At 45.6% G+C, this 60,948-nt stretch overlaps 3 protein-coding genes across 6 annotated transcripts; 2 read left to right on the forward strand and 1 right to left on the reverse strand.

The window, feature by feature from the left end:
• Positions 1 to 21,481: 21,481 nt before the first annotated feature.
• LOC142776099 (flotillin-1-like) lies at positions 21,482 to 28,879 on the forward strand. The gene is made up of 2 exons (XM_075879045.1): positions 21,482 to 21,716; positions 28,822 to 28,879. Exons 1-2 carry the CDS (start codon positions 21,558 to 21,560, stop codon positions 28,849 to 28,851), a joined length of 189 nt encoding a protein of 62 aa, XP_075735160.1. The 5' UTR covers positions 21,482 to 21,557; the 3' UTR covers positions 28,852 to 28,879.
• Positions 28,880 to 55,550: 26,671 nt separating this feature from the next.
• Positions 55,551 to 60,442, forward strand: LOC142776098 (uncharacterized). Of its 3 annotated transcripts, none has more exons than XM_075879040.1 (5): positions 55,551 to 56,460; positions 56,555 to 56,680; positions 57,066 to 57,225; positions 57,372 to 57,535; positions 59,263 to 60,442. In XM_075879040.1, the coding sequence occupies exons 1-4, from the start codon at positions 56,312 to 56,314 to the stop codon at positions 57,396 to 57,398; spliced, it is 462 nt and encodes a 153-aa protein (XP_075735155.1). In that variant the 5' UTR covers positions 55,551 to 56,311; the 3' UTR covers positions 57,399 to 57,535; positions 59,263 to 60,442. The 3 variants fall into 3 exon arrangements, with proteins under 3 accessions (XP_075735155.1, XP_075735156.1, XP_075735157.1); XM_075879041.1 differs by having other exon boundaries at positions 57,152 to 57,225; XM_075879042.1 differs by lacking the exons at positions 57,066 to 57,225; positions 57,372 to 57,535.
• Positions 57,463 to 59,870, reverse strand: LOC142776097 (uncharacterized). 2 transcript variants are annotated; one of them, XM_075879039.1, is made up of 5 exons: positions 59,818 to 59,870; positions 59,241 to 59,405; positions 59,082 to 59,129; positions 58,921 to 58,959; positions 57,463 to 58,856 (listed from the first exon to the last, which is right to left on the reverse strand). In XM_075879039.1, the coding sequence occupies exons 1-5, from the start codon at positions 59,868 to 59,870 to the stop codon at positions 58,616 to 58,618; spliced, it is 546 nt and encodes a 181-aa protein (XP_075735154.1). In that variant the 3' UTR covers positions 57,463 to 58,615. The 2 variants fall into 2 exon arrangements, with proteins under 2 accessions (XP_075735154.1, XP_075735153.1); XM_075879038.1 differs by lacking the exon at positions 59,818 to 59,870 and having other exon boundaries at positions 59,241 to 59,467.
• Positions 60,443 to 60,948: the final 506 nt, after the last annotated feature.

Raw genomic sequence — 60,948 nt, forward strand, 5'->3', positions numbered from 1 at the left:
CTCTAGGCTCGTCTCCTTTCTTAGGGAGTTTAGATGGTTCCAAAATTTCGCAGCTGCCTTTCTATCTTTTTTATGTACTCCTGCCAGCCACTGAGCTCCCTTTCTTCTAATCTTTTCATTGATCAGAAGAGATGCATCCCTTCTACAGCTTAGAAAGATATCCCATTTTCTTTCAACATCATCTGCCGGTTCACCCCACTGCTTAGCATGTTGAAGTTCGCTAGAGGCTTCCTGACGTTTTGCTATGGCTCTCCTAACTTCCTCATCCCACCAACTTTTGGGTTTGTGTCTTCTTTTTCGAGGTGACTTGTCACGTGCCTTAGCAAGCTCTAGCTCAAACAGTCTAATTAGATTCGTGTATGTCCACACTGTTTTATTATCCTCAGTGATTATTTTCTCGATTTGTTTAGTGGCTATTTCAATTTGCCTTTCTGAATAAAAATTTTCCTGTATTTCCTCACGTGTTCTTCTTCCCACCTTCACTGCTCTTCCAAAACTTAGCTTGATACGTTTTTGATCACTACCCAGACTTATGGAGCCACCTTCGTCTATGTGCATTCCCCTGATCTTATCATACATCCTAGGTGACATCAGTGCGTAATCTATTGTCGACTGCAGCCTTCCTACCTCCCATGTTATTAGCCCTTGACACTTTTCAGTACTATTTCAAATTATCAAATCAAGCCTTTCACACATATCCATGATCATTTTGCCTGTCGTGTCGGTATACCCATCTATATCTTTTTGTGCGCATTCATATCTCCTAGTATGATTATCTCGCACTCTCCTCCTAACTCCTGAGTGTCATTTGATATACACTCCACCATTGCCTGGTTTTCCTCTCTGGCCTTCGCTCCCGTCCACAAGTACACAAAACCAAGGAGTGTCATTTGCCCTGCCACTTTCCCTTTCAGCCATAAATGTTCCTTGCACTCCTGCTTGACACTTTGCCAGTCGTTACTTTTATGAATGAATGTCCCAATACCACCCCCTTCTGCTACCTTCTGTTCTATTACAATATTCCCACGCGTAGTCTGCCTTGTTCGGAGGTTGTTCCATGTCCCTTAGATGTGTTTCTACAAAACCGTATATCATCGGCCTCTCCTCCCTTGGCTGTTCTGCTATCTCTTCCCACTTCAGCCTGTTCCTACCACCCTGCATGTTAATATACCCTATGTCTGAATTGGCTCGGCGCTCGTGACTACGTCGATTTCTGCCCCGGACTCTACCTATCTTAGGTACTGGTGCCACTTTGCAATCGTATCTGTTCATACCACCTGTCAAAGAGTCTCCCTGGTTGTTTCCCTCGTTAGTAGCTATCCTGCACCACGAAGGGCCCGCTTGCCCCCCAAAAAAGCTACTGCGCGTCCTGCAAGTCGTCAACCCACCTCATGACCTAGCCGCCCATAGAAGTGAATTCTGTGTCGTTGAAAACCACCCCACCTATGCACTTCTCTGTTTATTTCCACCACCTCAAAGCCTTTTTCTCGGCGCATCCACCATATCTTTTGGTTTGCGTTGACAACCGCTCTTTGCAGGTTGCTATCACGTACCGGTACCTCTGGTATCGTGCATATCACTACCTGTACCTTAGGAGAAGTGGCGCGCATGTCATCGACGCCTTTCGCTAGTGTGGTTGCTAGTGCTGCTGTATCTTCATTTAAGACATCGTTTAAACCACCTGAAATTATCAAGAGGTTTCGTCTATCAGTTGTAGGTTTGAGTTTTGCGCTCGCTTTCCTCATGACTGTTTTTAGCTTGCGTCCTGGGAACGCCCCTACTGCAACCCTCTTGTCACCTCTTACCCTCGCTTTGATGGCTTCTGTGCATCGATTTAAATTCGAGTCCCCGGCGATTATCACTTGGTGTGACTTTTCAGCTGGAGCGTCCAGCACCTGGGGGTTACTTGCACCTGTGACGCTGGCTGCTTTGTCCCCTCCCAGCCCCACCACTCTTTCGCTGAAGCTGGGCCTTCGACAGTTGAACCGGCTTAACCGGTTTTTTTTAACTTGCTTGATCTTTCTTCTCCGCAGTTCTGGTTGCCGGTTTCCTACTGTTCTCTCCGTAGGCCACTTCGTTGTTCAGCTTCGCTAGTGCTTCTTCAGCGGACTTCAGCCTTTCTCCCATTGGCCTCGTTTTCTCTTGCTCTGTCGCCAACGCAGTCGCGAGCTCGGCGATTCTCATCAGCAGTTCACTCTGGGCAACCATCATTTTCTCCATTTTTTCCTGGACCTCACATTGCCTACACTTCGCGTCAGCCTCTTCTCCTTACGCTTCTACACTTGTGTCCACTTTCAAAGCCACCTCACATCCTGAACACTTTACAGTCTTTTTAACCATGTCTTTCCGACACCAATTGTCCCTATGACTTGTCTCACTCGATAATTAGAAAACTCGAGCCCTGCCCTACGAAAAAGAGAAAGTCTAAGTTTCCTACAAAAATTAGCGTGTTCAATGCACGTGCGCCTCCCCCGCGGTATGGTGGCTTGAAGGGGGAGGTGGCGTCAGCGCTCGCGTATTCACCGAGAAACCGCGATCCTCCGTTTCAAGCCGCTGCCGTGGTGGTGCTGCTGCCAGCTTGTCGATGTGATCGCGTCGTGGTCGCGGTCTCTCTCTCTCTCTCTCGTGTATCGCGGTTGTCGAAGTGTACGGAGTTTCTCGTTGCGTCGGTAGAGTGGCCCTTTTTCCTTCGTGGCTGCGGTTATTTTGCCGCGTTTTTTTTTTTCGAGCTGTGTTTCGGCGGTGACTTCTCAAATGTGAATTCCGAACTCTGCCGGAACGATGAGCTCCACAGTTAAGAAAGCGAGGCAGACTCATTGTTTTGCGCCTGGCTGTACGTCAGGCTACGTGTCGTCGAGGCAGCCGGGTCAGCATGTGTCTCTTTTTGCTGTGCCGAAGGATTCTGTGCGCTTCGAAGCGTGGCGACGAGCCGTCCCCCGTGCCGACAAATTTTCGGACGCGAGGTCGGCGCTGTGCGAACATCATTTCGACGAGCAGTACATTGACCGTTGCTTCACGCACGTGATAAAGGGAGAAATTGTAGAGATACCCCGAGAGCGACCACTCCTGAAAGCAGATGCGGTACCAACCGTATTCCCCAATGTCCCTGCGTACCTCTCCAAAAAAGCACCGAAGAAGAGGACATCGAGAACGTCAACCTGTGGCTTGCCTACAAAGATTCGGTGCGAACAACCGAGCGTGTCTGCGCCTGCTTGTGAGGAAACAACTGCCTCGCTCGGTGCAGGAAGTGACTGCAACGAACTGCCTGTTTCGATCTCGCCAGTGTAAAGTTGCACAATTATCTCGTGTTCCTTAGTGCTAGGCAACTCACTGTGGGTGCGAAATGTTTTTAATGTGCATTTACTGTCGGTGTGCAAATGTTTTGATACTATTTTCAATCTGACAGAAGCATATGTAAACGTGATATCTTTCTACTTTACTGAATGACTTTGATTTGTCATGACCATGATTTGTCATGACCATGATTTGTCATGACCATGATTACTGAATGGCCATGGGAATATTTGTGCAATAAATATTTCCTGTACTTTCCTTTGCTTGTTCAGAATCCGAGTCACATTTTTTAGGAGTGGAACCGCACGCAATCCAAGAATAAAAGGTTTTATTAGCGCTGAGCTTCTGCGCAGCAGAAATATTGGACTAGCAAAAAATAAATTGGGTGTTAAAATTGTTTCCGTGAACCATTGTCACGCCCAATTATAATTGATTTAACGCGTTTAGGTGAGCTGCACATTTGTACGAGGAGGGACAGTGGAAAACAACCAAACTTGACAGTGCGTCATTGCGCAGTATCGTTTTTCACTGTCCCTGTCCTCATCCAAATGTGCAGCGCACGTTAATACTAAATTCTAGACCACACCAACGAGCCCCTAAAGCTTATTCACGTTGCTTGCAAAAAAACTATTCGGACGCCCGCGCGCATTGCGCACGGCTACTCGATGGCCCGCAGTGCGCAGCGAGCATCGCATTACGGTCAGCAGCGCCACCTACGCCCGGCTTGAAACGGAGGAGCGGCCTCCGCCTCTCGTTGGCGTCATCTCCCCCTTCTAGCCAGCATACCCGCGGGGTGGCAAAAGAAAAAAAAAGAAAAAACAGAAAAATCAAACATGCACACACGCACAAACTAATAAATACCTGGTGACTGACCCCCGAAAAAACCGTACAATAAAGTAAGTGCTACAGGGGTTTTAACTGCTGCCTTATAATTATAAAGACAAGCTCAAAACATGCAGAACAAATTATTTGCGCAGTCGATCGGGAGCGCTCAAAAAACACGTCCATCCACTGTGGCAGTCCGTATGCTCCATCCACCTACCGTTGACCACACATCGCACACATCGACCTGGATGGATGGATGGATGGATGGATGGATGGATGGATGGATGGATGGATGGATGGATGGATATGGCTGTACCCGTTAGATTGGGCGGTGGCTAGCGCCACCAAGCCGTAATACTTAATGAACCAAAAACTAGATTTATTTTTTTCCCTTTAAAAAGTGAGTTTGAGGATTCGTACTTTGCAGTGAAGAGTTTATTTTCACTCGTGCCTTGACTTGAGCCATCAATCAGATAACCTCCTTCTAGTTAAGTCTACCCGCTTAAAGTCTATTTTGCCCTCCTGGTCTCTAAACCCCAGTGCTTTGAAAAACTCTGCGTCATCATCCTGAACTACAGGGTGAAGCCCTTTACAGAACATTATCAAGTGTTCGGCAGTCTCTTCTTCCTCTCCACATGCACTGCATACTCTGTATACCCCTTCGTATTTGGCCTGATATGTCTTGGTTCGCAGTACTCCCGTCCTGACCTCAAACAGTAGAGAACTACCCCTAGTATTATCACAGATCTTTTCCTTGGCAATTTCCTGCTTAAAAATTCGATAGATCTCCAGTGCTGGCTTCTTAATCATGCCCATTCTTCACATGTCAGTCTCCGTTTCCTTCACTTTCTTCATAACCGATTGTTCTTTTTGGTTTGGCCACCTGCTGTTTTCTAGGTATTTACCAGTCAATTTCCTGGTTCGCTTCCTCCATTTTGTATCGACATTCTTTATGCACAAGTAGCTGAAAACCTTCCTAGCCCAACGCTCCTCCCCCATTTCTCTCAATCGCTTCTCAAATTTTATCTTGATGCTAGCTTCCCTGCCCTCAAATGATGTCCATCCCATATCACCTTGTACTCCCTGATTTGGTGTATTCCCGTGAGCTCCTAAAGCAAGCCTACCTATTTCACGTTGTTTAATTTCTAATCTTGCTTGAACTTCTGATCTCATGCACAAGACTGCATTGCCGAACGTCAGCGCAGGAACCATGACCCCTTTCCATATTCCTCTCACAACATCATACCTATTTTTATTCCACAGTGCCCTGTTTTTCATTGCTGCATTCCTGTTACCTTTAGTCGTCACGTATGTTTCGTGTTCCCTTAGGTACTCGGCCCCATTGCTTATCCATATGCCAAGATATTTCTATTTATCTGTTATCTCTAGCATGACCTCCTGAATTCTATGCTCACTACCTTCATTGACATTAAAACCATGACGGCTGATTTTTCCTTAGTGAATCTGAAATCTAACCTATCTCCCTCATTACCACAGATATCCACCAATCTCTGCAAATCTTCATTGTTGTCGACCATTAGTACTATATCATCTGCATACATCAATGCTGGTAGTGCCTCTTAAATGAGTTTTCCTTGTTTGATGAAAAAGAGGTTGAAGCCCAGTCCACTTTTCTCTAATTTGGCCTCTAATCCTTGTAGGTACAAAATGAATAGTAAGGGTGACAGAGGACACCCCTGCCTAAGCCCCCGTTTCACCTCTGCAGACTTGGATATCTGTTTTCCCCACTTTATAACTACCTTATTACCTTTATAGATATCCTTTAAAAGATTAGTGACTACATGTTCCATGCCTAGTGTGTCCAGTATTCCCCACAATTTCTCTTGAACCACGCTATCGTACGCTCCCTTGATATTGAAAAATGCTAGCCACAGAGGCCCGTGTTCCTTTTCTGCTATTTCGATGCACTGCGTCAGTGAGAACAGATTGTCTTCCAAGCTCCTGTGTTTCCGAAACCCATTCTGCAGTTCCCCCAGCACCCCCTCATCTTCTATCCATGCCTGCAGTCTTTTTTTTATAATCTGCATCGCCAGCCTGTAGACAACTGATGTCACTGTTATAGGACGGTAGTTGTTTATGTCAGCTTTGTCTCCCTTTCCTTTATAGGTCATGCTCATCCTGCTATGTTTCCATCCATCGGGGAATTCACCATCGATTATTATTTTCCCCACTGCCTCTCTCGAAGCCTGCTTAGATTTCGGACCTAATGTCTTTATCAGCATAATTGGAAGGCCATCTGGGCCTGTTGATGTACTACTAGGAACCCTTTTCTCAGCCCTTTCCCACTGTCACAAAACAAGCGCTCAAAAACGGGCGCGCCACCGAATTCTCGCGACGAAGCGCTGAGAGGTCAACGACAAAAAAAAGAAAACAAGCATCCAAAGACTCCCCGGGCGCACGTCCTTCTCCCATCGGAAGCGTGGGTTCACCGACGAACCTCCTCTCATCGGCGCCCAAGCAAGCCCTGAAATGTTCTAGATGGAAAGGGGCGGGGTGATGCCGGGTTGCGTCATCCGTCACGGACGGCCTTGGAACCGTCTCGCCCTTTCCCCCAGCCTTCGCTGCGTATCGCGCCGACGAAATGATGAGAAGTTTCTGGAATGTCGCGCGGAAGGTATTTAATCGAGCAGCCGAGATGGGAAAGCAGCAGAAGAAGGAAGTTAACGCCAGAGTGCGTAGGGTATCCCGCCGCGTCTGTCGGTGAAGGTTTTGTCCTTAGTGACGAAGCAGGAGAAGAAGAAAGTATGCGCCAGAGTGCGTAGGGTGTTCCGCCTTGTGGGCGAAGCCTTTTGTCTTCCGTGACAAAGAAGGAGAAGAAGAGGATTTCCACCTGAGGAGTGAAGACTCGAGCTACAGGCAAGAGTGTGTGTCTACCGCTATCGAGCGAAGACGCGTGGCAACAACTGCGTGTGTGAAGCCGACGTGTTTCCGGTGAAGAAGTTTGAAGCTTGGAGAGCGGCCAATCGAAGACGCGAGGTTTCCTGGAAGAGAAACTTCGGGGGCAGTGGAACGACAACAACGTTGGACTTTGAGTGAGTGATTCTCAGAATAGTATCATCCAGACTTTTGTTCCAAGAACTTTGGACTGAATAAGTTTTCTAACTCTTTAGTCTCAAAGTGTCTTGGTTGTTCGATGCATGCGACTGCATTGTAGGGCATATTGTTGTCTGTGTCTGTTGTTTCGAGTGTGGCTGATTGTACTGTGTAGTACGTTGTTTGATTGGTGACGTATTGTATTCAACTATTGTCGAGTGTGCATACTTGTGTAACGTTTTGATCTGCCATAACTGATAATATAATTTTGTTTTGTTTATCAACTCTCGGCTCTGACTTGTTCTTTGAGCCACAGCCGGCGTCCGCTGGCGCGCCAAATAGGACCGCTTCTAAATTGTCCACGCTTTCGTGGTGCGGTTCGGGGGGCCGATACTTCGGCCCTTGGAATTAGCCTGGCGATCGCCTCGCGAATTAACGGGACCTGTGACAATGAATCTGGCGTCCGCGACAGGACTTTTTTGGTGCACAGTGTGTCCAAGGTAGTGAGAAAGAGCCTCGAGTTGTTGATAGTGCTATCGAAACGATTTTGTGTGTTGTTCAGTGTTCTAGTTAACGAGTGCAGGGGAATGTTCCGATAGACTGATTTGGGCAGATATTTTTTGCACGCGGCAAGACTTTATTTGCGAGACACAATGTATCTCGAAAAGTTAGTCGCTCTTGGTGAGGAGATGGGTCTTTCTGGCGCCGAACTACGGAAGTGGGTCACCCAAAAGGAAAAAGAAGAAAAAGAGAGGGCCAAAGAAGAAAGCGCAGCTGAGCTGGAAAAAGAAAGGTTGGCGGTCGAAAGAGCCAAAGTGGAAAAACAAGCTGAGTTGGAGAGAGAGAGAGGTTGGCAGCTGAGAGAGCCAAGGAAGAAAAAGCAGCTGAGTTGGAGAGAGAGAGGTTGGCAGCTGAGAGAGCGAAAGAAGAAAAAGAGCAGCAATTGAAGTTGGAGATGGAGACAGAAAGACTAGCAGCTGAGAGGGCGAAAGAAGAAAGAGAGGGAAGGGAACGGCAGTGACAGCACGAGATAGAACTAGAGCAGCTTCGTTTGCAACAGCGAAGTGAAACTCCAGTCCAAGCTAGAGTTCAAAGCAGCGAACGGGAGGACCACGGTTTCCGCTTGAACCCAAGCAAGTTGCTCGTAGCGTTTGATGAAAGGAAGGACGACCTTGACGCGTACCTTCACAGATTTGAGACGATTGCGAGGAGCCAGAATTGGCCGGAACATCAATGGGCAACTGCTTTGAGTACTTGCTTGAGTGGTGAAGCGCTCAGTGTGTACAGTAGGCTGACGCCGACCGATGCAGCCAACTATGCAAATGTGAAAGCTGGTTTACTGAAGTGATTTAGATTTACTGTGGAATGATTCCGGGACAGATTTCGGACAGGAAAGTCAGCTGACGGTGAGACGGCTACGCAGTACGCCGCCCGACTTAGCCATTATTTCGACAGATGTATTGAACTTTCGGGGACAGCGCAGCAGTACGATGAGCTTAGAGAGCTCCTTATTAGAGAGCAATTTCTTACTAGTTGCCACCCAAGCCTGTCGCTGTACTTGAAAGAGAGGAAGGCTGAGTCACTAAGGCATGCTTGAATTGGCTGATCAATTCTTGGAAGCGCAAGGTGGAACTAATTTGGCCAAGGTCAACAAGGAGTGTCCCGAAGATTCGAAAAATTCGGCACCCGAACAAAAGAAGCGTGCACCGGAGAGTGTTCCGCGATGTTTTCTGTGTAACCGAGTGGGTCATCGCGTGAACACCTGTCGTACTAACTTTACGAGCCCTACGGTAGTAAAATGTTTCAAGTGTGGTCAGACTGGGCACAAAGCAGACTTTTGTCCTAACGGAGTGATTCAAACTCACCAGGTGTCCTTGTGCTAGCAGCACCGAAATCCGATGGTGATGCCGTCACCAACGGATTCGTAGAGTTGAAAAATGGGGAGAAACTTCCTATTGTGGGTGCTGTAATGACAAAACAGCCAACCGGTGTTACGAAGGGAATGCCAACGCTGCCTGGAAAAGTTGCGGGCAAAAAGGTTACGGTGTTAAGAGATACCGGCAGCTCCGCTGTTATCGTGCGGAGAAATGTGGTACGGGAAAGTGAGTTAACAGGCAAAACGAAACCAGTTTGCCTAATTGACAGTACGGTTCGGATGCTTCCCGAAGCAGAGATTGAGGTTGAAACCCCGTACTTCAGCGGGAAGGTTACCGCTCTATGTATGACGACCCCCCTGTACGACCTTGTCATCGGAAACATCGACGGGGCGCGAGGACCGAATGATCCGGAATGTTTGGGAGAAGACCCTAAGATAGAGTCCTCACCAACCCAGCGACCGCGAGTTACATTGGAGGAGCAATCCCGTGACGGATCTCACTAGAGCCCAAGGTGAAGCCGCGGTGCAAGAGACAGTGAATGAGAAGATGATCGTGTTGAATGAGTTCACGTGCTGGGCAGCTGGACTTACGTCGGCACGACCTCAACCGACCGACAGTGTAAAGGTGACGGAGTCGGCCAGCCAGGCCAAATGTCGTGACATGAACAAGCGGGTGAATAACCGAAAAGGATCGGTTGAACGTTATCAACCGTTAGCAATGTCGGAAGTGACAACGATTGCAGAGACGCCGCATCAGATACCGTCGTTGGAAAGTGCTCGCCGAAAAAGAACGAGGAAAAACAAGAAGAGATCGAGCCAGCACCGCAAGAAAGGACGCAAGCGCAGCTCGAAATACACGAGATAGGTGCTGAGGTCGAATCGGAATGTGTTTGGCAGTTCTGAGTGCAATATGTTGTGTTAATGTAGGTGTTATCCTGTGAAACAACTGTATGTGGAGGAAGTCAAAATGTTTGTTACGGTGATGTGATGTATAGTATTGTACAATTGTTGTAATGAGAGAACTTTGTACATTTGTATTGTTTGGAATATGTGGTGGAGTGTTGTACTCATGTACCTGTGGTTATATTTCATGTGTTGTGAGATTGAATTACAATGTACAATTGTATTGAGTGATCTATTGTAAATGTGACGTGTCATGAGCGACGGACTATGTTACAGTCTCTGAGAGTGTGGGGACTGTTCGCGCTCGTTTGTGTGGTTTTGAATATTATGAGATAATATTCTTAAAGTGGGGGGCAGTGTCAAAAAACGAGCGCTCAAAAACAGGCGCACCGCCAAATTCTCGCGACGAAGCGCCAAGAGGTCAACGATAAAAAAAAGAAAACAAGCATCCAAAGACTCCCCGGGCGCGCGTCCTTCTCCCCTCGGAAGCGTGGGTTCGCCGACGAACCTCCTCTCATCAGCGCCCGAGCAAGCCCTGGAATGTTCTAGATAGAAAGGGGCGGGGTGATGCCGGGTTGCATCATCCGTCGCGGACGGCCTTCGAAACGTCTCGCCCTTTTCCCCAGCCTCGCTGCGTATCGCGCCGACGAAATGATGAGAAGTTTCTGGAATCTCGCGCGGAAGGTATTTAATCGAGCAGCCGAGATGGGAAAGCAGCAGAAGAAGGAAGTTAACGCCAGAGTGCGTAGGGTATCCCGCCGCGTCTGTCGGTGAAGGTTTTGTCCTTAGTGACGAAGCAGGAGAAGAAGAAAGTATGCGCCAGAGTGCGTAGGGTGTTCCGCCTTGTGGGCGAAGCCTTTTGTCTTCCATGACAAAGGAGGAGAAGAAGAGGATTTCCACCTGAGGGGTGAAGACTCGAGCTACAGGCAAGAGTGTGTGTCTACCGCTATCGAGCGAAGACGCGTGGCAACAACTGCGTGTGTGAAGCCGACGTGTTTCCGGCGAAGAAGTTTGAAGCTTGGAGAGCGGCCAATCGAAGACGCGAGGTTTTCTGGAAGAGAAACTTCGGGGGCAGTGGAACGACAACAACGTTGGACTTTGAGTGAGTGATTCTCAGAATAGTATCATCCAGACTTTTGTTCCAAGAACTTTGGACTGAATAAGTTTTCTAACTCTTTAGTCTTTAAGTCTCTTGGTTGTTCGATGCATGCGACTGCATTGAAGGGCATATTGTTGTCTGTGTCCGTTGTTTCGAGTGTGGCTGATTGTACTGTGTAGTACGTTGTTTGATTGGTGACGTATTGTATTCAACTATTGTCGAGTGTGCATACTTGTGTATCGTTTTGATCTGCCATAACTGAGAATATAATTTTGTTTTGTTTATGAACTCTCAGCTCTTACTTGTTCTTTGGGCCACAGCTGGCGTCCGCTGGGGCGCAAAATAGGACCGCTTCTAAATTGTCCACGCTTTCGTGGTGCGGTTCGGGGGGCCGATACTTCGGCCCTTGGAATTAGCCCGGCGATCGCCTCCCGAATGAACGGGACCTGTGACACCCACCTCGTTGTGAAAATGGAGCAATTGCACCGCTTGATTCGTCCTTGTCTATTGTGGTGCATAAAGTACCTCTTTGTTGAAATTTTTTGTCACTCCTGTTCTTATATATTCAATAGCTTCGTCCCCTTCTAGCCTAGCACCTTGGGCTGTAGTTATAAAACTCTGCTCTATGCTCGTCTCATTTCTTAGGGAATTTAGAATGTTCCAAAATTTCGAAGCTGCCTTTCTATCTTTTTTATGTACTTCTGCCAGCCACTGAGCTCCCTTTCTTCTAATCTTTTCATTGATCATAAGGGATGCATCCCTTCTACAGCTTAGAAAGGTTTCCCATTTTCTTTCAACATCATCTGTTTGGTCTCATTTCTTTCAACATCATCTGTTGGTCGCGAGCGCCACCGCGCGGCGCTTGCTCAAAATGAAGGCAGGCTAACTCTGCTAGGAGCGCGAGCCATTCCTCAGGTACAGTGTCTAGAAAAATACTACCCAGTGTGCTGAGCGCGGGCGAGGAGATGGCTCCGTCACTGATGACTGCCGATAGCGCCCGCTTGGTGCGCTGCGGCGCGAGTGGGTGCATCTGCGTTCAACGCGCGCGCTCCGCAAGCGCTGCGAAGCTTTCAGTAGGCCGAGTCCAACTTCCAATTTTTCCGTATTTTCGGAGAGTTCTTTACAAAACGCTTTATTGTACAATATCTACGCGACTGCTTTCACAGTACTCGTATTCAGCAATATCAAATTAAGATAATGTAACAAAATCCTCACCGTTGGCTGCCACCCACAACAGGCACACACACACGCACACACACATACACACGCACACACACGTTCACATTGACAGCATCGGGCTTCAGACGCGGCTTCTCTCGGGCGATTTCATTCACGACACCGTTCACCGTAATCTGAAAAAATCGTTCGATGCAGTCACTCTCAAAATGTCGTTCACCAACGACAGCCTTTGGCGTCAGCCTTCTGTCTGCCCTCTTGATCCTGCTTTCCCATTCTGCAAGCCGTGCTGGGTCCGTCGGTGCGGTGAACAAAGATACCCTTTCCTCGTTCGACCGATAACCGCTTCGACACAGAGGCACAAAACATGTCCTTTCGTTGCATTGCCCCTTAGCCTTTAACATCTCAGTATGTTGCTGCTCACATCTGGCAAAATCGAACTTCCCAATACGACAGATAACAGCTGTCAAGCACTTATCTTACTCGTAGTGAGGCTCCAGCAGCAAATGGACGAGAAAACTTCTTCATCTTCAATTTCCCGCCACCAGTGGCTCGCCTTGCTCATTGGTTCTTCAGCAAAAACGCGTCATTGAGAAGCACTACCGCACGATTCTACTGGCTGCTTGGGGTACGTGAGAAAACCTAGTCATCCGATTGGCCAAATGGCATTTCCGGCGTCTGCTTTTTCATCGTGACGCGCACGGACATGTGCCATTTTCTCATGGTGCTGTCGACTGCCTGCCGCAGTAAAGAAGTTCCTCGCCGCACTAAATTGTGAAGCGGGTGTAGTGATCATTCGTTCGCTGTGAACTTCAGAAAGAGCCCCGCTATCACTCAGGACAGAGAGGATTGCAAACTCGCGGCGTTCAACGGCGGTCGCCGAGTCACCGGTGTAGGCCTAACTCACGTACGAGCGCGTCGGTTGTCGATAACGTCGCTGAAAGCGGCAGTGTTTTGGAACTTCAACAGTTACAGGACGGCAAGTACAAAAAAAAGAAGTGAAGCTACGAGAGATAGCAATCTTTGCAACAATGGAACGGAAGCGCAGTCTTATCGCTAAACGCGCTGATGCCGCGGGGTCCCCCCGTCTGACGTGAACTGCGTGACTGGTCACCAAAGTGGAGTTCGCCGCGCGCCGGCAAACAGCAGAAAATCAATCCGTTTACGGTGAACGTGCTCGCCGCCCGCGCAATGAAGGCTACTGACAACAGGTAGAGTGCTTGTAACGACGCGTCCGCAACGATGAACACATTGCGCCGTGGCTTCCACTCGGAAATGTGGCAATCTTCAGGAAAGGAAACACCTCGCTGCTCTTGGAGCCTTGAAATTGATGAGCGAGTGCACGAGTTTAGTCTGCGACATCACGACTCAATCTGGACAAGCCGGTTATAGGACGAATCGCGGATTACGCGCGCACATTCGTCGCACATAGGCGTCACCGAACTGGTAAGCGGCCTAGTCGGCAGACGAGCATAAGGCGACCGCATCAGCTCGCAAGTGTGCCTCTGCGGAAAACATGCAGCGGGCATTGAAAAAAACGCCATTTAGGTGACGCAAAACAGAAGGAATACATGCTTGGTGCCTACTGAGAAAGATGAATTTGTAAATCATTGTAAATAAACGTCTTTTCTATGCTACTGTCTGCCCAAAATGGACTTGTGTTTTTGCATGATTTCTCAGGATTCGAATTTTGCTGCAGTTGCAAACTTGTCTAAAAGATATCTCTGCCTCCAGAGCTGCTAGGACTGTCATTTTTGTTGTGACATGTAGCTGAATCTTTAGTTTACACAATGAAAGGAGTGAATTTTTATTATTATCTTCAAAAAATTTAATTTTTACCAGAAATTGGAGCAAAAAGTGGGCGTTTCTCCAACACTGAAGTGCAAGGTGCGGCAAACCTTGCTAAAATTATCAAATAAATAAAAGCACTCCTACCGTTGTGTGGCTTATGTTCATTAATATACAGGCATGTGCCAGTAGTAGCTCTGCAATACAAATTTCCTGTCTCATTGTACCGGCAAACAATAGGTGATTATTTTATAGTATCTCAAAAACTAATTGATTTAAAGGAATAGTAATTGCATTTTTGAAATCAGCATCAAAAACTCTATCACACTGTGAATGTTTTTTATAAACGCATGAAAATATTTGACATTTTGTCTCAAGTACAGTGTTCCCCCTTAAGCAATGACCTCGTCATTTCGGCATGTTGATGGCTGACCGGAGCGTGGCTCACTCTAAACCAGTGTGTGGCCGTCTTTAAACCGGTTGTACCACTCACTCCTTAATCTGTGTGTGGTGCATCGCATAATCACTGAAAGCAGTCTTCATCTTCCGAATAGTTTCACTTGGCTGTCACACAGTTTCTGGCAAAATTTGATGAAGTAGCGCTGTTCCAGTCACTCTGTCCATTCTCCTGCTATGAAAAAATTATGAGAGCACTGTGCACTGCCTCACTCAAACACTGCGTCCCAGCGACTGACGATATTGTTGGCTATACCGCTCACGCAGTGACCGTTGGGGTGGTGGGTGACTGTGCAACAATGAATTTGTATTTCTGTTCTTCAAAAAAGGAGTTTGTATTCCAGTACTTTTCAGTATGGACGCCCAGCAGACAGAATTCACTGGTATAGACTATAATGCGGCATGGTGTGCTTTAGACCATCATAGAGAAACGCAAAAGTTCCCGGTGTAGCAGATGCTCATTGTTCTGAGCGATATACATATTGCTAACATTAGTATCATTATATGGGGATCAATCATGTCTATGTAAAATTTTATGGGCAAGGCCTATGTCGTCACATTCACGTGTTGTGCAGTCTAATGTGCACCATGCATTGTCATCAAGTGCAGGTTGAGATTGCAACTTTCCTGCTATTCTATGATGGTGTCAATTCAGGCTGTGCTTTTCAAATTGAGTTTATCTGAACACACCTATGCCATTCCATCTTGTGACCACCGCAGGGGCGTCTGTGAGAGCAGGCGTTTGGTGCGTAGCGTCACCATGGACCCGTGCTAACGGGGGGGGGGGGGGGGGAGGGGGGTTCGACTAGCTTTCTCCCACACCTAGCCGTGCGTGGCTTTGCGGTGTCCGGGAAAGGGGATCCTGGGGGTTGAGCCGACGCCGGGTGATTGGACCTTTAAGGCCCCCTGGCCGAGGCAACACACCCCTTTGGCCCCGGCTTCACGTAGACGGCACCCTGGGCTGACCCACTCAGGGGAAATCAGCAGTCGCCTTTTCATATCTCTCTCCCCCTAATCTTCGTCTTTATCTCTCAATTTTTATCTGTCCTGTAATCTTCTCTCTTCTGTTTACTTCCGAATTTCCTGGCGGCGAGGGTTAACGTGTTGTAGCTATCCAACCTATACAGGTTATAGCGGCGACGTATGGCTGGTGTCTCCAAGTGTTTGATTTCAGCCCTGTAGCATCCCCATGTTGGGCTTCGGTGGTGGGTGGCCACCATCGCCGCCGGACTTTGTAGTATTTTTATGGCAAAAGCTTTTCCCCATCTTCCTGATCGCTCCCTAAAAAGGTGGCGCACCACAGGCAATTTTCTGCGTAACACATCAAAGCCGACATTCCCAAAGTACCATGTTATTCACAGTCAAAGCAAAAAGAAGACAGTCCGAGCTATTTGACCTTTCCTCATTTTTAAAGCTCTCACAGAAGCAATAGGCCCAGGTTATAAAGTGACAAAGATTGGAAGTGGCAATCTTCTTCTGGAGGTTCGTGACAAAGCTCAGTATGAGAAGCTGTCTAAGCTTGTAGCGTTTGGGAAAACCCCTGTTTCAGTGGGCCCACACAGCTCCATGAACACGGTCCGTGGCGTAATTTCCGATGATGATCTTACTGATATTTCTGAAAGTGAGCTGCTCGAAGGTTGGCAGGACCAGAACGGGGTCAAAGTCTAACAAATAACAATAAGGCACAACAACAAACTGACCCCTACAAAACACGTAATAATTACCTTCGGAACAAGTGACTTACAGAATCAATCGAAACCGGCTATTGTAAACTCCATGTAAGACCATACATTCCCAACCCTCGTCGATGTTTCAAGTGTCAACGTTTCGGTCATAGATCGCAGAGTTGCAGAGGGTGTGCCACTTGCGCAAAGTGTGCATCCATTCAACACATATCGGACAACTGCACCCCAGAAACAACTCATTGTTCGAACTCTGAAAGAGATCGCGCTGCCTACTCACGATCATGCCCCACATGGAAAAAAGAAAAAGAAATAGTAGAACTTAAGGTCGAATTCAATCTCGGATTCCAAGAAGCGCGCCAACGTTTCGCACTACACAACCCATCTTATCTTTCCTTCGCAGATGTGACGCGCCGGGGCGCCGTGCCACATGTCTCTGTACCCACCAATGTCACACAGTGTGTGGCCGCGGTCGTGCCACCAGCGCCCCCAGCTGGAGCAGCCTGTACTGTTCCACCACCTGATAAACAGGGCAAGCAGGCCCCCATGTCTGCTGAACCTCGGACCACTGCAAGCACAGTTAGGTCAAAATATTCTGGGAATGTGCCTGCCGAGCAGGCAACATCTACCACCTCAGAAGAGGTGATGGATACAAGTGCCACTCCTCCGGCGCCCCAGGCGCCGAAGGATAGGCGCAACTCCTTGGAGCGCGCCAAAAAAGAAAAACCTCGAATCACAGGGCCCCCAAAAGACCCTGTAACCTAACGCAAAACTTTTGTACACACAGCACCACACAACACTAAAATGACACAAAAACTACAGTGGAACGTCAGAGCGCTGCTGAGAAACCTCGACAATATCCAGGAACTTTTACACACACATACATCTAAGGTGCTGTGCGTACAAGAGACACACCTGAAACCTAAATACATCAATTTATACGTCATTACGTTATCTTTCGGAAGGACTAGAATGATGTCATTGTGCCATCCGGTAGTGTTGCCATTATAGTCAATCAAGGGATTGCATGCACACACCTACCACTACAAACATCCCTTGAGGCTGTGGCTGCTCGAGCAGTTCTTTTGAATAAGCTCGTCACCATCTGCTCTCTCTACGTACTTCCACAACACCGTCTTGAAAAGCATGAATTCGAGTACCTCATAGACGAACTTCCAGAACCCTACCTTGTCCTAGGGGATTTTAATGGACATAGTAGCCTCTGGGGTGATTCTCGCTGTGATGTGTGAGGTCGCCTGATAGAACAGTTCCTTTTTTTCTTCCGGTCCGTGCCTCCTGAATCGGAAATAGCCAACATATTACAACATCGCTAACAATACGTACTCAACAATAGACCTCAGCATAACATCCCCATCACTCCTGCCTCTACTTAAATGGGAAGTCATTAATTATTCATACGGTAGTGACCATTTTCTTAGCGTTATCAGCACATCAATAAATACATGTCCTGCACAGGTCCCCAAATGGCTCACCGAGAAAGCCGATTGGGAAAAGTTTCAAAAAATGACTCTATTAACTTGGACTGCATGGCAACGTTAAGCATAGAGAATGCAGTGTGCTACTCTACAGCTTTGTTGGTTGATGCAGCAGCGAAATGTATTCCCCAAACAAGTGAACCGCCAGGCAAACGACGAGTTCCATGGTGGAATAATGAGTGCCGTGATGCGCGGAAAAAACAAAATAAGGGACGGAAGTTGCTTAAAGACTCGCCAACTGCCGAGAATCTTGTAAACTTGAAGAACATCAAGTCGCAAGGAAAGAGGACGCGCCGACAGGCGAGAAGGGAAAGTTGGCACAAATTTATAACAGGCATTAACTCAAACACAGATGAGTCGAGAGTCTGTAACATGGTTAGTAAGCTGGCAGGACGAAAAGCACATTCACTTCCTATAGTGAACACACAAGGGGAGACTTTGGAAGACCAGACTAACACTCTCGGAGTGCACTTCGAACAGGTGTCTAGCTCATCACACTATAGTGAAGCGTTCCGACGACACAAATTCAACATAGAAAAACAGAGATTAGAGCGCAAGTCCAAAACACATGAGGCATACAATGAACCATTCTGTTTCGCTGAACTACAAGCCTCAGTTACCTGCTGCAATAAATCTGCCCCAGGCCCGGACCATGTGGCATATGAAATGTTAAAACACCTGCCCACTGAAACCCAAAAAGCTCTCCTCTCTCTGTATAATGCGATATGGTCTTCCAACGAGCTACCCTCAGCCTGGAAGGAAGCAATCGTTATCCCAATTCTAAAACAAGGCAAGGACCCGGCCTCAGTTTCCAGCTACAGGCCAATAGCGTTAAGCAGCTGTCTTTGCAAGATCTTTGTGAAAATGATTAACAGGCGCCTGATTCACTTCCTTGAAACTAATGGCCTACTTGACCCATACCAGTGTGGGTTTCGAGCGGCTCGGTCTACCACTGACCACCTTGTCCGTATCGAGGCACAAATTCGCAACGCTTTTGCTCATAAGCAATTTTTTCTTTCTGTGTTCCTCAATATAGAACAGGCATATGACACTACATGGCACTTTGGCATATTGCGAGACCTGTCACATTTAGGTGTGTGGGGTAGAATGCTGGCATTTATCGAAAGCTACCTGTCCAACCGTACATTTCGTGTCCAAGTTGGCACTGTCTTATCTCGACTATTTGTCCAAAAAACAGGAGTGCCACAAGGAGGTGCATTGAGCTCCACACTTTTTATAGTTAAAATGAATTCCTTGCACCTGTTTCTCCCACGTAATATTTTTTACTGCATATATGTCGATGATGTACAGATTGGTTACAAATCGTACGGCATCTCAATCTCCCAACGTCAAGTTCAACTAGCGTTGAACAAAGTTTCTCAGTGGGCAAATGAGAATAGTTTTATACTCAACGCGCAAAAGAGCACTTGCGTCTTGTTCTGCCGAAAGGGGGGCCTCCGTCCTGACCTAGACATTGACCTGCATGGTCAACATCTTCCTGTGAAGACCGAGCGCAAGTTTCTTGGACTAACATTACACACAAAACTAACCTTCATCCCACACATCAAGTATTTAAGGGACAGGTGCTTAAAAACAATGAATATTTTGAAAGTGTTGTCACGCACTACGTGGGGCAGTGACAGAAGTGCTTGATGAATGTATATAAAATCCTCGTATGCACACGCCTAGATTATGGTGCTCTAATCTATCAGTCGGCAACACCATGGGCCATGAAGATTCTCGACCCTGTCCACCATCTAGGAATTCGCCTCTCTACGGGTGCTTTTCGTACTAGCCCTGTAGAGAGCCTTTACGTGGATTCCAATGACTGGTCGCTCTACCTACAAAGATGTTACCTGTCTTTTTTGTACTTTCTTAAGGTGAAGGCAGACAAGAAACAACCCTCTTATTTCACGAGTAATGATTTGTCTTGTTCTGGCTTGTTCGAGAACCGTCCTTCGTTGCGGCAGCCCTACTCGCTCTGTGTAAGGGGCCTGGCCGAAGAAACAGGTATGCATCTTCTCGAACACAGTCTGATGGCTCCTGCAGCATATCTGCCACTATGGCAGTGACAGAAAATAGACTGTGATGTCTCTTTTGTTGAAGTGACAAAGCACGCACCACTTGCACACATACATACTTCCTAGAAATACAACATAAATACACATGCCCTGAGTTCTATACGGATGCCTCAAAGTCCAACACTTTTGTGTCATATGCAGCGGTAGGCCAATGGTTTCCCGAGGTTCCCTAAGTGTGGTCAAAGCCCTGAAAACCCCTAAAAACACAAAAACCCCGTGCTAGTGTCACTTTACTCACGTCTGTGTATACTGTACACATCAAAACAGCATGCCGTTGTCTGCTGGGTGCCAGGGCACCGTGAGATACAAGGGAACGTTTTGGCCGACAAGCTGGCTGCTTCCGCCAACGACACTACTTCCAATGCCTCAATACCAATCCCTGCACTTGACTTGAAACCCTTTCTAAATCGAAAACTCGGGGGGGTATTGGCAAAGCACGATGGATAGACACACAGACAATAAACTCTATGCTATTTAAGCCGCAACTAGGTGATTGGCTGCCACTATCAAAATCACAACACACAGAAGTAACACTAACAAGGCTTAGAACAGGACATACACACTCCACACACTCATATCTCCTATCTACTGGCAATTCACCACATTGTGACAGAGGTTAAGAACCATATCCTCGTCCAGTGCAATGAGTTAGATGCCCTAAGAAAAAACACTTTTTACTGCCCTACCGACAGCACCTCCCACTACACCCTGGGATGCTCATCGGATGATGATGATATGTGGGGTTTAACGACCCAAAACCACCATATGATTATGAGAGACGCCGTAGTGGAGGGCTCCGAAAATTTTAACCACCTGGGGTTCTTTAACGTGCACTCAAATCAGAGCACACGGGCCTACAACATTTCCGCCTCTATCGTAAATGCAGGCGCTGTAGCCGGGATTCGATCCCACAACCTGCGGGTCAGCAACCGAGTACCTTAGCCACTAGACCACCATGGAGGGGCAGGAATCCGCTTTTCAAACTGCAATCACTTTTCACGTTTTTAAAAGATGTTCATAGCTTTCACCCCATATTTCGAGGTTATCTGTAGCACAACCTCTGTACCGTGGTTGTGGCGGCGGTGACTTCATTTTCATCATGGTTTTAATATCATGACATTTTGCCATCCACTTTCACTGCAATATATCATGCCATTGCCATCATTTTATTACTTCCATGTTCTTACCCACGTTAGCGAGAGGACTTTTATGGCCCCTTTACAGCCACGCATATCATTCTTCATATATCTAGTCTTTTGAAATGGCACTCTTTGGCCATCTGTTGGCCCTTGCGCCATTAAAAAAAACACTCACTCATCCTGTGACAAGGCATAAATTGTTTAACCTAAACAATTACAATGAATCAGACCATCAGAAGAGCTAAAGAGTCAAAAGAAGGCAGCATACAGGGCAAGCATGAGCTTGAACCAATATATTTTGCATAGAAATTGCAGCAGCAAGATGCACTCACTCGTACATCGCCATATCATCACCATTTCATGTCAACTAAGGGGAACTTGCTGCCTGGGAAAGAAACCGATTTTTGCCTTAATCACTCCATGCCTTTTCTTGGTATATTTAGCTTCCAGCAGTTCCCATAAAATTGTCAATTTGGCTGTAAAGAAAAATTATGATCTTTACTTATGAAATCCCTTTAAATGGGTCTATCCTCTTTTTACGTCTAAAGTTACCTTTGCAAAAGACTGTTTGCAGACTCTACTTCCCTTCTGCACAGAAAAACTTGTCATACATGTCTGTCTCGACTAACTTGTGTGGCAGGTAGCAGCAGAGGTTGCAGCACCAATCTCCCAGTGCAAGCGCATTGTGATGGTGTCATCTGGTAAAGGCGAGGTTGGAGCAGGCAAGCTGACGGGTGAGGTGATTGACATCATCACCAAGAATACCAGCATGGTTCACCAACTGACAGGCGTCAATGTGGGCTCGGTCTGTGGCAAGGACCGAAATCTTGCCTCGGCGGCTGCCTGGGTGAGTCTCATGCTTGTGTTTACATCTCATGCTGACACATTTGTGTGTATTAGTGCACTTGGGAGCAATGTGAAGGACTGCTGAGTTGGACTGTTTGATATCGTTTACCTAAGTGAAAGTAACAGTTCATGTTACAGCACAAGCAGAAATGACACTTTGTTCCTTTCTTTCATATGTCCGGCCTAGTATGCTATTACATTAAGGCGAACTTGGCTAGTTGGTTAAACATATTCAATCAGGAAAGTACGAGGACAAAGCCAGGAGCGAGCAACACACTAAAGAAAGTGCTGGAAAAAACTTGCCTTTGTACGTCAGAAGTTCAGGAGCAGAGCTCTTGAGTGCGACAGCCAATTTCGGGCCCATTGTGAAAGCTTATCACATGAACTCAAGCAGAGCGACATCACCACACAGAACAGTGTGAACCGAGCTGCCAGAGGTGGCCAACAGGACTACAGAGTTTATTTGCCAACGTACATTTCCAATTTGCGTGCACCGATTCTAAAAAGGCCTGCCATCTCTGGTGCTGTTTCTGTGCCTCGATCACTACAATGGCATAGTCACAAATGGTTGGGTATTCCTAAACTTGGAGTTGGAGCTGCACGCCGTTGATCATCTTTGCTGCTTGTGGCAATTTCCGTGACAATTTAATCCACAATATGCTTGGTGTAATGCTTCAAGTACGTGCTGTGGACAATGCATTTGGGTACCTATCAGGTCCGCGACTCAATTTATACGCTCAAGCTTAGGCCTGGAAATGCGTACAGGCCAGTGGCCTGTATGCATTTCGAGGCCTAAGCTTGAGCTGTCTGTAGACAGACAAGGTCTGTCTGTCTACTTGCAAAGTCTGTTTGTAGACAAACTTTGCAAGTTTCCAGAGTACTGTTCTTGTGTGAATTCTCACAGACGTGAAAATCTCCTGAATCGCACAGCGGCCAGAACAGCCCGGCTCGATATAGTTAAGTCAGGGGTGTCATCACAGCTGCAAATAATCAGAAAAAAAACATATTGTCTATGTCATCCTTTCGCTCGCTGCTGCTTTGATGAAGTGTGCCCAAGCAGAAAGAAACACATGCTTGACGACTGTGAGTGACACCTTTAGTTCACACAGGTATAACGAAATCGTTTTGACACATCTAAGACTTCTGCAGTTATATCAACAATGGCAAGCGTGAAAAGTTATTCGCATATGGCAATGCTAGCCAGAAAGTTAACGTGCATGCCTTGAGGTAAGTTTGCTCGATGTGCCTTCACACAAGGCTTACTCCAATAAATGCGGTGTGGCACATTACTATGACAAATGCTTGGGAGAAGTAATCATTTTTGCTGGGTAAGTGGCTCCAAAACATAACCGATGAAGTAGCGTCAAATACAAGCTCTCGAGCTTTACAGCTGCGACTAATCTTCTTGCGACTGTTTTTGTGAACAGAAAACTGAAAAAAAAACACCTAGGCAATCTTTCCTGTTCCTTTCCTCACAAATAACCATGACAGCTGGTCAGTACAGGTTTTTTTCTTTGCACGATAACAAATTGTGCACGCACCAGCGAAAGCACAGCAGTGACTGCGGTAGGTCCATTGGCTTTAGGCTACCACGCAAAACCAAATGCCCGGTGGCAGCGCCACCTCATTTTCGGGATGTGTGTCTGGTTGAATTCGTCTATTGCTCCCGCCAATATTCGAGCTGGCACCTGCTGTTATGCCAACATTATGTAGCCTTCGTTAACTTGTTTACAGTGAAACACCAGAAACACAGGACAGGGAAGGAGCAAAAGATAAAGAAAAGACAGCGCTGACTCTCTTTCGCTCCTTTCCTGTTCTGTGTGTCTGGTGTTGCGCTGTAAACAAGTTCACGATGAATCCCAACCAACTGGCACAACTTACCGTCTACTAGTAAATGTAGCCGTCTCATAAGACCTAAAGGCCAGCTCTCTCTAGCAATGAGGAGAGCTAAGGTGTACCCTCATGCGGCTTTCACGCTGGCTGTGCTGCGTCGCGTCGGTGCTGTCTGCATTTTCACCTGTGATCCCATCATCGCAAGCCGCCTGTGAAATGCCGGAGTGCCACAGTTTCAAGAACGACGCTTATGACTGGGTGGCAACCGTGCACGCTCCGAGAGGTCGCGAGCCCTGAATGGAAATACAGAAACGGTCCATGGTCATAGACCGCCTTTGAAATGGTGCCGTGGCGTGGCATCAGTACGAATGCATGATAAAGCAGTGCTGGCCAGGCTGGAGCTGCAAGCTCATAGCAGCCTTTGCCCCAATTCCTTACCATCTCTATGCTGCCACCCAGTCCAACCAGACTGCAACTGAGGATGGAACTCAAGAGGGGTTCTTTCTTGAGGCTGCAGCTGAGCACTGCAGTTAACCTTTTAAGGCCTAGCGCAGACTCTGTGTCCGGATCTGGCGTAAATCCACCACCGCCAGAAATCACTTCACATCCCCACCATTCAAGTTCAGCATCATTTGGACTTAGCTATGCCAACTCTGCTAGTACTTAATGATGTACCGCCATATCGGGAATGCGACCTCTCCATATGGAGAGGTCGCATGGATCTAAGACATTAAATCTATCCTGACCTGTTGGAGCAACATTCTTTGCTATGAGAGTAGTCACGCCATGAACACAGAGCCAATTCCTTACTACAGGACACTATCACGTACAAGAAAACTGAAGGGACAGGTGTAATTATAGTGGAAGACTTGCCCATACAACCCAATTCTCTCTATAAAGCCATGGTTGCTGCACAGGATGGCTCTTCTGTGTGCATCTGTCTGTCAATATTCACCGGTTCAAGCCCCACACATATGCCTGCAAGGACAGCTTTATATCGGAAACATTGCAAATCAAAGCTGAAAATAGCCCCGTTGTCGCGGTCTGTCAGTGCAACCAGGGTTGTTCGCCATGTTTTCTGTGCAGCTTGCACTCTGAAGAAGATAAAATGGAAGTGCATGAGTGGCAGACAGATGCATTCGACCATTTATCAGACTGTCTCACTGTTGTTGCAGGCCTTTAGTGTTGGCAACCACTCTGGAAGAACGTGCTGTTACTCGTGGCATCACGACGAGACCAGCGCCTGCCAGTCTTGTGACCATGCAAGAACAGCCAATTTTGTCCACTAAAAAATTTGATCCATTTTCTTGTGCATTGTCGCAGCATGCTCGAGACTGCTTTTCAAAGACACAATTGACTATGTTTCAGGCCAAGTCCCAGCATGGCCAAGACTGCCACAGCAATTGAACCAATGTTGCTCACTGGAGGCACTTGAGGCAGGTCTGCAAAGCATGTTACAGCATGTTCAGGACCAACAACTCCAATGCAACCAACACCGTCCCCCCGAGACATGGTCAGCTATCCATGCGTCGCAGTCATGGCCGAGTGTGATAACAAAAGGTTTTTCTATAGTCAGTGCAAAGTGGAAAAGGAAGCAAAATTAGAACAGCTGGCCCAGGAATGTGTGCTGTCTCTGTGCCTCACTCATTATGTTGTGTATGTAATTTATTGCTTCCATGCCTCATACTTATACGAAAAGATGTTGATGGACCATCAAAATCTATGGGTAAATTGCTGGCTACTTAACGGCAGTCCAGCTGTGTGATATTTGTGTCTAAGTTCGCAACACTTCTCAGGTAACATGATTTGAGTTGCATTAGATCAAGCTGAATTATTGGACAAGTCTGAGTGAGCCTATGATATATTCATCGAGAATGAGTAAAAGTTTGCTTTGAAATAAGCCGTGCTAGGTTTGACCTTCTGGGCGAGTGCGTCTAAGCCCTAGGCATAGATATTTTTTCAGAGGTATGGGAACAGTGAAATTTCATCTTTAATTGAATTCAAATTGAACTGTGTTAATAAATAAAAATATACAAACGAATACTGAATGCCAATGACTTTTTTTTAATTTAAACCAAGAACAAAGAAGTGAAATCTGCTCATGTCCTAGAGCACATAACATAAGCTTTAAAATGTCAAGCAGAAGCACTAGCGGTTGCATATGATGTATCTTTAGGTTCTCTCGCCACAATGACTTGGTGTTTCCTACAGTTGTAAGTATTGTGTGACTGGGCACCCCAGTAACAGGTATGGAAAGATTTTGGAAAGAAATTTTGGCGATACTTGGATAAAGTGCATCTCCATGCACTTTCCAGTATGTCAAAAGATCCTTTTTTGGGGGGATCAGGGGCCCATTGAAGTTTGTTAAACCTTTTGATTGTAAGGTCTGAGCTCAGTGTGCTTGTTATTCTTTTCTGCTAGTAGTCCAACAGTCTCCTAGACTGTTCTTTATCCTTTTTTGCTCAAGCCATGAGGTGTGGAAATCATATAATCTCTTTAAAAATAAGCCTGGGCTCTATATTGAACCAGAATATCCGTGAAACTACGAACAAATGGTCTACTGTGGCGATATTAGTGATAGTTTTAGCCGTCACACCCTAACCACACAAACCTGATTAGCAGAGACCAAACCTGCAACACAATTAATGGCGTTCGTCTGGATTTAGATATTCATGCAGACAAACTATTTGATTCGAATTTAGAACTCGATTATTCGCACACTTCACATTTTTTTACAAGTCGGGGTGAGTTCACCTACCAATGGCCATAGCCTGAATGCACATTTTGATGGTTGTTGCCCATTCATTTATACTGAGCCATTACACCTGCCGGTACTAATGAGTTGACAGTTGTCCATTGGCCCTATAAACATGTAATGATCCTAGTACACATGGAGGAGAAAAAATTGTGTCATGAATCACAACTGTCAACTGAATTTTTATTACAGTAGACTCTCAGTAAACAGAATCTGAAGGGACCGGGAAAATATGTTTCATTTAACAGGAGTTCCGTTTACTGAGAGGTGAACATGGATGCAGAATATAAGCCCGAAACCAAGCATTGCAGAGGCAATAGTTCTGTTTAAGAGATTTCCGCTTACTGAGAGTTCACTGTATTTACAGTGAAATCTTGATGATGCAAATCTTGCTGGGTCACCAAAAATATTCTTATCACCAGTAAACATGGAAAGTTAGTTTGCGAAGAAAGAAAGTTATTGCACATTTTGATTTATTGTTTCCCAGGGCGACAGCAATGTCATGAATAGCTCTGAGTGACTGCTGGTAATGCTTTTGATGTCAATGATTATATAATACTAAATATACTGCACGAGCACTTGATGAACCAGTTTTATTGTGAACAGGGACAACTAGTAATCCTTTCCAAATCTTAGTACGCTTTTCCACAAGGCAACTGAGATCTGTGATAAAAACAATTAAAAGAGCACTTTGCATGCAATAGATCAAAGCCAGAAAATTTTTGAACCACTGTACTTTGTTTTTATTCTTTTCATGTAGTGGTGGTACTGAAGATGTTTTCTTTAAGGGGGGAGGGAATCTGCATTTGTGTCTGCATAATTAAGTTTCACTAAAAATTCTTGAGTGTTCCATGCGAATCGGAGAGTTTGCAGGTGTGAGTAACCCCTACATTGCACACATGCATGGTGACGTTGTGAGGCCTAGCTCCTTCGCTAAAACTATCCGTTTCTTCTTTCGGTTCTTGTTCACCTTTCGTAGGATGTCTGATTGCAAGGACATGGCTGGCATCGATGTGGCAGACACGTGTATTCACAGTACAATAACGCTATTTTCGCTACCTCGAGCATAGCAACATGTGTTGACGCAATGGAGAAAAAAAAATGACACCAACACCATCTCTGCAATCTAAAGGTGAAAGCATACGAAGCATTAAGACCTCGGAAGATTTCATGCTCAAAATCATGAAGGGTACGACGCATCGCTGATTTGACAAACTGGCGGTGTGGATTGTGTGCTCACGCATGCGTTCCCATGCCTGTGCACGATTGCTGCGTCTTCTATGACAGTGTGGGCTGTGTGTGTGTGCCTGTGCAGTAGCGTACGTTCATATGAAACATCGTGGGGCGCAAATTGGTTCACGACAACAGTGTTTCATTACACTGCATGCTAATGGGCCTTAGCCAGGACCACAGGAAAATTTATATCACCTCAAAATTCAGACCAGCCATTATTGTTTCACCGAGGTTTTACTGCATTTGTTTAAACCTCTGCCCTTCCGGACACCTTATCATGGTGGGGGGAGGAAATAGCAAGGAGAAACTGGTTCACTTCTTGTCCTTACCTGCACGTTGAAACATACTTGCAGTCTGTATGTACAAACATGTTTTGCAGGTGTGTTAAACCGTCAGTTGGCAAATGTTGTGCCAACAAACCTGCTCAGAGACAATCTGCACAGTAGTTCATTAAAAAATTACGGCATATTCACGGGGTGAATGGTGATGAATGGGCGAAGCTCCGGAGGGATTCATCGGTAAACTGTGAATCTTCCGTGTAATTCGCCCAGTTGATCATCATGTAAAGACGTGAGAAACGCTGTGTGTGTATATACACAAATCAACTTTTATTTGTTCTTAGACGATGGATGGCTTGCGATGTCCCTTGCCTCGCGCGCTCGCCCATCGGGATTCTGTCTGCGAGCGCGCGCTGCTGCCGTCTTGCGCTCTCTCCGCTGTGCAGCCTTATCCATCCGGCGACTCCGAGCGCGCGCCAACAGCGAACGGATTTTATTACAACGCTCCCCCTAGCGTACATCGCCGCACTAAATCGAACGATTGCCTTCAACCAATGACACGCGCCATATGTGACATCATTCCTAATTTATAAGATCTCGCGTCTTTCATCAACTACAAGTACCGCTTTCTAGTTTATAACATCTTGCATCTTTTCATCATCAGCTACAAGTACCACCATCTAGTAAACACTACAAGAACTAAACGAGAGGTGGCTACATACAGGAGACGGTACCGCCATCTAGTGAACACTGCAAGAACTAAACTAGAGGTAGCTACATACAGGGGACGGTACCGCCATCTAGTGAACACTGCAAGAACTAAACTAGAGGTGGCTACATACAGGCTACAGGGGACGCACAGCCCACGCCCTAAGGAGCTTCGCCCCTAAAAAAATGGTGGTACCACTAAAGTTGACTCAATACTCTGATAATTGTGCTAATAAGTATCACATGAACTTTGGTTCCTATTTAAATTGTGCTTGCGTCTATTCAATTTGTTGCTTTAGAATACCAAGACTGCCCAAGCTGCCATGTGAAGTGATGCCACCTGCTTCAGCTGATGACGATTGAAGACTATTGAAGTCATGCACTTTGTGATGTTAGCCTGTTAAGCAGCACCTTGAGGTTGCACATTTTGTCCATTTCGGCTCATTTAGTAATGGTGCACATGAATTGAAAGATACGTAATGCCTTCTCTCTTTTTTTAATTATTATTAGTATTATTATAAACTTGTGTTCGGACATTGAATAGCTTTACAAGTTATTTGTGTGGTAATAATTGTTTGCCATCTATGTGAAAACTTGGGAATAATCTACGAAGCAGGATTTTTTTTCTTTGCCATTGTTCACAAATGCAATTGTGAACTCTGTCTTCCTTTGCATTTAAAGGAGTAGCCATGTAAGCTGGGCTGCTTCAGCTTGAGTAAACTGAATGGTTGCACATATAATGTTTGAAAGTGTGTTGTGGCAATGTCTTTTAACGAAAAAAACCTTTTACAGCATAACATTAACTATACATATTATTTACATCAAACAGTTTTATTCCCCATTTTTGCTGTTCTTATATGGCTGAATTCCTAGAAGTTCTGCATGTAAAGTGTTGCAGTATGGCGGCATTATTTGTTAAAGCACTGTCTTTTACATCTGAGTTACTATTCACAGCTAAATGTATCTGCCAGCAGGAACAGCAGCCATAATCTAAATGCATGCTTAAAAAAAAATGCACAATGAACGTCATGAGGGAGCATCTGTCATGGTCTTGTTTCTTTATGGCTAGAGAAGCTGCGGCTAATCCCACCTAGTCTTTGCTTCGAAGTTTGTTTTATTGAAAGATGTATTTTTGTGTTCTTTTCATCCGAAATCACTTTTGCCATAAGTGCAAGCTAGTTGCAGCTCTCATAGTGAGCATGCTGTAGTTTCAATTGTATATAAGGTTGCATGTAACCAAGTACATCTGGCTTGTGGTACTGTTAGTAGAAAGTTTATGTAATGTTGATACTCTTTGCAATGCTCTATAAAAAGAGGCAAAATAAAGCAAGAAATGTGCAGTTCGTTTTCTATTCATTTTTTCTTAAAATGGCCACCAAGCTTTTTTTTTTCATGGTTTTCTATCTAGTAACAGAAACCTGTACATTGTGTTAATGTTTCGTATAATGTAGGATTGCAGACTGGGCATGTTGATTGAAATGCATAGCACTTGAACAATGGTACAAAAATGGGATCCAAAAAATAGAACACGTACAACGCTGTATGCATTGTCTTTTTCTTCCTTTGTTTCTGTCTTTTGCACTGCTGTTCAAGTACGAAGCGTGTCCTATGCAGATGTTCCATAAGTGGGATTCGGATAAATAGAAAAAAAAATGGCTAATATTTACCTGTTGTTTACAATTGTTTAAAAGTCATTCAGATGAGGCGCAAAGCAAGGATAATGTTTTTTAAAAACTTTGGCCACGGAGGCCGCATTTTCGATGGAGGTAAAAGTTTGGTGGAGGCCCACCTGTGTACTTAGATTTAGGTGCATGTTAAAGAACCCCAGGAGGTCTGAACTTCTGGAGACCTCCACTACAGCGTCTCTCGTAATCATGGTGTGGTTTTGGGTCATTAAACCCCATCAATTATTTTTATTGTTTCCTAAAAACTACTTGAAATGAGAGCTCGCCAGTCAGTATGTGTCCAAGTTCCTGGTTTGACAAAATAGTTTTTTTGCTTGTTTGTCCTCTGAGGGATAAATTTTTGAGCCCATTGAAAGGTAATCACACAACAAGTCTGCAGACTTACAAGAAAATCCTCTGACTGCTTGACTGATCTTTATGCAAGTTTGGGTTGATTTTATGGCATTGCCACGGAGTATTTGTGCTGAACAGATGTTGCATGCCACTTTGAGAAAATGCACATATTGAGAGGACGTGTGAAGGATCTGTCCATAGAATCTTAATAGGAAAAAAATAACTTAGTGGACTGTCCAACTTATCTCTACGTTATTTTATATTTACAACAATGCATTTAGTGGTATCTAAGTGTATGAAATGTTTCTTCCTGTTTTCCCTGGTTTCTTTCCTTCATTGTGATAAAGGGTTGTTGTGTTCCCCTTCTTTTCTTACTCTGCTAAGAATGTTATTTTGTCAAGTTTTAATGTCATTAAATGCCAAACTGTGGCAACAGCTTGGTGTTAGAAGCATGTACAGCTTTAGACAACTTTTGCCTGCTCAATTTTATGGATTCCATCCATTGTTCTAGCAAGATGTCTATCTGTTGCATGCAAAATCATTTGCCTCCCACTTTTAAGAGTAATTACAACCGAGTTGGCTGTGTGCACACAACTCACAGGTTCTTTAAGCCAGGCTAATGAAGAAAATTTTTTACGGCAGCTACAACGTTTTAGCTAATTGTGACTGCCTGTAAAGCTGATCTGATCTCTCATCTCATCTTACTGGAAACTTCTCTCAACACACTAAATTGCCGTGTTGTTGACACCTCTGTGATGGCATATGCTTCAGCCACTGTGGACTGCATTGTGTTTCACATTCCACGGTGTTAACTCGCAAATTGCAGGTTTATTGAAAAAGGCTACCTTAGTACTGTGTGACTACTAAAGAATGTCCACACATTGAATAAATCTTATACATTTGTGTCTTGCAGTCAGCCGAACACTATAAAGAACACTTCCCTTGCATTTTTAGTTTTTATAACTGAAGCCAATGCAGTTGCATATTTCATGGCACATTCTCACTATTCTCCAAATTACCTACGCTGTCATGTAACCTTTGTGCAGCCACTGTGTAAGTAAGGCCAACTCGTGGGATTTCAAATGAAATGTGTATACGCTTCACTGTAACAGCATCTTCATGGCTCTTCATTTCTTATCTGAGTAAAGTCTGCTCTGGGTACTGGAGTGTATTACACCACATGTGCATATGAGCGTCCCAGCTTGTATAGATGCCTTGGTTGCTTTAATAGCGCATCAAAATCGAGACCATACACTTACATGTCATACTATTATTACCATAATTGCATAATATATGTGGACTGTGCTTACAGATGTTTTGAATTGTCTAGCTGGAAACAAGATATTCATGTGCTGGTTACATTAACAGCAGAGCAAGCCACTGGCAAGAACTGCAGCTTCACTTCTAAGCCCTTCTCTTTCTATCTGCTCTTTGTTCACAGCACGGTGGTAGGGTTTACCACTGCTGGAGATGTGCCATAGCTACTAAGCAGCCCGCAGTCTGTGCCCTAGAAGTTTCACCATGGGATTTATGTAAATCTGTCACTACTACATTCAGCCAGATTATTCCCAATGTTTTTTATCTTTTGGTGGCAGATGATACAAATAGGTTCATGTCCAGTCTTTGATCTAAGAAAATTTTTTGTTCAGAGCATTCAAATTTAATTGATGCACAATTGGATGCACATTTGTTGGGTATGAACTTGGATGGCCTATCAGTATTGAAATTGTCTTAGCATTTTCAGTATAAACCTTGCAGGTCGCTACCATGCTTCCCTAGTGGGCTGGTGCTTCATAACACATCATACAGTATGTCCTTAGAGTGGAATTTTGCTTGTAGAGCCAAACTTAACAGGCACATATTTCCATCTTGAGAGCTGTCATGCAACAAAAGAATGTCTTCAGACTTGTTCGTAGTCCTAAATATTTAATACAGGTCTCCGAAACATTTGCTGTCACTATATAGTTACAAAAACCTCAGCAGCTTTCAGCGTAGTATGGACTTCGTTGTTAAAAAATTACTGCGAAATTGTGAATGGTCCAGTCATTTAGCCTGCTGCAGAAATGGACCCCCTCTCCCCCTTTTTTTTGACTCAGTACTTTATGTAATGTTTAGAGTATGAGAAATAAAGCTTTTTGTAGAATTTAATTTTTAAAAATAACTAGCAAAGTTATGATCTTCAAAACTTGTACATCAAGTAATGGGCTGTTCGTGCAATTTTCACTTCAAAAATTCCTTACTAGATTAGACTGAATGAACTTGATGAGAGCATGAAAACCTTTGTGGGTGAAGTTGCTATGCTACTGTTAGAATCTTGTTAACGAATCGTGATTTGTTCTCTAAAGAGCGAGGGGCACACCTATCTTCGAGTGGTATAAGATACTGTTTACCACTGCCATTGCTACTTAAGCTGTATTAACTAGTACATCACAAAATGTACACCATGTGATTAATGCGGACTGATGTTATGAATGGACACTGAGTATTCAGGTGCACAAGATTAAAGCTCACAGTTGAAGTTAGTCTTAACAGAGGAGTAGTAAGCACAATGTGCAAGTTTAGGGCACTTTTGGTTCATTTCCCGGAACACTTTTGCGATTACATTAGCACTTGATGAAATGCAACTGCTACTGTGTGTGTGTGGGGGGGGAGTTGAGTTTTTGGCCAGAAGTAATGTGTTCATCAGCATTCAGCCTGCATTTTTCACTTGTAACTGTATGGCAACGCTAATGATTGTCTGCTATAATACTCTGCTCTCGAAGCAGAAAAAGTCCATCCTTCTGGGAAAAAAGTGGTACAACATAGTCTCAATACAATTGGGTAAACTTGACTGTCCTGTCCCCTGTTCCTTTTATTAATAAACATGGGGGCAAAAAAGTATTTTTATGCTGTTCCAGTCTGTCAGATGTGCTTTTTTCATTTGTATGACTTGGTTGTTGCATGTTTGCAGCCAGTCAAAGACTGTGCAAACACTGGTAACGTCCAGATGTTAGCTTATGCATATAGTAGGTATTTTATGCACATGGTAGCAATAGTCTTCAGTGTAGCACTCTGTGTGTCGAGCTTTTGGTTTTATTTTGTCATTTTTTCCGCTGGTGCTGTATGTCTTGTGAGAAATAAAAATATTTACAAAGGCTGTCGAAACCATGTACTTTCTTGCATTGTCGGTATAATACAGCAAGCATTTCCGTGACTTATATAAAGGTGCAATTTAGAAAAACGTTCCGGACCCATATCGTCAAAGTCCTCACGTGAACATGCCATTCGCATCCATCTGTTGTCATAGCATTGTTGCCTTGTCCCACTAGACTGCTACATCATTTGTGTGGAGAGGGAGCACTTCACATAGCGAATGCAGTTGCTGATTATTGCCAGAAATACATTCTCCCAGCTAGGCTTATGAAAAAAAAGAACTTCCTCTATGTGGCCTGCTATTTTAATGAACTGGGGTAGAAATATGGATACAAAAGCCCTGAAAACTTAAGTCTACTCCACTTGTAGCTCAAAAGGGCAAAGAAGGCCTAAGTTACCATTATTTACTATATTCAAAATGATAACTAAAAATGAAATATGTCTGTGATAGATTGAATATCGCAGACATTATTCATTCTTAGCTCGTGTTTGATTACAATAAGAAGGCTACAGATTGCTGGACTGACCATTGATGGGTCTTTTGGGGCTGAATTCCCTGATCTAAAATTTTAAAAATTCACGTTTTTCTAGCACTAGAGCTATCAAGGCTGGGTATTCATCCATTTTTATAAAATATTGATTTCTGAAACATCTCTAAAATGTCACAGTTCTCACTAATAATGAAATATATGTGAACTTACTTATCTGTATTTATTAATAAACATTCGAAAATATGTATTTTCAGCTTTGCCACCTTCACGAACATGGTGAAAACATAATCGTATACTATTGGGGTCAGCCAGAGGTAGTTGCTTAAAAAAGGCAACTTTTCAGTAACATACTGTGAGTGACATAAACGATGAACTTTCCCTGGCCCACTAGTTGATCGATTGTGTAGTATGTAAGTATGTGTGCCTGCAGTGTTCGAGGAGCTTTGGGGCTGTAGTAGATAATTTCGTTAAGATCACGCCCATTTTGTGAACATTGAAGATTATTCTGGAATCAACGCAACCGCTAGCGATAATTGTAGAATGTTCGACGCCACGTGTAAATTCCGACCACAGCTCTATTGCAGATATTGCCACCAAACATCATGGTAAAAGAACATTCCTATTGCATATTCACTAAGTCTACATGCAAATAAAATGTTGAAGTTTCATAGCTGCCCACTGAGTATGTTGTTTCATACGCGCAAATGAATTGCAGCTTGCCACTTCTGGCAAAGTTAAAGCACCAGTTGTGTCACTGCTTGCAATGACGGAGGTGCTACTCTGATTACTGCAAGCTGCTACAAAAGGAAAATTTTGCTACAAGCTGCTTCAAACTGCAATTTTTCTTTGTAACTGCTTCAAACATGCCCCAAAATGGCACCAATAAAATGAAGATTAGGAACTTTTGGCCAATTTGCAAGCCATAACACAAAACACCTCTGCATACTAGCATCCTAGCCTACGACTAGCATGCGGCTTCATTATTTCTGATCTCATTCATGTAGCAAGAACTGGCATATCAAGCATGTAGCTGTGTTTATTTCCTTTTTCCAACTCGACATGCAGGCTACTTTGGTGAAAGGTAAAAATTACCTAGATTGCTTTGATCTTAGACCAGTTATCAACTGCTGCTTTGGCAACAGTTTTATATGACTGTGGTTACTTTTACAATGGGGTGCTCGAATACTCGTTTGATCTTGTTTCTGCCTCAACTACTGGTATTTTAAATATATAGCTCATTTTGCAGTGCATGTCATAACCATCTGTTTAATTGTTCTTTTCTTGCAGTTTATATTTATTCTTGTCTGTGAAATGTCTTTATTATAGGCAACAATACTATTAATGAGACACTTCAGCAATGATTTTGACTCCAGGAGTTGTGTGGCAGATTTTGAAGTCTGCTTTTAAAGGGACACATAAAGGTAACTATTAATTCAACATTGATTGGTGAAATAGCAGTCTAAAAACCATGTAGTGTTAATTTTGTGCCAAGGAAGAGCTTATTTTGAAATCAAATCATGTTTGTAGTCTGCATCGGGTTAGCGCACTACAAATTACACACCTCAAGTGGAACATGTTATGTCACAATGCTGTTCGACTTTATTGTGTGGCTGCGGACACTAGTAGCAGCAAAACGAAAGCAGTGGGAGCCACAGCAGCAACAACAGGCACTTAATACAGTTCTGTCATGACCTGCAGGATGGCAGACGTGCTCGGTTGAACTGGGCCTCCCCAGATGGCATGACCTGGCCAGTTTAACCAAGTGAAAATTGAACTTTTGAACTCGACGACATATTGAGTGCTAACAGACAGGGACATGAGAGAGACGACAACACAATTCTCTCATGTCCCTGTCTGTTAGTGCTCACTATGTCAGCGGGTCCCGTTTACCAACACGCCCAATAAATGGCATTGCTGAACTTTTGAACCAGTAGTGTCATTCCCTATAGTAACGTCCGGCAAGTCTTTTTTTCATAAATCGAACGGAAGTGAACAAACAGCATTTTATTATGTTTCTTGATGCACGGAAGGTTCTTTATCTAGTGCAGCTAGTTCGATCGATTACTAGTGATTAATTGAAGGTCGTACCTCTGACGTAATCAGGATTATTTTACAAATGTCCTATCATTGCGCATGTGTTCTCGTGCATTTACATTAATTTCTTGGCAAGTAGGGCACTACTGATGATAATATTGTCATTTTATACGTTGTGATACACTGAGCTTTCACTCTGACATAAATTTTTATTTGACTTTAGTGTTCCTTTAAAGCACCAATAGCTGGTCTGAATTAGATTTTTTCCTGCTTAGAAAATGCTTATGGCTGCTCCAAAATGGTTCTTTTTTTTACCTTGCTTCAAAATCAGCTCCAGAAAGTAAAAAGTCACTTCCATAACTGCTGCCTACCGTAAGATTTATTCAGTGGCATATAGACAGCTGAACAAGAAAGAGAATGATGTGGTGAAAATTGCAAACCGGAGTGTTTCCAAACCCTCACCTGTACAGTAAATGGCACCCAGAAGTGTTTAATCCCAGATGCGCACACTGTTATGGTACAGCAGATCTGGTGCACATGGTCTGGACCTGCCCTTCTTACAACGATCCCAGCAGAAACGTAGAATCCTGACCGCCGCCGAGTCCCAAGGGATTCCGGCCGACGGCTAAGGGTATAAACGGGGGGCAGAGGCCACAGCCTCCTCCCCAATCATTCCCGACAGGTGCGAATAAACGTTATTTCTCTCTCTCTCTGCTGCATAACAGCACATATATAGAAGGTAGTGCATATCTCCATGAATATTTTTATTCTAAGTAAGTTGATAACAATAGTACTAAAGGGGTTTTCAAGACAAGAGAAAAAAACTCGCATGCAATTATCTAGAATCCTGGGAAGTGTGGAGAACTTCATTAAATGATTATTTTGTCTTTCTGATACCAGTTTCTTAAATTTGGTAGTGATGTTCTATTGAGTGCAGTACACCCATAATACTTTATGAAGTTTTGGATGTTGACTTGAGCTGTTGCATACAATATTGACTTAGAAAATCTCATATAACATGTAATCAGAACTGCACAAGGTGGGATCATGGGAGGCACACAAGTTAAACAGAAATCATTTGGGCATTGCAGTCCAAGTATGATTCATAACCTAATTAACAATAATTATTGGGTTATACTTATCTGCCCATGCTTCTCATTTTTTCAATGCTTTATAAAGTTTGGGTGGTTTTATGATTTTACAAATAATGCATCAATAATTATAAAAAATAATTTTGCTAGAAAGTTTCCCTCATTATATAGTCTTTTCAGCTTTTAACTGGAGTTCTTTTGATGGTAAAAAAAAATGCCAAACATGTAATTGCTTCAAGCAAGTCTATATAGACTTTTTTTTTTCTGAAGTAGGCATCACACTCACGGCAAACTAGTGACGTGAAAAAGTCACTGCAGTCTAAAAACAATGTGTTGCTTGTTTGATCTTTGAAGGTCCAAGTTCAATGCTTCTTATGCCTAGCATCAAAAGTTAAATATCTTTAATAAAATGCATTTGTATCTCATGAAGGCACTTGTTCAGGACGAACAAGTTATTCCTGTTCTACCATCTTGGTGTCTTGTATGCACAGTGCTAAGATTCAAGTTGCTTGGCAGGTTTCTGTACAACCACAATGACTGCAAACAAGTCCACAAGGTCCAAGACAGCCCAACGATTCTTGGAACAACAGAAAATTGGGCTAGTTAGTACGAATTCCTCGTGAAAGAAGGCACGAAAACAAGGAGCACAAAGAAAGAGAGCCAAAAAACAACAATGCTAACCTTCAGCTAAAAGATTGCACTGTGACAGAAAAGAAAATACACCCAAAAACTTATTTGGACATGCTTATAAAATGTGTGTAATTTCAGGTCATAGCTTGTGCTTGTGTTCGGTCCACTTCTTCTGTGCCTAAGTTTGTGCACCTTACATTTTTCCACAATCAACAATCCTATTCCAGACATAATAATAATAAGGCATTTCTGTAAATGCTTTCCCTTACCTGGTTTTCACTTTACTTCTTTAAAACCCTTGCAGAGGAACTACATAAGCGGTGGGGGTCCAATCAGGATCACATACACTCGACCATTCAGGATAAGAAGTGAACTCTCCTAGGTTCAGTGGAAGTTTCTGGGTTAATGATGGCAACAATGATGTAGACAAGGCCATTAGTCCACAATGGCATGTGGGGAAAAAAAGCAATGAGAAAGTGAGAGTACAGGCTTGAGGGTGAGCCACACAGGACCTGTGAGAAAGATACATGAACTGGTAGTGAGATGTAAGGTACCTAATTGAGAAATCTGTGGTACATTTTGCAAAACAGAGACAAGCTGGCAATGTGACAGAGACACGAAAGGCCGGGCAGGCCTGTTTCCATCTTTGATGAGGGTGCACATATATTGTATGAATGTCAAGAGTGAATGAACCTGATGGTACAATTTCACATCATCTTAAGTGTGTCTAGGAGATAACCTTGACGAGGTTCCAGACTGCAGAACCAATGCAGACAGTTCTTTAAGAAGGTGAAACAGCTAAAATTTTAAAAAACATGCTGTGTTATCACAGCCTCGCTACAACTAAGGTTTGGTAAACCACCATCCCTTAATTTTTCAATTTTGGCTTTCCTTATCTTAGCTTACCCTATTTACACTATTATCCTTTCCCTCTGTAGAGGCGCAGTGTAAGTGCACTACGCATGCATCGACGCTGCTAAGGGGAAAGCACTTGCTGCCCTGGTGAAAACAAGCACCTTTGCAGAGATATGACTTCACTGTCATTCTTTGTTTTATCACTGTTGATCACTTAAGCCACCATTTTTCTATGAACTGTCGTCCTATTTGGACAGCCCATTAATGGTTGTTCTGGTGGCTTTATGCTGTTGCGCCTCAACTGTGGCACAGTTCAAGTTGGAACTTTTTAGAGGCTCCCGTGTACTCAGATTTGGGTGCACGTTAAAGAACCCCAGGTGGTCGAAATTTCCGGAGCCCTCCATTACGGCGTCTCTCAGAATCTTATGGTGGTTTTGGGACGTTAAACTCCACAAATCAACTTTTTAGAGGCTAGTTAATACAGGACATGTTATAGGCACTCATGCTGCATTTCTTTATATAATGATCGAAATAATAATAAACTACAAAAAACACTGCATTAACAACATTATATGCTCAGAAAATATAGAATAAATGCAACAGTGCACATTTCAGAACATGAACACTGTTAAAATGCATCATAACATTTTAAACCTTATGAAGATCAAATTGCATGGAGCCCATAATAGTAAGCACCACTTCACCTACATAGTCCCACGGTAGACACAGCAGATACCAAATATGCTCAGCCATTTTGTGAATCAGATGGGTGCACCACAGCAGTTTCATTGAGGTGATGGCTTACACACATAAAATTCACTCAATAATAGATTGTAAGAGGAAAGATGTATCTGTGGCAAAACTGGAAACTCTTACTGCTAACAAACAACACATGCAGGAGCACAACATAAACCTTGAGCGCTAGAAAATAAGGACCTAAATTAGTCTAAGGTCACTTGAGCAGTTCACACTTTCATAAAACTTGAGGCTGCACAATAGAATGAGTCCAATGCCTTCCCAGGAATATAACTGCCATACAAGGATGAGACAGGAATGGAGCAACAACCAGTGCTTCGTTGCACGTCATTGGTCATCATGATGGGCATAAGTGTTTGGTTTCGAAGCTCCAGGTTCAGTTGACGGGGATCTTCATCACCTTCCACCAATTGAGAAGAGGTGTAATGGATGTGCATTTTTCGACTCTACAGAACAACACAGGGAGTCAGAGCAGAGCACCATCCAGAAATATTGTAGCGACCATAAGCACGTGTCGAGCGAACTGAGAGAGACCAGCATCCGAGCGTTGGCAATACTGCTGAATGGAGACTCATCATCTTCACACGTAAGACCAAAAGCTGAGCTAGTTAGTAAGGATTTATTGTAAAAGAGGGTAAGACATGCAAACTTGGGCACAAAAAGAAGAGAGCTAGGCAACACAGATGCCAACTATCAACTGAAAGGACACAACGTGGTTGAAGAGAAAACAGACATAAACACTTATCTGCATAGGTATGGCAGTGCCACCTGTCAATTCGGAACACAAATTTTCTACATATACTTTCGATGCCATTTGAAAGTGCTATAGATGAATAGCCATTATTCGTGAATTTTCCACTTTGCGTAATAGTGAAATACTCTTTGATGATTCCAAGCATGCAGTGTGGCTCAGCGCTTCAAGTCATGATTTACAGATGTCTCACTTTTGATTTTAGTTTTTGATGTTTGAAGTAGTTAGCTTTCTATCAACTGCAGACCATGTGCGTTATTTTCTATTCGTATTTAAAATTTATTTCTCATTATACTGCTGCCGACAGATCCACAAAAATTGTTTCCTGGTTATTTTCATCTAGATTACACATTTTTTTTCTTGTCATATAGCCTAGCAAACTTGAAGGATGAGTGATATTTAGTGTTGTAAAAGTATCACACAAGACTGTTTGAAAGAAAGTATGATTAACAACATAATGCCTGTATTTAGTGTTAATTTTTCTAATTATACATTTACATCTTTACACATTCCAATCACTCAAGACTATTTAAAAAAAGTACAACCAACAACACAATGCCTGTGCTTAGCGTTAATTTCTCTAACTATACAATTGCCCTTATACATACTCCAATGCTTTTTGCTGGTTTGGTGTCATGTAGTCAATAATCACCAAAAGTTGCTCATTTATTTCTGTTTATTGCGGGACACTGCATGTGAATGAGTTTGATGCCAAATGATGGTCATCTTCTATAACGTGCCCGAGTAAACTTACCGCTTATCGGAAAGTATGTTCTAAGCACACTTTCCATTCTGTAACGCCTATGTGAAAAATTAACGAAGTGTTCTTAGTCTGAGGGCTATGAAGTGGAGTAGCATCAGTGCACTGAGTAATACTTCATTGTAAATTTAAACCTTCAACTATGAAAGGTCGACCATGCCACAATTTGGGCAAGGGTGGAATACAGAACCAGCACAAACTGGCCGCTATTTCATAGTTTTGGTTAGTCAGTTGCAGAAATTGCACTGTCATTCACCTGTTATGCAAGAGTACCTAGCCAAAATTTATGTTTTATGAACTTTCAGTTACACACACATCAAATATTGCTGTATATACAATATAGCATTGTCATGATAATAATATAAGGTGAGATCAGCTGGATTCTAGTAGTAAGTGCTGCAATGTCTCTATGCTTCCACAGTTATCACATGATGGACTTGTGGTACACCCTATGCGATACATGTAACTGTTCGTGTATGCATGTTCAGTCGAAGGCGATGTTATAACGTCTCTAGGTGGCAAGGGAATGAGTGGGATAGTTCCGCGCGCAGTTTTAGGTCAATACAATAGAGAAAGCTACCATAGTGAAGTGGCAGGTAGTCTTTTTTTTTGGTAGGCATATCTTTTGGTGATGTTCCAAGCGTTGGCTTTTGTAAAAAATATCCATCTAAAATTCCTGAATAGTAGTCCAGTTCGGGCAGCTTCATCAGCTTTTTCATTTCCCGAAATACCAGCATGACCAGGTATTCATTCAAACGTAATGCTGTGTCCAGCTGCCTTAACCGTGTGATGGAGAATGCCTGGCGTACCGCGATGAGAGGCAATTGTTCGAACAAAAAATGGACATGATCTGCTGCAAACAATTAACATTGCGCAACATATTTAGGCCCTGTGTGCAAACCTTCAAAACATTGTCGGGTCATACTGTCATTGATCAATTACTTATCCGATATTGGCCCTGTCAGAAGGCTTTAATAATACGACACCTCACATAGGAAAGCCCTGATTTACCTGATACGCTAATGTAAATAGTTTTATCGGGTTCACTTGATTGCAACTTTTTTTTTCATATCTTTCTTTTCTCTCTACTAAAACCTTTCAGTCCCCTTCCTCACCCATATCCCATATACAGAGTAGCATTCCAGCGATATATAGGCACCGGCAAAAATCAGTTTTTTCTAGTAAAGTCTCTCTCTCTCTCAGCTGGTGGCATAGTATCTAATCACTGTACTACATACCATGAACTGCTTTAAGAGTTCCTTGGTAATGCTTAAAAATAGAAAATAACTTAAGTACTTATCAATTGCTTTAAAGAGATTATTATATAATGGAGTATGTGCAACCTATTCAGTGCGGATTATACAAACAAGGAGCTATAGGTGGACGCTTGGTAAACCGTAAACCCATCAATTATCGGAATCCAACAAGAGTGCTATGTGCAGTTTGCAAACACAGGAAATAAAATTGCCAGTTGCACAGGGTACCTGCATTGATCTTGTGAAATCCTCTTGACGTTTGTTGCAGACTGTTACATAATGGCATTATGATATGTTATTTATAGTTTCCTCTTGCACTAAAAACAACAATTAGAACAGAGAGACAAACACATGAATTGAGTCCTATGTTGTGTCTATGTCCCTGTTGCTGTCTTTCACGCAACAATCTACATGTCGGAGAGAAAAAATTTACAAGAAAACTACTATTTTTCCTGTCACACTTGTAAATTTTGTGCCACACTGCTACCCAAGAAAGAGATGTGCTCTTTCATACAGATGGTAACTGTGATGGGTACTTGAGCAGCACAACAGGGATTTCTTATTTCAGGCAATACTTAAGTAGTGATGTGTTATATAATATAACCAGGCCTTAGAATATACTTTAGGTACAAACACAGCAGATGCGCCTATTGCACAGTGCGTGCTGGGCACGCCCATGGCAGCTGAGGCCGTAAGCTGCCCCAAGGTTGAGAATAGCAAAGTAGTTTTCTTGTGGTATAATATAAATAACAATATTCCTAATCACAAAAATAATAGTTTAAAAAATACTGTGAACTAATACTATAACTGAGCTTCTGATAATAAATTGTTTTCGGGCAACTGTTTCCAGACGCTAGCCACTCCAATGTAGCGATGCAAGTTTGGCAAACGGAATCGCCGGCAAGTATGCTCCACAAAGTGCGACAGCGTGCAACTGACACTGCCCCACTCTCTCAAAATTCACTTCAACTGTGTGACAGGGGTACTATCTGCAACTATGCCAAACAGTGCAAGTACAATGAAGGAATAAGTAATGTGCCCAGGTATCTCAAGGCACAAATGACAAATATATCAGATATGATTATTCGGCTGTTACCTTGTATTTGTATCTCAACTACTTACTGAGCTGGTATCCTGTGCAGTATCTCTATACAATTGCAAAGTATCTCAGCCAAGTCCTGCTGCTGCATAATTAAGCTACCTCCTTTTCTTGCAATTTAAGGCAATTTACTTTGCACATATTTAACACATAATAAAGGACAACCAAGACCTGCTGTCTTTGATACTTGCTCTGATGATACTCACAAATTCTCTAAGGCTAATGGATGCTAATGCTAATGGATTTGTCCAGATGACTTTACATAACTTGCACATGATGTCACAGACAGGTTCTCTGCACTGGGTACCTAAAGCTGGCAGCCACTACGAATTTCTATCTTATTATAGAATATAGGTGCAGGGGGAGGATAGAGGGCCTTTCACCCCTCACGTTATTTCGTACTCTGCCCGGTTTCTTCTGTTCGCCAGCTTTGCCAAGGGGGAGTCCAAAAAATTACAGGGGACACCGGCACTAATCTGAAATTACAGCTTCTTGCTTCATGCGGTCGAGCAAGAGTTCATGCAGCATGTTAACTGGCTGGTACCTGAAGATGGTGACTACAGCGACGTCAATGCAAGTTATGTAGTTTCATCTCAACAAATACAAAGGAACACTCCACGAATCTAGCACCTTTGAAATACATTCATTCAGCTTTATTTGCCAATGCTGCTGAGATGTCAAGTTAATAAAATTTTACAGAATAATGAAGTAGTACTTTAAACAAAGGCACTCACTATGTGCTATGGTTCTCATGTGGAACTTGTATATATCAGTGGAAAAAAGATTTTTCATCCCGACTACTTCCCGGATCCGTGTCCTCCTCCATTTCTTCAGAGGAATCTTTGCAGTTTTCTTTCAGTCTGTTTTTCTCCATCTCTGCCTCCAAATTCCGCAGTCCTTGTAGCACCTTGTTAACGTTTGGGTTTTTGTTCATATATTTCGGTTTTGGTGTTATGGGTTTGAAAGTGGTCACATAAGGTTGCACACGGAGACTCCGCATAACAGCAGCTGCCTCTGATGGTGCTCGTAGCGCTATTGGCGATTCAGATAATGAACTTTCACTAGAAAATGAGTACTGACTCCTTTCTGGGCTAAGATGTGGGGAATTCAGCACAGGTGTTGGCATTCTAGATACCTGGATGTCTATCTCAGACCGATCATCCCAGTTTTCTGACGTGCAAAGTTCATCAGGAATGTTTCTACACAAGTCCTGGGAATTGTAAATGTCATCATAGGCTTCCTTCGCTGCCAGCGCGTCTGCCAGCGTCTTGGCTTGGCCCTCACGTTTGAGGGTGCCCTTTTGGGCTGTTATTGCCAGAAATGCCTCCGTGGATTCATTTGCTCCAGGCTTTCGAGTCTGACTTCTAGAGCCTGAGCTAAGACCTTGCTTGAATGGCAGTGGTTTTATGAAAGGATCAGCTTGTTCACAAAAAATCTTTTCCAGTTCATCTGAAGTATCCGAATTATCAGCCTGTGCTGTTTGTAGTACACTTCCGAAAGTGTTAGCACCGCTAGCACTTGGCTGTCCAAGAGAGTTGCCATTACTGTTATTCTTCCTAACTTCCAGAGGTGCTTGTTCCTTATGTGATATTATGCTGCCAGTGGTATTACTGTGATTTTCATCATCAATCTTATTCACAACATCATCAGATTTGGCAATACCTCCATTGGCTGCATTCTTGGCCAAAATTGCACTCAAAGGTACAGCTGACGACTCCCCTTGACTTACGGAGCAAACTTTCTCTTGTACTATAGGTATTGCACTCAAAGGTACAGCTGACGACTCCCCTTTGCTTTTGGAGCAAACTTTCTCTTGTCCTATAGGTATTGCACTCAAAGGTACAGCTGACGACTCCCCTTTGCTTATGGAGTGAACTTTCTCTTGTCCTATAGGTATTGCACTCAAAGGTACAGCTGACGACTCCCCTTTGCTTATGGAGCAAACTTTCTCTTGTCCTATGGGTATCTTCCTTGACCTTTGCTTGTCTGCTGTAGCCCTACTGGACCTAGTAAGTGATGTAACCATAGATAACTTTTCGCTTTCAGGAGTATGTCTGGAAGCCTTTTTTCTGGGTGAAGACTCAGATGAAGTTGCATCAGAACATTTTCTCTTTGCTGTCTCTCTTTGTCCTTGAGCATTTTTTCCACGAGTTGACAAACTGTTTGACTTCCGTTGGCCTGATCCGGATAGAGTACAAATTTTGTGATGAGCACGTGAAGCAGCTTTTTCTTCACGAACATTTTCAAAGGTCTTCTTAGATGTATTGGGTGAAGCTGTGGCTGCTGAATTTTTAAATGCTGTTCTTCGGGTATTGAGTGAATGCATTCTTTTGTCTGGAACCTCACTCCCATATCTTGGTGACCTGTCATTCAATTTTGGTTTACCTTTGTGGGACAGTGACCCTGAGCGGTTACTGTTAAACTCATTGCTTAATGAACGGAGAGTTCTGACTGTAGAAGAACTGTGCTGTATTTTATTTTCGGCTGCTTTTTCCAGCTTTTTAACCATTTTTTTGCTCAAGGTCTGGCTCTTGCGTGAAGCAACTGCTTGTTGCTTACCACTTGCAGTGCTTCGAGAAGAGTCCAGGCTGAATTTGTGCTTAGCTACCAAAACACTTGACGATTTGGTAGCACACTTGAGTACAGCCAGTCCATCATTCCTAAGGCTATATTGATGTTTTTCCTGTACTTCAGAGTGAAAACTGCTCTTCCTCGCAGGACTCTTTCGGCTGACAGATGATATTCTTCTGTGCGACTTCCCTTTAACCGGTATAGCCTCTGCACTGCCAGTGTCAATGATAGTACGTAATGGACGCTTCTGCTTAATAGAGAAACTGCTTTCTCTTAGACTAGCTGTTACTTTCTTCTGCTTAGAAAATGTGCTTTCACGAGACGTACAATGGCTGTGTGGAGTACCTGTTTGTTGCTCATCATTCACAGTACGTCGAACATCACTTATGCTGCTTTTACGCTTAGCTGGCAGGATATTCAGTGGCTGGGCTCCAAACTTGTTTTCACATACGCCGTTCTTGCATTGATAGAAGCGGCCACTTCTTCTCTGCACAAATTCACTTCCATCAAGTCCGCATTCATCCTCTCGAGGGAGAAAGTCCTTTTTTACAGGGTCATCCTGGCACCCAGACAGTGAAATTAAGTCACTAAATTTTTTATTCGCTGATGACAACTCCGTATTGCTTGTTTTTTTACCACTGCGTACAGGATACCGCTTGTTGGTAATAGCAGAAGGGCACTCTTCCAAACTTGCAGTCGTTGCAGGCTGCTTTGAAGCTAAGATATCACGTTTATCGCTTCTGAGCTGAACACATGTTTTCTCCATGGTAACAAGACTGCGGAGAGAACTATTCATGCTAGATTTTGACCTGTCTGGCAAAATACATGGCGACACAACTTTAGCATGAACTTCACTGTACTTGCATGTTGGATAACATTGACTTCTGGTCTGGATGCTTGTACTGCCCTTGCATTCTTGGCATACCTTCATTTTCCCACTGTGCGTTTGCTCTCCTCTGGAAGACTTCCGGCTACTACGCGATTCAGGTTTATCTTTCGGCTTTGTCTCTTTCTTATGGCCTTGACCACTACAGTTCTTTCTATAATTCCAAGGTGGCAGAGATGATAGCACCCTTTTGACTCCAGGCAATTCAATAACATGGCCACGGTTTCGGGAAGCAATTTTTTTACCTTTGCTGCCAGAAATACTTTGCTTCCTGAAGTGCATTTTAGGGGTTAAGGCTTTTTGCATTTTGCCATTCACATCAGGAGTCGCTTGCATTCCTTTCTTTGCGCTCCGCAAGATTCGCTGAGCACTGGCGGTTCGCAACCGAGTCCACACTCCGTCGCTGCGTTCCCCCGATACATCACATGCTCCAGCAAGAGTGGCAGGGCATGAACGTCTTCTCAAGGACGTGCTCACATCTGCTCCATGTTTTTTCGGCACCTTCTGCTTGGCTTTACCAGACAACGACACTTTAGTGGAAGCTGACATTCTACATTTTTTTTCATCAGACAACGCAAGATGAGGCGTGTTCGGTCCCACTGCACTGGCTCCATTCACCATTTCGGTAACCACCGGCGCAGGCAGTCTTTCAACAACAATTGCCACTTCTTTCAGCGGCAAAGGAGAAGGACACACGGGGACAATGCCATAGGTGCTCGTGATATTTGGATGCTTCTTGATTGGCGAAATCACACGGCTGTATTGTCTGCGCTGCTGGCCTGGCCGCATCTTCTGGGAATCGCTGTCAGCAGAACAAGGCTGAGGACGGAGGTCTGGGAACTTCACTGGGCTTTCGGCTTCACAGCAATGCGGGGCATTTATTTCTTCTTCACCCCAACCCAGTATGACCTGTCTCCAGTTCCGAGGTACACCGTTCACAAATGCGTCGAGTATTCGCGCCGGAATGCATCCTCTAGCACCCGCAGCTCGGTTGAACGGTCCCACAAGCTCGTATCTCCTGCCGTCAACACACAGGATATGCGCACTACTGAGACGTTTGTGCACTTTAGCTGTTCTCAGGAGCTCGCCAGTTTTTTCACGACCCTCGATCGCGAAGTCGTAGGCGCTGACAGGCACAATTCCCCACTGCTCCAATCGCCTCATTCGTGCAGAGCTTGTAGCGGCAGTTGCGGTGACACGTTTAGAGGTGACGACAGTGTACGAGACGACTCAACTCTTCAAGTAGCTACCCCGCTACACCGAATGGTAGTAGCACAGAACACTTACCAGTTTGGTAGTAGCGGCTGGAAGAGGAAAAAGGCGCCTAATACTGCAGTCTGGTGGGGAGCATGGCGCAGCGCATTCGCGCCAAAACCAAATACGTGCAAAGCAAGATGGAAAAAAAGTTTTTTGGCTAGTACAATTTTAAAATGCTGCAATAATATTTATAATGCAAAAAGCATTACAAACAAATGTACACATCAATTGAGTGCAAAAGCGAATGTTTTTGTGGTTTGTAGCTTTTGATCGGTTGTCTCGGCAATGCATCGTCGAGAAATGGGAGTCTCTCTCGAGCGTTCACAGAGAGCAGACGTGTTGCCCGGTGCTCCCGATTCTGCGAGAGACGCTACCGCGTCAGCCCGCGAGAGACGCGACCGCGTTCCGCGCAGTGCTCCTCGCGTTCCTGGACTCTCATACCCGTTCGAGTCTTGTCAAGGAGAGTAATCTTTACAGATTATGCCCTTGGATCCCTGCCACCGCTTTCGGTGACCTGAGCCCTGTGACAGCGTCCTCTGCTCCTGCGCGTCGCTGGGGCAGCTGTCATCCCGACTACCATGGCAGAGCAGTCCCCTCCATTCTCGGCTACGCCATTGGAACGCCCGTCGCGTTCCCTGGTTCCCACATCGTCACACAGACGCTCAGCGAGCGTCGCGTGCACCCGCGTGCTGTGGAACCTCATCTCCAGTGCCAAAGCGGTGCGGTTGCATCATGAACAGGCACAGAAACTGTGCAGAGTCGTCAGCGAGAAACCGACATCACTTCGCCTACCGGTGCTTGCTGCCGACGTCGAGACAACTGCAAGGGGCCTGACGTCCTCGGCGGCCTCCAGCCCTACCACTAGCACCACAGCATCTTCGACCGCTGTAGCGGCGCATCATACAGCCCAACTCGAAGATGCCGGGTCAATTCTGTGCGTGAACGTCACCGTTCCGCAGAACGTACCACTGCCGTCAGACGAGGAACCTGATATTGCAGACATGGATACTACGTCAACGCGTAAGCGCTCGCGTCCTAGCGAGTCGGGCAGCGACGATGAGGGTGGCTCGCGGAAGATGCACGCAGTAGCGCCTGAACGTGCCACAGTTGCGTGTCTTACCCCAACGTCAAATGATGCGGTTGCCCACGAAGACGCCGTCACACACGCAACTGACGAAATCAGTCAGTCTGAGTTTCAGACCGTCCTCTCCAAGTCTAAGAAGCGCCGACAGCGAGCCTCGACATCTCAAGGACCCGCTGCCCACACTGGTCCTCGTCCCGCCACTGAATCGACGGCTATGCTTGCCCACGTTGCTCCAGGGACTTCTAATGCGCCCACTGCGACCCAGACCGCTCCTGCAGGGGTACGCGCCACTGAACACACCATGCCGGCTTCTGCTTCATCGTCGCTAGACTCGGGCACTATTCTTTTTCGACCAGCAAACGCCAGCGCCTCCTTTCACCGCACCTCTCGTCTTGCCATTGCGCAAGCTCTCTCTGCGCTGCCCGGAGTCAAGGAGGTGAGAGTAAACACGAAAAAGAACATCGTGGCAGCAGACGCATCTACACCAGAATGGATGAATCGCCTACTAGCAACATCGGAGCTCGCAGGAATACCCGTGACTGCCCGCCTCCCTGCTGACCGTTCACAAAGCAGTGGCGTGGTGCAAGGCGTCGATGGCGACTATACCGACGAAGCCCTCCTGGCCGCCGTGTCGTCCGATGTGCCGGTGATTGCAGCCAGGCGACAAGGGACATCACTAGTCTTGCGGTTCGCCTCTCCCGTGCCTCCCACCCGGGTCCGCCTTTTTCGCATGGTGTTCGAAGTGAGGCCATCCCGACCTCGCCCGCTTCAGTGCCGGCGGTGCGGACGCTATGGGCATATCGCCGTCACTTGCCGAGGACCAGAGCGGTGCCTGCGATGTGGTGGCCACCATGGGAAAGACGCCAACTGCACCAACAAATTAAGATGCCTGCACTGCGGCAGGCCACATTCAGCTGATTCCGCAGACTGTCAGCTCTGGCAAAGAGAGCGGCGCCTGGCCACCATCAAGGCATCAGCTCCCACCTACCTGCCTCACCGCGAGGCTCAAGCAGTCTTGCGGGCAAGCCCTAGTGTAACTGATAGTCCTCAGCTGGAGCAGACCACGGGCAAGAGCTATGCTGCCGCAGTGGGATCACCATCCAAGATGACGGTCAGCTCGACCCATCCAGGCCAGACAGGCGTACAACAACGGGGCCCTTCGGCTGGTCTCAAGCACCCAGACTCTACCACGACTCGTCCACCCGCGAAGGTACCTTCCCAGCCTCGTGTGGACCAGGAAAATGCAAACCTGAGGCTCCTGTTAAGAGCAGTTGCGGACCTGCTGCCTCCTGAAAACCAGCTGCGCTCCATCTGCCTTCAGGCAGGTGGCGCGCACCCTCATAGCAGCCACCATGGCTGACACTCATCCGCATGCTGCAGAGAACCACCGCCGCCGCCGCCCGTGTGTGCTTCAATGGAACGCTCACTCGTTGCGGCGGCGGCATGCAGATCTCTCCTCACATCTCCTGCAGAGCGAGTATGATGTGCTTGCTTTGCAGGAAGTGTACGTAGCAGCGACCGACTTGCGACTTCCCGGATACATCGGTTACCAAAGTATCACGTCGTGTACTCTAGACACGTGCCAGGACGCGCCGTGCATAGCGAGTGCACATCCCCAGGGTCGACCACGTTGTGCAGTGTACGTGCGACGAGAACTACCACATGTGCACATAAACGTGGCTGATGTCACTGGAGGGGCTCTTGAGTGTTGTGCCGTGACGGTGCGGCTTCGCGGTGTGGACACGACAGTGGCCTCTGTGTATGTGCGACCTGGACAGCGGTGGGACGCCTCCATGCTGTTACAGCTCACGGCTAAATTCGGAAGAGACTACCTCATATGTGGGGACATGAATGCTCATCACACCATGTGGGGGAGTAGCACCTGCTCCTCTCGAGGAAGGGATCTGGTGGACGTTATCCATCAACTGGGCCTACAAGTTTTGAACACCGGATCCTTCACTTTCGTCCGCAGAACAGCACGACCGTCATGCTCCGCCATTGACGTCACCTTGGCCAGTGAAGGGGACCGGTACGATTGGGCAGTGGAGCCTGACTCCTGGGGTTCAGACCACCTGCCGATCGTCATCTCACCTGTGGGCGGAAAGATCCCAAGGAGGAGGCTGTGTAGTACGATCGATTGGCGGGCTTTTCGAAGGCAGCTTCGAGACGTCCCAGAGGATCAGGATTTCCTGAATCTGGTAGCAGTGGCAGCGCAGGCGGCAACTATCCAGACCAGGGTGCCAGAGCACCACCCTGTGCCAGACCTCCATCACTTGAACTTACGGGCTGCGAGGCGCAGGGCTGAGAGAAGGTACCTAAAATCCCATGACCCAGCTCAACGTACACTCTTCAATCGTGTGGATGCGGTATGTCGGCGACATGCCAACCGTCGCAGGCGGCAAAGCTGGCAAGGCATCTGCCTCTCCCTGAGTCAGGCAAGAGGTGGCGCAAAAGCATGGCGACTTCTACGATCCCTCGTCACTGGACCAATGGTGCGGCAACCCGTCATTGCGGTGGCCATCTACTTAGGCATTAGTGAAAAAGAACTGGCAGAGCGACTGGCCGATCGCTTCACAGAACTCCCACCAGCCAATCCTTCAGCCCTCATCGCCACGCCTGCTCCCAAGCCACCGCAAGGTCATCACCCTGCCTGGACGGCCAGCCAGATCGCATCTCTGTGTCAGGACCCTATTTTCGAACACGAACTGAACGTTGCTCTAGCCAGAACCAAGCGCCGCAGTTCCCCTGGCGCCGACGGCATCACATACCAGATGCTGCGCAACCTGGATATGGCCTCACGACGACACCTGTTGAGGACTTTTAATGAAATATGGCAGAGCGGCAACCTACCTGAAGCCTGGCTGACCGCTGTTGTGGTGCCGATCCGGAAACCTCGCCGCCCTTGTGCCGCCATTACGTCCTACAGACCCGTTTCTCTCACCTCTGCTGCCTGCAAGCTCATGGAAGCCATAGCACTGGCACGCCTAAATTGGATTGCGGGGGCAAAGGATTTCCTACCAGAACAGCAGACGGGCTTCCGACGCCACCGATGCACAGCAGACTCGATCGCGGACGTCGTCTCTACCTTGGAGGAGGCCAAGCGCAACGGCGAAGTGGCCCTCCTCGTCCTGCTGGATGTACAGAGCGCTTTTGACAGCTTGCCTCACATAGCGATAGAGAGTGCTTTGGACACACTCGGCATCGTGAGCTGCCTACGTACCTTTATCAGTGCCTTTCTGGCAAAACGCACCCTCCGGGTTAGAGTACGACGCGCGCTCAGCGATCCACGGCCAGTGACAGCAGGCGTTCCACAAGGTTCCGTCCTGAGCCCCTTTCTGTTCAACCTGGTGCTAGCGGGGCTGCCGACCGCGATGCCCGCAGACAAGCGTTACCCCACGCAGTGCTCCTTGTACGCAGACGATGTGGCACTGTGGGTTAAGGGGCCTAGGCAAAACTTCACGGCCATAAGGCGTTCCCTGCAGCGCTCCCTGGATGCCGTCGTTTCTTTCTTCAAGGCAATCGGACTGAACGTTTCGCCCACGAAGACGGAGGCACTGCTGGTTCACCCCAGAGCCACTGCGCGGAGGGCCGTCCGAAGGCTTGTGCTAGGTGACCGACCTATCCCGTGGAGCGATGCAGTGACGTACCTGGGGCTAAGGATCGACCACCGCCTTACCTGGATACCAGCCGTTAAGCTCGCCGTCCTCAAGGCCACCAGGGTCGAGACTGCCGTAAGCAAACTGCTCAGCAGGGGCCAAGGGTGCACCTCACGGCTGGCTCTAAGACTCTACGAAGGGGCTGCAACGACAGCGCAAACTTATGCACTGCCCTTGGTGCAGCTAGCGCCACACCGCAAGGAGCAACTGGAGCGGCAACATCGCATGGCAATTCGGCGCTTCATGGGACTTCCCCGTCAGTCACCCATAGCTGCAACCCTGGCGGAGGCCCAGACCTGGCCTCTGTCACTCTTGATGCTACGACAGGCGCTGCATCACGTGGATCGCCTTCACAGGGCCCTCGGGGGCGCTGCCCTCCTTCGGAGACTGCGGAGCCGACCAGCGTCACGGATGGCACAGATCTGCGCTCTCTATGAAGAGCTGGTCCCCGATCCCCCCAGTCCAATCCAACCCCCTCCACCACACCAGCAGCCTCTGGACGTACAATTAACTCTGGACAACCTCAGAAAAAGGCGCACACCGGCATGCGAGCTCCATCAGGCAGCCGTGGCGAAACTTCATGAAAGACTTAAGGGGCAGCTCCTGGTATTCACGGACGGGTCCGTTCGGGACAGCCCCCATTCGGCCGCGGCTGCCTGCGTCATACCATCGACTGGGACAACCATCCGCTGCCGACTTCCCTTTCACGCCAGCTCCACTGCAGCTGAATTGGCCGGCCTTCACTTGGCAGCCGACCACCTTGCTGCCACGTTACCCCAGTTGCCTGTGGCGATTCTGTGCGACTCCCGACCAGCCCTACAAGCGCTGCTCCAACCAGACCAAGCAGGCATAACTGTGGCGTTGCTGCACGCAAAACTGACCGCCATCAAAGAGAGTGGTGTGCGCCTGTCCCTCCACTGGCTTCCCTCGCACGTTGGAATAGCTGGCAACGAGGAGGCTGACGCCGCCGCTAAGGCAGCACACCACTGCGACACGCCAGTCACTAAGGCGGTAACCCAGTCGGATTACTCACGGCAGCGACTGCGGAAGCTCTTACCAACGGCCCACCCTGACACACGGGTGGCAAGCGGCAAACCTCCACCATCCCTTCCGGAGACCGGCCTGGACAGATGCGAGCGGCGGTTGTTGCTTCGCCTGCGTACTGGCAGCGTCTGGCCTGCGGCACGCATGTATTCCGCGGGTCGCTCTTCATCGCCAGCGTGCCGAAGGTGCGGTGATGACGAAACGCTGCAGCATATTGTTTGCTCCTGCCCTGACCTGGCCACTGAGCGTTGCGCACTGGTAAGCCGCTATCGTCTGCTTGGACTACCTGCCGAAACAATGGAAGACATACTTTTTCCCGCGCGCTCGAAGACGAAAGCCCTTCGAGCCTTCCTCGAGTTCTGTGCTTGCGCGGACCTCGCCGCCTTATAGACGGACTCTTTTCACTCGCACTACTGACTGTACTGACAAGACGTTCTCTTGCCATGACATTCACTTTTTCTTTCCTTCCTCTCTTCTTCCTATCATCTTTACTTCCCCTTCCCCGATCCCTAAAGGCGCTGAGCCGTGCCCCCGCGATGGGAGGCAGAAAATAGCGTCCTTTTTGTCTCTTCCTCTTTCATTAATCTCTCTCTCTCTCTCTTTTGATCCCGACCAGAAGTCGCCACCATCGGACGAATGGATATACGAGGAAGGAAAGGTAGGAGAGGACATGCCCAGCCGGCGCGCGGCGTGAAAAGTGTGGGGGAAATGACATCATAGCGGCCATATTCACTGGGCCCAACGGCGGCGTTGCCATGGTTACGTGTTGCGCATTGGAGTTGGTCGGCCGCCGCTGCTGGCATAAAGTTTTCCGAAACAATGCCTCCTCTAGAAAGATGACTGCCGCATGAGAAAAAACAGCTGCCACGCCCTTTCTCTTCTTCATTTTGAAAATATTTTGGTCGCTAGCGTCACTTGTTGCGGACGGTGCAACAACGCAACACTTTGCATAGCCTCTGAAATAGTGGTGCACAGTTGCAGGTCTCAAACAACTCTCGACTGACGCGCCCCTATGGGCCGCAGATGAAAAACGCTAAGCTGGTACCGCCTGTCGCCGTGATGATGGATGGATAGATATGGCTGTAGCATTTAGATCGGGCGGTGGCTAGTGCCACCAAGCCGTAATACCTAATGAACCAAAAATTAGATTTATTTTTTTTCTTTATTAGCGAGGTTGAGGATTCGTGCTTTGCACTGATAGTGTCGGTCGCGAGCGCTACCGCGTGGAGCTTTTTTAAAACTGAAGGCAGGCCAACTCCGCTGGGAGCGCGAGCCATTCCTCAGGCATCTTTCTAGAGGAGGCGTTGCCCAAAATTAACGCTGCTGCGACCTTGTGAGAACACTCAACGTTTCTAGACTAGGTAGTCTAGAAACGTTGTTCTCACCTGGTCAAAACAACGCCTCCTCTAAATTTTGAGCCTGGGGAATGGCTCGCGCTCCCAGCGGAGTTGGCCTGCCTTCAGTTTTGAGCAAGCGCCGCGCGGTGGCGCTCGCGACCAAGACTATTATACGAAGGGGTCGACACAGTATGCAGTGCGTGTGGAGAGGAAGAAGAAACTGCCGAACACTTGATAATGTTCTGTAAAGGGCTTCACCCTATAGTTCAGGATGATGGCGCAGAGTTTTTTCAAAGGACTGGGATTTAGGGACAGCGAGGGCAAAATAGACTTTAAGCGGGTAGACTTAACTAGAAGGAGGTTATCTGATTGGTGGCTAAAGTCAAGGCACGAGTGAAAATTAAACCCTTCACTGCGAAGTACGAATCCTCAACTTCATTATTTAAAGGAAAAAAAAAGATAAATGTAATGGTTAGTTCACTAAGTATTACGGCTAGGTGGCGTTAGCCGCCGCCCGATCTAAAGGGTACAGCCACATCCATCCATCCATCTATCTATTAACACGGCAGCGGGCGGTACCACACCGCGTCGGCTGCTAAACGTTTTTAGCAGCCGACGTTGGGTGAAAATAACGAAAACGCTATTTTTACCCAACTTTGCTTGAATCTAGGCGGATCTCAGGAACATTCCGGCTTTATGTCAAACGCGAGAACAAAACGACGACACAGAGAGCCACTGTAATGCCTAGTTCACACTGAGAGATCCGCTTTTTACGGCGACCGAAATTCTCCTGCCGCCGAAACGCAGCGTTGTTCGCACTGAATGCGCCCCACGCCGTCGCATTCGCCGAATATAGCCATAGCGTGCCATCTGCCGAGTGAACAATAAACTACGGGGCGAGCGCGGAACGGGTCAGCCGTTCCCCGGATGTTGTCAGCGGCTCGCAACACCAGTGTGCCCGTGACGAGCTCAATCTTTTTGTTTTGCGCGGTTAAACTGTTATCTTAAGCCGCTATGCTGTCAAGTGAGCAAGAAGCAGCACTGCTGCTAGCTCTTCTGGCAAGCAGCAGCCTTGCAATGCATGAAGAAGAGGAAAAAAACGTCGCTGAAGCAACGACGACGCCAGCGACGTTGGTGGGTCCGGCCTGCTTTGCAGGAACGCGCCAACCTTGGTCAGGCCAACAAACTGCTACCTCTTCTACGAGATAGAGACGTGGATTTTTACCGAGAGTGAGTTCGACTCTGATTACAACGTTCGCTTAGGTGCCCTTGGGTGCATAGGTGTTTTGTAGCGCTTCACGCAGTGCCATTTGTATCTCCGTAGATACATCAGGATGCCTCCACGTACTTTCGACACGCTGTTGCACCTTGTGAAACATCATATTGAAAAAAAGAACACCAACTTCCGGAAGGCAATCAGTCCCGAGCACCGACTTGCACAAACTTTGAGGTAAGGTTGCCTTATGAATCGTCCAGAGCATTCATTTGCTTAGTGTGGCTGTGAAATGTGAAGTAAGAAGCGAGCATTTCACACTTTTCGCGCAGTTAGATGCGGCTAGCTTGGTACACGCAATGTTTACTATAGATTTTTTATTACGTCGTGTCAAAGGGTCATTTTTTATGTACGTGCATGCACTTCATGGCATTCGGTTTGTCTCGCTAATTAACATTAAGAACTAGTCGTAACTGCAAAAAGCCACCCGACGAAATGTCGTAAAGGGGGATGTTGTGAGTGACGTTTATTTTTTTTAAATATGGACATTTTCTCATTACCTAAATCCTGCACCACCATGAAAACGTGCGCTCTCCTTGCTCCTACATTTATTTCTTCTCAGATTCTTGGCTGCAGGGGAAACACTTCGTTGCTCATTTTTCAACTTTTTAAATGGTCGTTCGACAGCGTGCTATATTGTGTCGACAGTGTGCCAGGTGCTCTGGGATGTACTTGGTCCTATATACGTTGCCCGTCCATCAAGTGCAGGCGAGTGGCTACAGGTAAAATTTACGTTATAAATGCATGTTGCATACATTCAACCTGGAACATTTGGCTTGCCTGTTCAACATCTACCTTAATTTTTGCTGTACAAACATGACGTGTGTTATTCCCACAAAAGCCGTTATCGATATTTTCATTCCATTAGATTGCAAAAGAGTTTGAGGAACGTTAGAACATGCCCCACTGTGTGGGTGCAATTGATGGAAAACACATCGCCATCGAATGCCCTGCCAAATCGGGAAGTGAGGACTATAACTACAAACACTTCTTCAGAAAATCGATGCTTGCTGTCAGCGACGCCTGCTACAGGTACATGTTTATTTACTCTCGATGCAACAGAAAGTAGGAAGTGGCAGTATGTACATGTAAATGCGCGTAAAATTGTGAAAAAGCAGTCCTGTAATTTTTAGCCTTTAAAAAGCTGGTGTTACATTTCAGGCTTTGTAGTTGCACGGCCACTGGATGAAAAAGCTTCCAGCGGCCGTGGTATTTGCATGGACGGTTGCTATTTATTTGTTTTGGCCTCTGCATGTAAACAATGATAAAAGACATGCATGCTAAAAAGTGTGCATTATGTTGCAGCACAAAACAGGAAAATACTGACTTCAAACAAAGATGAAAGCTAGAGGTGTTCTGCTGTATGTCCTGAGGTGTGCTCTTTACAATTCACAATACACATCAAGCAACCTGCTCAACAGAATCAACTCAACTTACAAAGCTGCGACAAAACACTTGCTACATACACTTTTCATGCATATTGTTTTTCAACTATATGCATGAAAAGTGTATGGCAAGACTAGACAATGACTGAGTGTGCGTGCGTGTGCTGCCGAATGTGCTGTGTTTATCTCTCTTTCCTCTATCTTTTATCTCCCCCATCCCCCTCTCATGCACAGGGTTACAAACCGGCTGCCTGTAGGCTGGTTAACCTCCCTGCCGTTCTTTTCCTCCTATTTTCCTTCCTTCCTTGTTTTTCAACTAGGGGAGATGCCACTCGAAAAGTGAAATTTATATTTTCCTGAAATACAAATCTTTTAACTTGCTTTACCAAGTTTATTTTGTTACTCGGCTGCTCACCTGCAGGTCGCGGGTTCAAATCCCGGCTGCGGCGGCTGCATTTCCGATGGAGCCGGAAATGTTGTAGGCCCATGTGCTCAGATTTGTGTGCACGTTAAAGAACCCCAGGTGGTCGAAATTTCCGGAGCCCTCCTCTGCGGCGTCTCTCATAATCATATGGTGGTTTTGGGACGTTAAATCCCGCAAATCCAATCTAAGTTTATTTTGTGTACTGTCATGAAAAATAAATCAGTGTTGTAAAAAAGCAAGTATTAAGCTAAAGTCCAATTTTAAAGAACACTTTAAAGTCCAATTTTAAAGAACATTTTAAAGCTAATCGCCGAATTCGAGTTCAAGCCTTGCTTCACTGATTTTTTTTTGCATCACTTCTTGTATTGCTGTTATAGCATCTACCTGCTGGTGGGAGTTTAACAAGCGCAGCTGCTGCGCCAATGTCATGCCGAAAAAATAAGGAAGGTCGTGCTCTTCCTTGGATTCCTGTGCTGCTTTGACGGCACGCAGTTGTTGAAGGCATTCGCTTGCGATGTCAATGTGGGAGATTGTCTTTGATGAACTGAAAAAAAGCAATGCCTACTTTAGACACATGTTCGTTACATTGTCAGAGCTTTAGTTCTTACGATGCACCATTGGCCGCTACTCTTGGAACCTTGCGTGGCCTGTCAGTGAAAAACAAGAAAACTGAGTGACGTAACGCCAGGAAAGGGAAGTATCGTAACATATAGCGAGTGCGAATGCCGTATAAAAAAAAAGCTGTCATGCTTCTGTTGAAACAACTTACCGCTCAGCCTGCTTCCTTGTATTTTCTTCACCCTCTGGACTGTCTGACCTACAAAGTAGATTGGTGTTGGGTACATGAATATTGTATTACAGCTAAAGAGTAAAATGAACTGTGCAACGTTTCACTTCGGATATTTTATGTTAAAAAAATTGCTGTGACCTGTCTGTCTCGGTGTTTGCAGGTGTTGCACCGGACGAAGATGCAGGCTGTTCTAGAGGCCCATCCAAGATGACTGTGACATAGTTGTCGTAGTCGACCTGGCCCTCATCTGCAATGCCACTGCTGCTGTTACTTGCAGGCGCTGGACTCCGCTCACCTGATGCTCTATGTGAAACGTCGAAAAGATGAACTCGCGCGAAACATTTGTGATGTGGAGAAAGTAACATTTTATCAATGAGAAATAATTATTGTTGGTGAATGTCGCAAAAGCATGATAATATTACGAGATGAGACACTGCCTAAACTTTATTTTCTGAATGCACAAGTGGTGTTAACTTTATCAGGTAACATGCTTTTGCACTGCAAGCCCTATTTGCTTGACTCATAAAAAAGTGCACCTCACAACGTTCACTTTTACCACATCCATTCCTTCACGCGTTCATTTGATTGTTAGCGTCTTTGGTAGGCATGCAGAAAATGGCTTTTTAGGTGATAGCAATTGTTTTCATCATCTTCTTAGCACTATCATGCATTTTCCTGCTGGCAAAGTTAATTTGGTACATGTCTTACAACTTACCGATCGGGATTGATGAATCCTACGTTTGTAGAAATGCTGGAAAACATTAACATTTTTTTAGTTATGCTACAGCAATCAGGCCTTAAAAAATTTCGATAAGAAAGTTATGCAGTACGCTGTGTTCTTTTTATAAACATTTACTAATCAAATATGTTAATGTCATCTGGTGTAATTGCTTCCTCATTGTAGTCTTCATGATTTTGTAAATAAAAGTATGCTGATTTATTTGTTGAGCTTATTTGACATCAACAAGCAGTGAGGCCAGTGCATCAGTAACTATGAAACGTTTACTTTGTGCTTTGCATTTTGTGTGTACGTGTTCACTGATGTGTCACTCTGAAAATTGCTAAACAGCATAACTACTAAGCTCAGAATCTTATGCAGTAGTGATCTACCATTCTATTTGTTCTCAGCTGACGTATTTCGTTGTAGGGGCATTAATGAATTCTTGATTTGTTGTGCAAATAAACAAACTGTGATTTTCTTTTTAGCATGTGCAATTGTGGCCGGCAGTTCTGCATACAGGAGAAAAGTATGTCTGTGATTTTTTTTTTTTGAAGTTGTGTACACTTTCATTGCATTGATTGATTTATAGAAAATAAAAAAAATCACAAAATTTGGCTTACATTGGTTCTTTTGAGTATGGGACCCATCAAGGACATCATTGCCTCGAAATGCACCCATTTGACGGTGGGAACATCTGCAGCCCCTGCACCACTTTTCATGGAGCCCTTAATTTTGTTCTTGTGTTTCGTAAAGGTGTCTTTTAAGTTCTTGAATTTTGCATGTGCTTGCATTCCTGTGAAGAATTCAGTTTACGTATTAGGCATGCTTTTCACATCCTTCAAAATTTTACACCAATACAAGGTGAATGTCGCTAGGTTCACAGAACAGTAAGTTGCTTGCATATATTTACGGGACGAAAGAGCAGCACGTAATGCACAAAACAATCTAAGTATGCATAGCTGTATGACTCGCTCGTTAAAATGCGCACTCTAACCCTGCGCGTAGTGATGAATTTTTATTTCTGGAGGGGAGGACCTGCTGCAGAGTGCACCTGCTTTAGAAAAACACCTATGCTTTCATTACTTCTTTTTGGTAAGTATAGCCACACTCGCCCTATTCAACCAG

The sequence above is a fragment of the Rhipicephalus microplus genome, chromosome X, assembly GCF_043290135.1.
Source record: "Rhipicephalus microplus isolate Deutch F79 chromosome X, USDA_Rmic, whole genome shotgun sequence".
In the NCBI taxonomy this organism is placed as follows: Eukaryota; Metazoa; Arthropoda; class Arachnida; order Ixodida; family Ixodidae; genus Rhipicephalus; species Rhipicephalus microplus.

Bases quoted from the DNA above. Each gene is read 5' to 3' on its own strand.
- LOC142776097 (XM_075879038.1), bottom strand. From the start codon at position 59,467: ATGTTACTTTCTCCACATCACAAATGTTTCGCGCGAGTTCATCTTTTC. The intron at 58,960-59,081 runs GTAAGTTGTTTC...TTTCACTGACAG, and splicing joins ACAAGGAAGCAGGCTGAGCG to GCCACGCAAGGTTCCAAGAG. The intron at 58,857-58,920 runs GTAAGAACTAAA...GCTTTTTTTCAG, and splicing joins GTAGCGGCCAATGGTGCATC to TTCATCAAAGACAATCTCCC.
- LOC142776099 (XM_075879045.1), top strand. From the start codon at position 21,558: ATGGTGTCATCTGGTAAAGGCGAGGTTGGAGCAGGCAAGCTGACGGGT. The intron at 21,717-28,821 runs GTGAGTCTCATG...TTGTTGCTTTAG, and splicing joins TTGCCTCGGCGGCTGCCTGG to AATACCAAGACTGCCCAAGC.
- LOC142776098 (XM_075879040.1), top strand. From the start codon at position 56,312: ATGAAGAAGAGGAAAAAAACGTCGCTGAAGCAACGACGACGCCAGCGA. The intron at 56,681-57,065 runs GTAAGGTTGCCT...ATTTCTTCTCAG, and splicing joins CGACTTGCACAAACTTTGAG to ATTCTTGGCTGCAGGGGAAA. The intron at 57,226-57,371 runs GTAAAATTTACG...TCATTCCATTAG, and splicing joins GTGCAGGCGAGTGGCTACAG to ATTGCAAAAGAGTTTGAGGA.